Here is a 66841-nt window from a genome sequence, read left to right as displayed (position 1 = left end):
CCCTGCTGGCAAAGCGGGACCCCGACGGGCTGGAAACTGAAACAGACCAGAAAGAAGAGAGACATTCTTGGCAGGCAACAACGAGAGATTGAAGCCTGCCATGGAGCAATCTCATATTGTCGACCGTAGTTTGAAGGCGGTGGGGATGACTCTGACCATGGATGGGGCTTCTGTCGTGTCGCGATGTGCGGACCGTGTGTCCGAGCGGATGGGAGCCACGGGAAAAGACGGGGAGAGAGAACTGGAGCTTCAGGAAAGGAAAGAAACCCAGAACAGTGAGGACAGGCGTCTCATGAGACACGGAGGAACGATTCGGCCAAACGGACCGGGAGCAGTCTGCTCCAGGCGGACAGAAGAGGCGTCGGTGCTCGAAAAGAGGAAGCAGGAAGGAGACGACGGATCGAAAATGCAGAAGGGTCAAGATCGTAAGATTCGACGTGGAGATCCGAAGAAGGCTTTTTAAAACCAAAGACCAGAGCAACGGAGCTGCAGCCGTCACGCTGGGAAAGACGAAAACGAGCGCGAGAGTTTGGTCCAGAGGAAATCTGCCTTGTTAGCAGAGCTGAGGGAGACCAGGCAGCAGCTTGAGAGGCTGGAGCTGCTGGAACCACTCTGCCCGCTCTGCAGCAGAGGTACGGCGCTCAGCTGGTCCGCTCAACACATCTTTGATCCGTTCAACTAAATAAATCCAAATGTTGCATGATGCAGTTCTGCCCGCTCAAATCAGCCTCTGTACAATTCCAGCAAATCACGAACACAGAAAACACAGCACCTTTTAATGCCCTTCAATTTCCAATTGCAGGACGCGTGCTTTGACAGAGCTGGAAAGTTCTCTCGCCGGCCTCGGCTCTGAGGTGCAGCGAATACGTGACGCTTCTCCAAAATCTGAGATCCCAGAGAATCAGACCAAAGAGGTGGAGGATCTCTGGGAGGAGACGACGAAGGCCACGTCAGACCGGTAAAACCAAGGAACAACGTAGACATGAAGCATCTTTCTTTGTTGATGTGTGTTTGTGACGTTTCTTTGTTGTTGTTGTTTTTTTTGTGTTGGTTTGCACACAGTTTGGAGCAGTCTCACGTCCTGACGGACCTGCTGAGGAGGTTTCAGAGCATGCGCGGTGAGCTGACTGGCACACTGCAGAGGGCTGAGACAACCATCGGTGAACGAGCCTCCTACGTTGGAAAGGATTACCTGCAGAGGCTACACACTAAGGTACGGCAGGGGTTTTAACCCCATGCAAAAGGATGCACACCCCTAGAACCTTTGTCCTGTTAAAACCACAAATTTAGACGCATTTTATTAGGCTTTTCTGTGGTGGACCGACACAGAGTAGCAAATGAGAAAGTTAATGATTGGTTTTTCATTTTTTTAAATCATTACTATTATTAAATAAAAGCCTGGAACATGCCTTTGCATATGTATTCAGCCCCCTTTCTTCCTATATCTTTAAATAAAATCAAATGCAATCGAGTCTCTCTAGAAGTCGCCTAGATAGCTAACAAAGTCCACCTGTGTGTGCGCCTCTGAAAATGTAAGATATGCAGTCTGCAGACCAATACAGGCAGTCCTCAAAATGTGACATGTGGAGACAATAATGCAAAAAGTCACAGCATCCCTCGTGGTAATGCATGGCGGTGGCAGCATCATGCTGCGGGGAAGCTTCTCATCCGACAAACTACATTGAGGTTTGAGGTTGTAACGGCAAAAGCATGGAAAGGTTCAAGGTGTGTGAATTCTTCTGCAAGGCTCTGTGAAACTGAGACCTTATTACACTAGGTTACATTAGGGTCTCAAAGGGTCTATATCATGGTTTTAGTCAACATATATGTGATGAAATATTGCATTTGGCACTACAGAGTATTCTTTTGTTATCAAATATTATGTTGCTTTCTGGTGCTATTTTAACCCCGACCTGGAGAAAGACGCTTACCTTTGCTGCAACACCACCTCTCCCCATACTGGGTCACAATAGAGCAGCTGCAGCGTGGCATCAGAAAAGAGCAGTCGCTTTCGCTGTGTAGACTAGGTGCTAAAAGAGCCACTTTGTTTCTACTTTGAGCAGAAATTATCGCGCTCTGGCTCACATCATTGCGCATTGGTGGTGTTTACCAGGCCCGGGAGGAGCAGTCAAGGAAGGCGCTTCCTGTAGGTGGAGGCAACGAGACGTAGACATGAGATGAACGGCTTTGTTTTCCAGGTCACGGAGAGGCTGTTGCTCAGAGAGCAGAATTTGCGAGGATTACTCAGACATGGATGAATTTATTAAAATACCACTTTGGGCATTTTTTTTTTGATAAAAGAATAGCATCATAGCATAGCCAAAAGTTCAGAAAAGTTAATTTTGCATCATATAGGTCCTTTACAGCAGTGGCCCTCAAACTGGGGTCCCCGGACCCCCGGGGAGTCCGCGAACCATGGGTTGAGGGTCTGTGAAACGCATGTTGTCAGGCCTGAGGAGGCACAGCTGAGGATGTGTCGGGGTTGAGCTAAGTAACAAAACCGACAAATATTTAACTCCGTCCTTTATCATGTAAGGTAAAAGCCAAATCAGCTAAAATTAGGAAGTAGGACAACAGTTACATCGAGTTTAGCTTTATAGAGAATGAGGATCTAGTCTCCACCAAATCTCTAATATTAGGTGTATTTATAGATATTTTTAAAAACTTGCATAACTCCTAATGTATTTAACTGTACAAAAAGCTGTTTAAAAATGCTATAAGCATGAGGAATCTTAACGGGTCCTTGAAAATTTTTTACCGCTGCTAAGGGGTCCCTGGCCATGAAAAGTTTGAGAACCCCTGCTTTACAGTGCCATGAGAGTGACTTGTCATAATTTTTGTATCTGGGGTTTTAAAGGTTAAGGAAACTAAAGCAGAGCTGAATGGTCTGGGCGACGACATCGAGGAGGTGCGCAGCATCTGCAGACAGCTTCAGTCTCTCCTGCGTCAGGTGCCAGGCTGTGGTGCTGCTCCGTTTGAGAGCGAAGCAGATGCACTCATGGATCGCTGGCTGGATGTAAGTTCAGCCAGATGGCACACATTATGCCATCCTTCCTTCTGTCATTTCTGTGTTTTGGAGGGTGAGAAAATGATTTCATTACCTGTGTGAATAAGAAGAATCTGGCTGAAATATTAATAGATTAATTATTTTTTGGGGAATTTAAAGCTTAACACACTAATGTCCAAATATGCCCAGGATTTTAAGCCTAGCTGCAAACAGCTGTGTTCTGAAACATGACTTCAGGCTGATCTTTCACTACTCTGAACTCTAATGTTGTTGCTGTTATTTATTTATTTATTGTGGAAGAACTCAACATTAAACAACAATAGAATAATTTCTAATCTAGTCTAATCTCCAGTTATTTGCTCTACTCGAAATTTTAGGTCGTTGTACCTTATTATAAATGTATTTTCTTATAATCATGCCCATACTTTCACTGCAAAAAGGGAACTAGTAGACCTTTCTTGAAATGACTGTATTTTTGCTAATTGAATTACTATTTTTAACCCTAAAATAAGATAACTAGATTTACTGTACTTAATATAAGATGATGGAGATGAATTGTTCCTATTTGAAGTGCAAAACTCTTATTCCACTGGCAAGCATTCTTATTTACCTCCTCAAATCAAATAGAAATACACTTATTTCAAGAAAGTTTTACCTACTTTTAGTTCCCTTTTTGCAGTGTTACCATCTGCTGTGCTGCTTTCTGTACATTTAAATACACCAAAAGCAAAGCTTAGGTTAAATTCTGCGCTTTACTGCAATAAATGTGTTTTCGCTTCGTAGCTATCTGAAAGAACAGATTCCCACCTTGAAAACCTCCATCTGTGCCTGACATTATGGGATGGAGTCCTGCAGCTGGGGGAAGAAGTGGAGAGCTGGACCAACAGCAGAATAGCTGTGCTTTCTCAGTGTCCATCTTTTCAATCTGAGGACGATGTTAAGGCATTAAAGGTAAAGCTGAGCCCCTCTGTGTATTAGAGTAACAGAACAAACTATATATTTTTTTTTTTTTTTTTTTGCAGCATATTAACTTGTTTTACTCTGGCTGCAGAATGAGATTATGACCCAGGAGGAGAGCGCGCAGAGATTCCACCGCAGAGCCTCTGAGATTCAGTCGCTGCTTCAAAGTGCAGAGCCCCCTCTGGAGCTGCAGGTAGAACATCAATGTTTTCGCTTAGTTTTGTTAGAGGTGTAGATTTTAGGGCTGGAGTGGATGGATAGACGTGAAATGCCCCCTGTGCTGCCATTCTGCAGGTCAGATGGGGGGAAGATATGTGGCCTAGTGGTCTAAGCAGGGTGCTTGAGTACCGGAAAGGGTTTCCCAGTATAAATACCACAGACATCCACTCTGAGTCCCTGGGCTTAGTCCCAGAATGCTCTCCGGGAGCCGCACAGTGGCAGTCCTCTGCTCCCAAAGGGATGGGTTAAATGCAGAGGACATATTTGACTGGAATGTAATTTGCAATGACAAATAAAAAATGATAAAAATTTCCTTCAGGCTTATGTTGCATACCACATTTGTACCCTTATTCATATATCTAGCCAACTACTTTTAAAACATGCCTGTGCCAATTCTCAGCTATCCAAGTCATCGCAAAGGCAAACAGGCAAACAACCTCAAATATCTCAAAAATAAGATTTTGTGTTTTAAAACTAGCAGACAGGCTTAAACCGGATGCAACCAGACTCCTGGATAGGCGTCAAAAAATGTTTCAGGCTATGTTTAAAACGTCACATCCTATTTTGTGAAACTGGTACATTTTGGTATTTTCCCTGATCATCCTTTTGAGTAAAAGTGTAGAATATACCTCTGTGATTAAAATAAGCCAGAACACGTTGTTATTAGATACACCACGCACCAATCAGAAACGTATCTTTCAATAAAGCATCTCATAAAAGGATTTTACCTCTGTCTTTAAGGTGGCGGAGACCCAGATGAGGAAGAAAATCGAGCAAGTGAAGGAGCTTGTTTTGGAGAGCGAAGAGGTGTATAAGCAGATGGTGGCCACTATGGGACAAATCACTGAAAGGATGACGGAGTCTTTCAACTCCCTCCAGGAGATTCAAGACTCCCTTCGCAGTCTCTCTGGTCCAGATGTGGCGACGATCCTGGCAAAACTCAAAGTAAGTGCCAAAATGAGCAAAAACACTGGAGGTTTTGACCAGAGATTAGGTGGGGGGATATTTGCTCAATCTGGCCAAATCATCTTTACAGTTCAGTGCTTTTAAAATGCTCATCTGTAACGGTAACGTCCTCCTCTGCAGGAATTATGTCAGAGGCTGCACACCGAAGATGAGCGAGTGCGGAGCTTGCTCGAGGATGTGCAGGTTCTGGCCTCCATCGCCAGTCCTGGGAGCCTCCAGAGTCTGTCCGCTGGAGGGCTTCAGCTGGAGGAGAGCGTCAGAAACACCCATCAGCTCTTCTCGGAGGTGGAGGAGCAGACTGAGAGGAATATCCAACATCTGGACAGGTGGCTCAACCTTTTTCATTCAGCTCTCATGTTCCGGGAACTTATGAATGCGGTCATTTAAAGGCCGTTCTGTACTTCTTCTAAATTAATAAGCATCCATATGTGACAATCTCACATTATAACAAGGCTGTAATGTAAGTTTTCCTTGAAGTTGTCTTTTAATTTTTAGATGTTTTACTCACAAGAGTAGAAGAGTCTGACAGGAGTAAAGGTTAAATAGGAGACAAAAACGTAGCAAGTTCAACTTGTTTTTGGCAGCAGGTTGTTTAATGTTGTACTCGTAATCACTTAAGTCTATCCTATATTGTGCATGAAGCCTGAGACCTCTGTGTGCTTTACATGTGCTGCAGGCTGCTAACGGAGAAAGAGCAGCTGGATAAGTGGCTTTGTGCAGCTGAGGAAAATGCACGGAAAGTGGAGGATCTTACTATTCTGCAAGAAGAAGCAGTGCATCAAAGGTAAATTACTGCTCTGTAGTGTTTTTAAAGGTCAAAAAAATGTCCAAATCTATTTCAGTTATAAATAATATTTACATTTTTAATGTAAAATACACCATAAAGATGACAGTGCTGCAATATGTTGCAGAGATTTAATATAAAAGGGCAAAAACATTAGATATTTAACATGTTTTGTTTAAAACAAGAAAAGAAAATTGTTCTAAATTTCCGCTTTGGATTATAGCATATTTATACTTTTTTTGACGACATCAAACATTTTAACCATTGATTATATAATAAAACATTTTTTAAATGCCGAGTGTCTGAAAGTAGCAGATATATGTTTGTAGCCATGCACAGCAAGTTAAGGCAGAGCTTCAATTTTGATAAAAAAAAATGATGCATCTATGGATAAATTTTGTTTGACTCCCCACCTTTTCCCATTTGCTTACTCATTGTAAAGAATTCCCAGTACGACAAAGTTTCCTCCGTTTTCTCTTCAATCACATTACCCGTCTACAGTGGTGGTTCTAGTCCAAATTTAACAGGGGGACCAGGGTGGGGCCAGTGTTTTTTCACAGGGGCACAGAACAAAAGATTGGGGGAAAAAAAGCCTAAACAGGTCAACATTTCATCGTTTAATATATTAAGTAAGCCAAAGAGCTAATTGTGGCTCTGGAACTGCAGGTTGCAGACCCCTGATCTTTTCTCAATACGGTGGGAGCTTATGTGAAACAGCTAAATTTTTTAATAATTGTTATTTTTTTATTTGGATTTTTAATTATTTTGTTATTTTATTATTGGATAAAACCATAAATGTAAAAAATACAACTGATCCAAATGACCAGTCAGTCACGGTATCTTTGTCAGCTTTTATCATCCTAAGAAATTTAATATGTCTTAAGTACAGGGGCCATAACAGGGGCCAGGAACAGTTCTACAGGGGCCCTGGCCCCTGTCTAGAACCGCCCCTGCCAGTCTAATTGACCCGTATGTTGCTAAGATGTGTTTTTCTGCGCTTCGCAGTGGGAGGACGGAGCTTATCGCTGAGCTTGCTTCATCTTTAAGAAGCAGCAACCTTCAGCAGTCGGTGCCGGTGGAGCAGAGCTGTGAACTGCTCCAACGGTACCACGACTTCCACACCAACATTGGCGGTGGCTCCGGAGAGGCGACGCCCTCGCTGAGAGACGATCTTGAAGGATTTCAGGGTTTGGCTGAATCTGTTCAGGCGTGGGTTGAAGATCTGAGGCAGAGGGTGGACTCGCCTCTTGTTGATAGCGGTGAAGTTAGGACCTCGGCAGAGCAGAGACTTCATCGCGCTCAGGTAGGACAATTCCTCACGTTGTGTCCAAATGGGAAACTCTTTAAAAATACTTTCCAACAAAGTACAAGGTGACACGTTTTTTTTTTTTTTTTTCGTGTCATATAAAAATCCCTGGACACCCTAAAATAACATTCAGCCTTAACTGTATAACTACAATATGAAGAGATATTTATAACTGATATTAAAATACTTGGCCATTTGGGAACCCCAAGTTAAAAAATCCAGTTAATTTCACCTTCACCATCCGGTGCCAGAAACTATAACACTGACGGTCTGGCAGCAGTACGGTTAGCTACCCTGTATTTTGCAGATGGATCTAGATTGCACATAATATGCCTTTAAAAATTAGGTTTTTATAGATGTCTGTAATAAAGCTTGCACAGTTCCCTCCAACAGTGTTTCCCAGCAGCAGCTTTCATCTTGCAAGGACACTATGCTGGAGGATCACATCCTATCTGAACAACAACCCTAAATATACAGCCAGAACCTCAACATAAGGCTCTGAATCTCAGTGTGTTTTTATACAGAAGAGCCTAGTCAAAGTACAGACCTACACCTAACTGAAGCTCTGTGAAAACTTGAAAATCAGACTCTGATTGACAGTCTTGATGCAGCTATTTTTCTAAGAAGAATTGCCTATAATTTCAGTCTCCAGGTGTAGTTGCTGTGCAACATGATTCTTCTCTTGGGGGCTGAACACTACGGAGCCCTAGAGGGGTCATCGCAAAATGTTTTGCATGTTGAGAGAATGTGCACTCATTTTACTAAATTGTGCTCTTGTTTAACTATATTGTGCACTTGTTTTACTAAATCGTGTGCACAATTTACTATATTGTGCTCTCGTTTTACTATAGTGTGAGCTCATTTTACTAAATTGAGCTCTCATTTTAAGCATAGTAAAACGAGGGCACAATTTATTAAACAAGTGCACTATTTACTCAAACGAGCGCACGATTTACTAAAACGAGAGCACAATTTAGTGAATATGGTTATAGAACATTGTGTGCACGATCTACTTAAACGTGGCCACAATATGTAAAACGTGCACTCAGTATTGTCTTGACACATGTAAACATGAGCACGTTATAGTATATTCGAGATCTCAATCTACCAAAACGCACCCACGAATAATTAAAACGTGTGCTCGATTAAATAAGCCTACAACGGGATCATGTTTTATTATTTCGAGGGCTCAATTAAAGGAAACGTGCTCACAAATGATCACAACCTGAAAAAAAATATCACTTAAAGTGAGCTCTCCCGGGCTCCGAAGAATACAAATTCATTTAAATTAAATTTTATTTACATGGCGCCAATTCACAGCACATGTCATTTCAAGGCATGACAGCGAACATAAAGTTGAAATAATCACAAACAATGCAAATTGGAGAACAGTAGGAGAAATCAGCAGAGTGAGAGAAATAGGCCCTGATGTCCTCCAGTAGCTTAAGCCTATAGCAGCATAACTATAGAGGTAGCTCAGAGTAACCTAAGCCACTCTGACTATAAGCTTTGTCAAAAGGAAAGTTTTAAGCCTAGTCTTAAAAGTAGATAGGGTGTCTGCCTTATGGACCAAAACTGGGAGTTGGTTCCACAGGAGAGGAGCCTGATAGCTAAAGGATCTGCCTCCCATTCTACTTTTAGAGACTCTAGGAACCACCAGCAGACCTGCAGTCTGAGAGCGAAGTGCTCTGTTAGGAACATACGGGGTAATCAAAGTTCTGATATATGATGGAGCTTGATTATTAAGGGCTTTATACGTGAGAAGGAGAATTTTAAATTGAATTCTTTATTTAACAGGAAGCCAATAAAGGGAAGCTAAAACTGGAGAATTATGATCGCTCTTGTTGATTTTCATCAGAACTCTTACAACAGCATTTTGGATGAGCTGAAAGCTTTGAACTGCATTTTGTGGACTTCCTGATAGTAAATGCTCTCCACACTTTTCAGATTTCTACCCTTAATCTTTTGATATTCTGTGCAAGCTCTATTCCACTACATAAATACAGCTCCTTTGAATAGAAATTTTAAGTGGAAAAGTTTAATGGGTGTGAATACTTTTGCAAAGCATTGTAATGTGCTAAATCTTTTTATCTCTACTTGTCTAAAGTTGGTCCATCTTGTTCTAAGCTAAGGTGTAACCATACGTTGTGCATAAGTGATGTTACAGTGACTCATAAGCTGAACAAACTGGAATCGCCAGTTCTTTAACAGAGCCGACATCCAGTAATCTGGTAAATGTACGGGATCACCCCTGCCACTTCTCATGCTGCTTACAGCTCACCTCCTGGAAACTTCTGTGATTTAATAAAACGTATTCGTGTTTCAGGCCGTGTTGAACGCAACAACAGATGCAGAGGCTCGTCTGGAGGAGCTCAGAGTCTCTGGAGACGGTCTGAGCCAAAGTCTGCTGCACAGAGAAGACCTGAAGCAGCAGGTTCAGCTGAAGATTCAGAAAACAGAAGAACAGTGGAGGAACCTTTTAGAATCGGTTCAGCCTCACTACAGGTGACCAGAGCCAGAAATGCCTGCAAAATAAAGCATTAGAATTTTAAACACACTTCTTTATTGGTCCTTTCATTAAGGAGCTTTTACAACGTTCTTTTCTCCTGGTGCGACAGGGCGCTGCAGGAGGATTCAGAGCTCAGCTCGCTCTACCTGACCAGTAGACGGGAAGCTTGCAGCAGAGTGAAGGAGCTGCAGCACCAGGCTGAGCTGCTTCCTTCTTTATTCCCCCGGCCCGGCACAGCTGAGCGGGCGCAGGCCTGCATGGTCGCCCCTCAGCTGCAGGCTGACTCTGAGTCCCTTAAATTAACCCTAACAGGCCTGGATGAGAAGAGAATGGAGCTGGCTGAGAAAACCAGGAAGGCCATCTGGAAGGATTCCTCCTGGGATGAGCTGGAGACCCGCTGGTCAGCGCTGATGGCAGCAGTGAAGGTAAAAGGTTTTTCCCTGTGAATTTGCTTTTCTCCTTTTCAGATTTGGATTGGTATTTATGAAAAAAAGAAAACTGATTCATGAAAAAATATCTGACATTCTTACATTTCTTATTCTGTTATCAAAAAGATAAAGAAACATTTAATCTCTAAAACAATACTATTGTGTAAGTATAATGATATGATTTAAATCACATATTTTTACTTGATTTGTGTCAAAAATCTTTTGGGATTTTTATAGTCAATGGCTAAGAATCCCCTAGAAAAAAGCCCACATATCCAAGAATGAACAATTAATCAATCAAATGTTTAAAAAAAATTATACATTTTGACAGTTTTCCCACTCCTTTTGGCCTCAACCTTTTAATCTCAGGGTTCTAGATTAGACAGTTGGTTGTAAAGCTTGGTCTGAGTCAGATACTGAATAAAGCATTTAATTTACCATTTTTTAAGCTTTTGCGAACAGAATAAAGGCATTTCTGATAAACAGGCATATCCATCCACACTGTATCTCAGTTTGCTTTACTTTAGTTTAGGGCAAATGGTTATCACACAGACATTTCTTTTTTTTTTACCTCTTATACTGAAATGAACAGGTTTAAATTTGTTGTTTTTTTTCCTAAATGATTCAAACATCTGTATTATACCATTTTAGAGAAACAGGAGTCCTCAGACTGTTGCTTGGTCTCCCTGAAATGTCCACAGGGTTTGTGCGCCCACCTTGAGAAAAGTCTGCGTAATGAGGAACACTTTGACCAGCGGCTGCAGGACTGCCACCGTCATCTGACAACCCTTCATGAGAGGATGACAACTTGCCAAGCCCGGAAAGACGGCGCCGGTGGTCTGAACCCTGATGCAGCAGCTCTGGAGGTACGGCCCTTAAAAAAAAAAAAAAAAAAAAAAAAAAAAAAAAAGCTGACCATACACATTCTGTTCATGCTCACTTAAACACATTATATTTCTGTTAGTACAACTCAGGAAGGAAATTCATATATACACAATAGATAGATAGATAGATAGATAGATAGATAGATAGATAGATAGATAGATAGATAGATAGATAGATAGATAGATAGATAGATAGATAGATAGGATAAGATAGTCTTATTGATCTCACAATGGAGAAATTCACTCGTCACAATATGAAGGGAAGGTGCATTCAGTTATATACAGTGAATCTTCATATATACAATGGATCAAAAAGAATACCAAAAAATACAAAAAAGGAAATAGGAATGGGCATCTGATGTCTTATTTACATTCATAGTGGTCTATATATATATATAAACATATATAAACATATATATATATATATATATATATATATATATATATATATATAGATCTATATCGATATCTATATATATATATATATATATATCTATATATCTATATATATATATATATATATATATATATATATATATATATATATATATATATATATATATATTTATGCGCCTACATACATACGTACCTACGCGTATATATGTGCATACATTTGTACATACCTACATACTTGATAGCAGCAGAAGTCACTACATCAGGTCATTAGATAGATAGATAGATAGATAGATAGATAGATAGATAGATAGATAGATAGATAGATAGATAGATAGATAGATAGATGTCTTGTCTCACACATTTCTTTCTCATTTCCAGGCTTTGCTGACACAGGTAACAGAAATTGAAAAAGACCTTTCAGTGCTCGTAACACTCGGGGACTCCCTCCCAGGCAGCACCACAGCAGAGGCCCAAGCCAGCCTATTAGAGCAAGTCGGTAATCTCCAAAACCACAAGAGGGCGATGGAGCGCGGCATCAGAGAGCATCTCCAACTGGCAACCCTTCAACAGGATGAAAGGCTTCAACAGGTTGGGGAAGAAGCCTCCCTTTTACAGACAGATCTGAGCGATCTTGCCCGAAACGTGGAGGAGCTGTCTGTGTTGCCAGACATCTGTCAGCTGACACAGCAGTGGCGTGCCATACAGGTGACATTAAAGAATGCTGCAGCGTGCCTCTGTGTCCCCAAATAACAACGTTAAAAAAAGAAACTGCATGTGTGGTTTCAGTAAAATAGACATTTGTGTTTCTCAGGATTGTGGTAAAAGGATGGCAGAGTTGGAAAGCAGAGTTAATGACCTGCAGAGGACAAGAGAAACACAGGAAACCATTCCTGCAGGTCCCAGTTTTACTGCAGCTGCCGTTTTGAAAGACCTCTTCAGGTACCTTGTCTCAGTTTATAAAAGAAAAGCTGCATCTCACCGAGTTTTAAAAAATGGTTGTGCAGCCACATGTTGTGACAAAAAGCAGAGAATGGTTGATTTTTAGCGGGCCTTCACTGCAAAAACAGAGCTAAAAATAAGTAACATTTTCTTTAAATGAGTGTATTTGTCCTTGATTTCAGCAGGTAAATAAGATTATCTGCCAATGGAATGAGTAATTATAGCCCTAAAATAAGATAATTAGATATAATGCACTTGAAATGAGTTAATGGATTTGAGCTCTTCCTATTTTAAGTGCAAAAATCTTATTCCATTGGCAGATTATCTTATTTACCTACTCAAATAAAGTACAAATACACTCATTTCAAGAAAATTTTAACTTATTTTTAGTTCTGTTTTTGCAGTGTTAATGAAGAAATTGATATTTTTCAAAGTTTTATTTTCTTCCAGAGAGCAAATTCTGTTTTGCAAATGTAATGAAACGATTTATCTCATCGGGCTCATCTTAAAATATTATAGCATTTGCAACAGAGAGTAACAAAGTTTATGAATATTGTAGTTACTTTAACAGCAGGCAAGAGAAAATGTGTTTTCTATCAAAATAAATTTTTACGACATTCATTTCTCGCATGATTTTGTTTAAAAAAAAACAAACATTCCCTCAATTTTCTTGTTCTAAATCTAGCCTCAGGTCAATTTTTAATCAGAAGAAAGAAGAATGTGCAGAAACAACCGCAGAGACCATAAGAGGGCTCATCGGAGATCTTCAACAGTGGAACCAAGCGGTACAAGATCAGACGTCACCCAGTCAGGTAAAATACAGACGTCTCCATCCGTTTAGTCTGAGCCAAGCATTTAATTATGCATTGATTACAGCTGTATTCAACATTTTTCTTTGTTGTGTTACTTTGACACATAGACTTAAGCAAAAACCTAGAATAAGCAACCGTGGTGAGATAGCCTGGCCACAGTGGCTGGAGAAGGCAGTAGGCAGATGATATTCTGTAGCAGGTGGTTTATTTAGAACAAAAATAGTGAAAAAAAAACATTTACAAAAATCCAAGAAATGACTCAGAGGTTAACATGGCTCAACAGATCATAACTGAACCTAAAACAACCAAAATTGACGTCAAATACACTCAGCTACACTGACCTGGTTCCCTCCTCCCTCCTGAACATCTTAACTTTCTCTGTTTTAATACCCTAAAGTTCAGGCTGACAAAATTGCCTCCAGTGGACCTTTCCATAAACAGGTACCCCTAAACAGTTTCCGCTTGAACTCAGTAATGTTGCTTTCAGTCTGCTGTAACGACATATTTTAGAGTATGGCCATAACATTATACAATTAAATCCACACAGAATGATTCTACTCAAGGCCTAAATTTGACTGCATCAAATTTAAATAGTTGTCTGTTCCCCCCTCTTCACCTGGTCCATTCCTGTGACATTCGCTCTAAACAGAAAGCTATAATTACAGGAAGTGAGGTAACACTTGCTCCTGAAACACAGGTAAGTACGATAAATTCACCAAAATAAAATGCACAAGTTAAATGAAAAAATACAATACAATCTGAAATCATGAATTGATTTAAACCAAGACATTATATCTGTAATAATGCATAAACAAATTGTGTTTGGATAGTATATGCGTGCAGAATAAATAAGATAGTTAAATCAAGCAAACAAGAATATTACATGAAAATGTATAAACTGAGGCGAATGGTGTTCTCAGAGACTGACGTACTTAGATTGGAATAAAATGGACTGATTAATGAAAATGGGTCAGCCTAGTCACTTCCAGAATATGGTGAGACTTTTCTCAACCAATGCCATGCAGGAAACACTGATGTCATACGGGACACTCCCTTGCATTGAACTGTACACTATAGGTTCCATATAATGCCGATTTAAATGATAATCAGGGCTCTCTCACTTCCTGATTTGACCCTTTCCTGCATCGTGATCAATATGAGAGTCCAGTACTGAAGCTGCAGCGTTCCTCTGCCTTGTTTAGGTTAAATATGTTTAAGTATAGTTTTCGTTTCAAGAGTCATTTTTTACATTGTTAAGAAGTCAACAATTAAGAAGACCGCTTATCCAGGGTAAAGAATATGGGTGGACCATAACTGGATGTGGTTAATTCTTTACACTTTAAGGTCAGGAACTAAAACAATACATGCAGGTTTATGTTGTATAATGATTTGAGGTTTGCAAACCTTTATTATTATCATTTTATTTGCTAAAACAGTCAGTTTTTAAGTCGAAGGATGCAAATTAAAATACTGACTCAGCTTCAGCAGGTTGTCTGTATTTTTGTCAGTCGAAAAGGCTACAGCCTCCAATGCTTTTCTGGGCTTGCACTTTGTGTTAATAACATGACAATTACCTTTTCCCTTGTGCCACTCAGACCCAGTACTAAAGATTTCTCTCAGAACAATCCTTTAAAAAAATCTTTTTATTTTCTTGAGCTTTAAAATGCCACGGGTCCGTCCTCTGAATTAGATTCAAGCGGAAGGCCTTTCCTCTCCTCATTATTCTAGTTTAAAATAAAAGGTTGGAGGTAGCCAATCCCAATCCAAGGTTTGCTTGTGGACTTTAATGAAGAACATCAGTGTAGGTTATATTTCTGTTTTTTTTCACATTTGTTTTAAGATAAACTGCTTTTCTGTCAGTCTTGGTCTTGATGATCAAATAATCTGCTTGTAAACTAGTGATGACTGAAGTTCCCATAAATTAAATAAAAAAAATCAGAATTCGGTGAAAACAAAAAGTAATAGATGCAATAAAAAAATAGTTGAAAATGCTTTTAAAAATGTTTTTGCTCTCTCATAGGTTGCTCTGGATAAAGGTTTCCAGCTTCAGCGGGCACTTGGCGGCGTTCTCGCCCAGCAGAACTTTCTGGTAAATTGTCTTGGTGAAGAAGTGACGACGACCCTGATGCAAAGTGCCTCAGAGGTTCTGAATGAAAGCCAACGAGACAGGGATTCTGTTTCCAAACGCCTGGTGAGAATATTCTCAGTTCAAGAATTCAACAGCTAGGAGCAGGTAGGGTTTAATATGCTGGGATGGTTTGAATATTATAATTTTTTTTGCTTTTAATGCATTTAACAGGTCGGCCATAATCAAATGCGAACGGACCTGACAAACCGAGGGGATGAGGGCCGGTTCCGGAGTGAAGAAGGAACCACGCATTCAGATTTGGATATAAAAGCTGCAGACGCGTGGCGTCCCGACTCGTCCGCTGCAACGGACGAGAAAGACTCAAAGCGTCACCAAGATGCCAACACAACTCAAACCAAGGAAACGTTCAACATTTTAACTGAACCGCAAACCTGTTCATCTAATGATCAAACTGATGCCACCAAACCGAATCAGGGAGGAATCTCTTTAGTGTTTACAACAGGGGGAAACACGGCGGTGACCAGAGAAGACGGTTTAGCCCCTTTTCAAGCCGTGCGTCCAGAAAGCCCAGATGTTTTAGGAACCAGTGTGCCTTCCTCAGCTTCAGCAGACATTAACCCTCAGACTTCAGTTGAGTCAAAGGATGATTATGGTGCTCAGAGCAGTTTGTGCTTAACACTTTCTGGGAATATTGCAGAGACGTTCACATCCAGCTCCCTAAAGACTGAAGCACTGCAGAGAGACTGTCCATCAGCCCTGGTGTTAAAACTGTCTGATTCAGACAATCCCATCAAAATCAATAAAACACCTAGTGTCGCATCCCTAAAGGAAACAACTGAAGCAACCATTCCTACTGTTACCAGAGAGTCCGAGCTTCTCCCATCACAATCAGAAAGGCTTGATGCCTTAAAAGAAACACATTCTGAGAGCGCAACAAAAGTATTTACAGCAGAACCTGAGGCGGAGGGTGAAAAAACGCAGCAACTGGAAAACACCGGTGACCACAATCCAGATGTACTCCGGAATAATCGGGAAAAAGAGATCACTGAATTCCCAGGGAAGGCAGATAGATTCTCCACAGCGACGGCATTAAAAACCTGTGTAAAAGCTGCACAATCCGACCCTTTCATGGCGGATACTGACGCTGGAGAACAAGACAGGCGAGTGGGCAGAGATCCAGATAAAGTGTTCACCATAGTGTTGGACCTGCAGCCGTGGGGCGCACAACAAAGTGGGTACGTTGGAGCCGGCAGGGCAGATGGTTTCAGGTGGTCACCAGAAGCAAAGTCAGAAGAAATTCCAAACCCGGGATTTCCTGAGAAGAAATCAAGAATTTCCCCCGCTTTAGGCAGACCTGGGTCTCATGGGGAAGAACTGGACTCTGTACCAACTCCCTTGGCCTTAGCAGACGGCGGACAGAAAGGTTCAAGCAGCCAGCTAGAAAGCAAAGAGAATCAAACACATGAAATAAAGAAAAACGAGGCACCGACTCTGTCTAAATCCTCCAAACGTGAGCCCTGCGATGAGCTTTCAGCCGAAACCACATTACCAGTCAGCAAAACGGAGGCGACCCTCTGTCAGCCCGGGGGGACAGCTGAGAGCCCTGTCCTTGGCTCTGCCAAAGACTGGGTGCCGAACCGAGACGAAACCGAAACTGAAATGCTAATTGATGCAACCGTCAAGCAACCGACAACTGCTGACACGGCCACGAGCGCAGGTGCCCCAGGTGAGGGGGCGGCACGAGGAGGAGCTGATGGTTTTCAATGCGCAGACGGGAAGCACTGCCCGGTACCAGCAGAACAAGAAAGTACTTCACCGCAGAACGAAGAAAGCAAATGGAAACAGAGCGGAGTGCTGAAGGAAATAGTGTTGCCACTGGTAAAGGTAAGCTGGGTGGATTGATTTATTTACTATCACATTTTGTTCTATTAAATTTTGCAGCTACTTTCCTTTTGTAATAAATCAATAGAGTAAAAAAAGTATTAGAAACACTTAGTCTGGTGTCGCAGTCTCCAGGTCTTCCAACGCCACAGCAGGGTTCATAGATTGTGACAGATTAGTGAAACATTGTTTCAGTGCGATAGGCCAGCATGACTGCAGTCATTGTTCTGGCCACATAGTTTTTTTTTTTGCTCCTGTTGCTTTCTAAGTCATCCAACCACAATGTTGTGTCCCACTCAGGATTAACCAGAAAGTCAGTAGCTTTAACGTTTAGAGAACATTAATTTCATCAGCATTAACTAGGTCACAGATGAGGTTACGCTCGTTTTTCTGGGCAGAGGTGGGTATTTTGTCCCCTCAAAGATTTCTGAAGGACAGCCTGATGTTTCTGAAGACTCATCTGAAAAAAACGTATCTGTCAGTCTTCAATAAACCCTTGTTTCGCTCCTGTTGACATTTTTTTTTCTGTCCAAAACAGTCTGCTTCTGTGCTAGGCTAATGCTAGCATGTTTGTTTTGACATGACTTAATTAATAACTTGGCTCGTGGACTGTTTCTTTAAACGTTTTTTTTTTTTTATTATTATTGGGGGATTTCTCATCAGGCCAGTAGGAATGTTGCCCACAAATTCGAAAATCTGTGTTTTTCATTTAGCCGATCACGTCGAGGATTCGGAATCTGACGTCTGTCTGCTGCGGGTATAATAATCTTCGGCTTGCGCTTTTTTCCTCCTATACTCCCCGTTGTCCTCCTCCTCGCTGCATTCAATAAGAGTGAATCACTTTGACAATGAGACAAATGCGTTTTGCATTTAAACAATGCAAAACGCAAGCTGAAAAACACAGTCTCTGTCTCTCTGCAACCTGCCTATCCAAGCAATTTTGAGATCCTTCTTTCCAGCTGGAGGCCCAGAACAGATCTTCTATGTGCAAGAGGCCTGATTATGGAACTGTATTTTCTGTCCTCGTGGTTGTGGATTGTTCATTTTAGCTGCTTGGTGATGACCTATTGTTACTTCTGCTTCATATTCTCTGACTGACCCACTATGGTGAGTGGAGACTGTCATGGATGAGCAGTAAGTGCCTCCACCAGGGTTTTCCAGGCTGCATCTGGAACATTGAAATACTGCCGGCATTAAAACGAACCATTACATTTCACGTAAACATATTATTAAACGGCCTTGGTCTGGTGTGAATGGCGCCTTAACAGGAAGCAACCACACAGGCTTTTCAAGTTAATTAATTCCAATCAGTAATACGTGGATCAATTACAAAGGTTTAAATCGTCAAGATAAACATGGATGAAGGTTTTTTTGTTGTTTTTCTTTAATGCATAACTTGGATGTTGCAGATGAAGACGTCAACCTGTCCTCCGTTCTTTAGATTTACCCCATGAAGCAAGATCATCTTTGACATTTACAAAGAATTTTAGCAGTCAAGTATAAGTGACAGACCAAGAGAGAAAAGTGATGACATTTTCAAGCTTTTCATTTTAATGCTAAACTGTACGCTAGGTTTTGACAAGAACAGATTTGACACATGAATGCCATCCACCTGCCAAAGATCATTCTGAAGCCTCGGCCATCCAGCAAAAAGCAGCTAAAATTGGAGTTAAATGCAGGGCAGGTGGAGCCTTGGCGCTTCTGAACACACCTTTCACCCATTACTAAATAATACAGTTATTTCTGGATGCCAAAAATGTTTCTTTAGAAATTTGTCTATGAGAAAATTTCTCATTGCATCATCCTTCCTTATCTTGGGTTAATATTTGTTTTTTGTTTTTTCTTTAGTGTTAACTGTTCAAACAGTGAACTAAACTTTTGCTCTGATATATAATGCCAATTCACATTTTAAAAGTTACATTTTGAAGTTTTAGTACAGTTCCAGCTGGTTTTAGTCTCACGGCAGAGGACCCATTTCCAGCTCTTCTTCCTCCATTTAACACTATCATTAGTAGCTGTTTGAAAGTGATCTAAAACATATTTGCATGGTAGATTGATTTGATTATAGCATTTTCACCTACATAGATCGGCTAGACAGGCACAGGTACACAAAAGCTTGGATCCCACTTAGAGGACTGTCTGCTTTTGTTCAGGTCATACTGATAGCCCATAGACATTATATAGATAGACGCCCCATGGACTGGCACTGCCTACTGGAGCTGACATTACTGCGCTGCCGCCATCTTGGATGGGTCTCTCACACGACCCCAATGAATTTATTTGTACTTAGTAAAATGTTTTCCCAAAAAAAATAAATCATAATTCCCTGAATTTTTACCTGATTTTCACACAGTTTGGTTTGTTACAAACTGCAGAGATTTGTTTATGATACGGGACGCTGTCCCACATAAAAAACATGTCTTAATGCTGAAATACGTTGTTTAAACAACATATTTCATAAATGTATGCTCTTTAACAGACAGACATATGGCATATTAATGTATAATATGTGATTTCATTCTGAAATAATTTGTTTTCTACTATTAAACAAAGACACATTTTTCATTACATATTAATAAATTTATAAATAGATATTTTATATCTATTATAAAGAAAAAAGTTGGATTGTTCATTTAAATTTATTTCACTCTCACATGTACAATCCTGAGCCCTCTCTCCACACCAAAATTGTTTTAAATGCCTGAAAATTGTTATTTTAAATTTCCAAGTCATTCCAGTGTCTTACAATACCCTGCTTGCAACTAGGACCAGAGTTTAAGACCCTTAAAAAGAACGGTTTTGTAAAGTTTCTTGTTGGTATTTAAGTTGGCAATGTGATTCAGTTTTAGTTTGTGAAATACAGAGTTAACAAATCAATAAACATAAAATGTCGTCCATCGGTTGGGTAAAACTCATCTTCAGAACCAATCTCAGCCCAAAATGCTGATGTGCAGCACGTGGTCTACTTTCGGTAGTTATCGCCGGTTATTGCGACCATAAGCTGCAGAAAATATGTGCAAAGTTGCTTCCTCGTCGTTTACTCCCATCGGCTCCTAGGCCAACCTAGTGTAGGAGAGACCCATCCAAGATGGTGGCGAAACAGGATGCGTTCCAGCACGTAATTAGGCATCTACGTAAGTAATATCTATGCTGATAGCCGACATGTACAGGTGCAGAAATGGAATGCGTCCCAAACAACAATGAAGGAGAGATCCAATGACTAATCAGAGCAAGCTGGGCTTTTACGAGGGCATTCTTAAAGGGACAGGAGCAGAAATGTGGTACCACTGTTCAGGAAATTAAAATAACTTCTTTTTTTTTTTTGCAAACAATAACACAAGTAAACCTCTGCTAGGACTATTTGTAACCCTTTCTGAATTGTTGTATTTTTAACTTTTAGCGACATCAAGTATTCAGTTAAATTGAAGAGCCCTTTGTGAATGCATTAAAATTAACTCTACTTTTATGTGTTTTTAACCATATCAGTAATTTACCCTTAAAATAGAAGATATTTTCTATTTTTCAATTTTCTTGTTACAAATCTGAACCATGCATCATGTTTTCATATCATGTTTTCACGCTGCATAGAAACCCGTCCGGGTACACACCTTACTCATGCCCCTGATATTCATCAAGGCCACGCCCTCCTTTTGCAGTCTTGTAACTTATCGGTTCGTTTGAAGTCTTTGGAGTCAGTCCAGTCTTGCCATGCTGCAACTAATCAGTTTTCCCACCCCCAAAAGAAACAGAGTCAACAAAGTTTCATGGGAGCCGAGGGAATCCTTATCCCCTGGGGCACCCCTACTCTTCCTCACTCACTCAGGCACATTCTTGTGTTAACTGCACTGACTCGCCGGGCCACTCACAGTCTGATATTTGCCACTGTGGAGGCGGGAAAAAAAAAGAACAGGAAGCGCAGCTATTATCTGTGGACAAACATTGAGAAGAAAGGCTAAAAAACGTGACTCCACCCTGGCTTCTTTTTCTGTAGCCTCAGAACCCAGAAAGCATGGAGCCCGAGAGGACCCCGCCGGCGTTCCTCTGTGGTCCTGGTGCTGGAGAGACGACAGGTGGATCACCAGGATCCCACAGCTACAGGTCCACCTTGCTGGAGAGTTTATCTGACACTCAAGGCTCAGTGGAGCAAAGTAACATTATATGGGTGAGTATGAACTGGCTTTCACTTAATCTCGCTTTGCTGTAGAACAGGTCTGTTGAAATGTAAACTGAACTGGATGAATTAAAGAGACTGTCTGAGTCACAAATCTTTTCCCTTGTAACTTTGTGCACACAGAATTTACTGTCTAGCAACTGTATCTGAAAAATAGAAGACTTTTGTAAAAAATGTGGTTCGGGAACTTCATCCAAGTTCAGATCTACGTCTCCAGATGGAGGAAGAAATCATTTCTGAATGCATGTCACCGTGAAGAGGAAAGAGGAGTTTTGACTGATGTTTGTGTATTCCCATGACGCTTCCAAAAGAAGGACCAACAGGAAGGATTTATGAGAGAGGGCCATTTCCTGTAGGGCCATTAGAGGGTCTAATCACACATTATACAGACAGAGAGAAATTAGCAAGGTTATGTCGGAACATTTATATTCTTTGACCTTACAAGATGTTGATGTTTTTACTTTTTAAGAGATGAAAAATGCCCCATACTATGACTTGCCTTATTTCTGTGTGGTCACTTGCTAAAGTATTTTTGTAAATCCATTAACATCCAGGTAGTTTAATGGGATTTTATGCAAAGCAGTTCGTAACTGAATCGGAAGGGAAATGATATATACATTTTTTTTCATAAATAAAAATCGTACAAGTGGATTGTGCCTTTGTATTCACCCTCAAAAGGCTGTTTTGTAGAACAGCCTTTTGCTGCGGTTACAGCAGCAAGTGTTTTTTGGGTATGCCTATCACTCTTCACAAAACACCAAGTTTAGTTGATTAGGATGAAGAGCACTTTTTGAGCATCAGTTGACAAGTTTTGTGACAGATTCTCAAACGGCTTTAGGTCGGCTTTAGAGAAGATACTTCCGGCGGCGCCCCTGGCGGCAGCAGCCGAACACAGCTCCTGTACCAACTACGTACTGAAAAACTGTTTACAATGCAACTGTCTACTTTTAAATCACTGCTGCACCTTACTGCATATTTGTCTACATTTGTTTTACATTGTTTACATTTTCATCTGCCTTCTGTTCACTGCTGCACTTTATCCGGAAGTCAATTGAAACTATCCTATAAGTGACTGCGATTTATCACTGCACTTTATCCTGTACTGTAATTCACTGTCAGGTATCCTGTAGAGTTACTGCAATCTTTCTGAGCTGTGTGAAAACGAAATTTCGTTCTGTATGCACTCTGTGTATACAAAATGACAATAAAGAAAGTCTAAGGTCTGAATTTTGACCGATTGTAGGCTTGCAGTTGTTCCTTACATTTATCAGAAAATTGATTCAACTTTAGTCAGTACGATGTTCAAGGGTTTTATCCTTTTTTTTGGAATGTTCAAGGGTTGTTTCATATCCTAACCTTGCTTTAAACTGCTCATTAATTTGACCTCTGATGCCATTTACACTACTACAGCATATATGTTCTACAATTATGTGACTTCCAGAGGCAATTTGTTTCACAGCCATTTATTTTTTAGGGGTACTAGATGGATGGTGGTTGGATACAAATACAGGCCATGCATTTTATGTTTTCTTTTTAGTTTTTTTGCTAAATGTGATAATATTAATACTTTTTTAACTTAAATTTTTTTTTGGACTCTTAACATAAAATCCCAAAACAACGCTTTCAAGTTTTTAGCTGCAATATTACAATGTGGGCAATTCCAATCACCTGCTAACCCACGAATTATTGTATGAATTAATGTGAATAGCACAATTTCCCAAAGCATCCAGATTTCTCTATTAATTGATGTTAAATCTTTTTTTTTTTTTACTTTTCTCTAGAGAAAACCCCATGTGGACCTTAAAGGTCACCTGACGTTCTCTCCTGGCGATGCAGACATCCGATTAGCACGGACAGTCCAGCATGTTTTGGCCTGCCGATATCAACCAGCTCGACTCGATGCCGCCGCTATGGCCAAACAGTTGGAGGAAGCGCGGGTATGTGAAGCACATCTGAATTATTCCCTCACAAAGGCTGGGATGTTTTATAAATGTGAAGGAAACAATATGTTGTGACTGGCAGCTTAAATGTTTGCCTACTTTGTCAAAGCTGTTTCTTATCGAAAAATCTTTTTAATTTGTGCAGGATCTGTCAGTGGGTATAAAAGATCTGCAACTATAGAATTTCAGATCGACTGACTCGAGCTAAGCCACCTTTTTGTTAAAAGTTAAGGCATTTACATACAAATTACTGAATCAGTTTTGAATATGAAGACACATACAGTCTCTGCAATTAATGGCACACACTGTAAAGATGCTTTAAAACTGTCAAATAAGGCCAAAACTGTCAAACTCAAGCTGTACCTTTTTATTTTAAAGTTAAAAGAACTTTAAAATGGCCGGACACAAAGCCCATTTGTCTCTTAAACCCTCTTCAAAATGGGGAACAAACAGAAATCATACCATTCAAGTGATGAAGATGTGTTTGGGTTCATAAGATAGGAAGTAGCTTCTAGAAAGTAGTTACTCACCGGATCTTGTTCCAGGGTTCCTGCGGATCCTTAAAAAGTCTTAAAAGGCATTGAATTCTGTAATATAAAACTAAGGCCTTAATTGCCATTAAAATGTCTTAAACCAGTCTTTCTTAGGTCTTAAAATTGTTACCAGGTCATAAATAGGATTTTATTTTTGTAATCCTTACCAAACAGTAAAATAATTGACACAATTATATATTTTTTTTTAATTTACCGAACGGCACAATGTAACCATCATTGGTTCCGTCCCGATAGCGGAACCAATAAAAACTGTTGCGGCCGGATCATAGCTGTGAAAAAGAGTTGGCACTGATTTATAGTTTATTTTAGTAGGGAACAAAACAAAGTTTGTGAATTCAGTTCAGTAGTTGTTAAAATAATATCTGTAATTTGTGTGTTTTTTAGCTTTCTTCCTATATGGAATGTTTTTCAAAATCTTTAACATGTCTACTGAGCCAGAAAGTAATGGTTTATGTTAAAATAAACATTTGGGTGAATTTGTCGCAACCAGGTTTATCTTGTTTATCGTGAAGTTGGTCTTAACTTTTTATTTCAAGTGGCATTAAAAAGTCTTATAAAGTCTTGAATTTAACTTGCCTTATGCTGTAGGAACCCTGTGTTCAAATCTGCAGTCAGGAAAATAACGTGGTAAACCAGAGGAACAGTGACAGTCAAGGCAGGAAGATGACACTTTAAGTTGCCCCTATAGACAGGGGGGCAAAGGTTTCTTCTTGCGTGAAGCATAGCTGCTTTAGATTTCACCAAGCTAACCTTGAGCAGTGATTTTCTTCCCTTTTTTTTTAATGTGCCCATTATAGGAACACTTGCGATCCGTGCAGGAGCAAGTGGCTGCTGTTAAAAGCAGCGCGACAAAAACTCCAGACCCAAAGGCTTTGGAAAGAGCCGAGGGAGAATGGAGCTCCGTCCTGCTGGATGCTTCGGCCAGCGTGCAGGTCAAAGCAGCTCAGCTGGACCAGGTCAAGAAATATCACCTGCAGAAGAAGCTCACCAGAGCTTTCCTTGAGGTCATAGCTGCAGAGAAGGAAAAAATGAACCTGTAAGCCAACAGTTAAGTGATCTTTTTATGTCTTTCATACGGGACAAGTGTTGATCTAATGTCCTTTTCTACTGGATTTTCCTTTTTTTTTTTTTATTTAGAAATGTTTTGGGAAGCAGCTTCCTTCAAATTGAAAAACTGAACGCTCTCCTGCAAACCATGGAGCAGAAGGAATCGATGATAGAAGACTTGCTCTGCCTGAGTAGCCAGTTGTCGGTCCACCTGAGTGACGAGGAGAGTTCAGGCGTTCTCCCTGCCCAGCTGGCGGAGATCCAGGAGGAATGGAGGCTCCTTAAAGGAAGCATCCAAAGAGCTCATCGACAGGCGTCTAATTCCACACGTCAATCAAAACTTATTCTGAGAGAGGCTGGACATCTTAAAGCCAATCTTGACGCTCTTTTGAAATTTGAAACTGACAATCTGAGCCCTTTAGACGTAGTTTGTCTGACAGCAGACCTAAAAGGTTACTACCTGCTCTACCTACAGTTGCAGTCTCAGGCGGATGCCCTCATCCGTTTTCCTCTGGGTCAGAAGGAAAAAGCTGCGATTGAAGAGAACCTTCGTGATCTCAAGTCCTTCCTCGGTGTCGTCAAAAAGACTCTCGACTCCTTGGGGGAACGCTGTGGGAACGGATCCACCAGTAAAATCAGCAAGCAAATACAAGACTTGATCACTTTGACTAAACAAGCAGAAAACCATGTCTTTTCTGGGAAAAGGTTGTCTGTTTTTCCCCAGCAGGCTTCTCCTCAGATTGATGAAATGAGGAAACTTCAAATGGAAGCCTTATCTAGACGGAGCGAGATACAAACGCAGGTTGAAGAGCTGAAAAGCGAAGCTACGGTGGAAAAGAGAGACCATGACGTTTCAAAGACTCTAGACCTTTACGAAAACCTTGCTGGCAGCCTGAACCACGTTCTGGACACCATGAAAAAGGGTCTTCATGAAAGAGAGAGGATCTTGTGTGAGTTTGCCCGCTTGGAGGGCTGGGCAGCAGAAGCGCATGTGAAAAGAGAGTCCTGCGTCCATGTTGAGAATGTTTCAAAAGCTGACCTCAGCCAATTAGAAAGTGAGCTGAAAAGTCGTCGATCAGCAATGGTGGAATTGGAGACGCAACTCAAATTAATGGATGCTCTTTCACAAAGTTGCACAAAGTTAGCCAATGAGCTGAGTCCTGCCGAGAGCCGGTACCTCGTCAACAGGCTATCAGGCCTCTGGCTGGATTTAGATGGACTGCTAGCACACGAGAAAGCCTCCTGCTGGGAACTAGAGGAGCTAATTCATGGGAAAACCTCTTCTAATGAGGAGTTATGTGCCATCCAGGCTAACTTAGAGCAAATATCCGCTGATCTGGAGAAACAGAGGTTCCCTTTGACAAAAGAGACGCTGTCCGTGATTACGCGGTTGGAGCTCAAGCTAACGGAGCATCAGTGGGAGGTTCAAGAGCTTCAGCATTGCGAGGAGGACCAGCGAAGCTCCGTGCTGTGCTCTATTGGTGATCTGCAAGACCGCTGCAAAGTTCTCAGAATAAATGCTGTGGAGCAAGACAAATACCTTCACCTCATAGGACAAACGGAGGGATCCATGGACATCGCCAAGAGGCAAATCCAGGAGGCTAAACGCCAATCAGTGAGCACAGCTGACAGGTTTAGACTGTGTCAAACACTGCTGGTTGAATTTGACACGGTCAACACCCAATGTCAGGAAGCAGCAGATCAGCTGGAAGTGATTGCTAATGAGCTGCAACCGTCTGAGCTTAATTCGGAAAGAGAGAAGCTTCGAAACATGGTGGAAACGTTGATCTCCTGGGAGCATTCTGTCACGGACGATATCGAAAGCCTGGAGGCAGAGCTTCTGCCAGGTCTTCGTTTTACGTTTGAGCTTCCTGCCTTGATGGAGCTGTTGCAAAGAGCTAAGCGACAGCTGGCGGGAGCCAAAGAGGTCAAGCCAGATGAGAAAGCCATAGATGATGCAATGCTACGGTGCTGGGTCATCAGGAGAAACGTTGAGTCCGGGATGCGAGTGTTAAAAGGTCTGGAGCGGAAAGACGTTAACCTGGAAGACTGCAATGAGCTGTATTCTCTTGGAGATGCTGTAATGCAAGAGTGCAACTCATGGCTGGTAAGCAGACGGACAGGTTGATAGCTTATTTTTAATCTTTTCATTTGGATGTTTTTTACATTTTGCATGTGTCCATCAGGTCAGTCTGTCTGAGGCCAGGGAATCCCTAAAAGATTATCAGTGGGCTGCTCAAGGAGCGACACGCTTCCTTCACAATGCTGAGGCGTCCTTCCTATCAGCTCCCGGAGGGTTTTCGGATTGTGCCCAGGAGCGAAGACAGACCCAACAGACTTTAGAAGTCGTTGCAGATGGCTTTCAAGCTTACATTTGCCGTCTTGTGGAGAAAGTACCCCAGCAACGTTGCCTCTCTTGGCCAGAGACTGAGCTCCTTCATACCAGGCGTCCTCAGCCAGTTGCTGGTTGGACGAGCTGTGCTGGAAGCTCAGGCAAAACTCAGGCTGGAGTGCTTGCAGAGGTACTGAGTGTAGTACATATTACTGTAGATATCTAAGCATACATTTGTATATTTTATGTAGTTTTTGTGACTGTTTTGTTTATACTTCCTGTTCTGACAGATGTGAAGCAAGACAAGAAACCCATAAAAAGTGGCTTGAAGGCATAAAACAGGAAGTTTCCCATTTGGAAGCCAAGCTTTCAGAATGTGCGTCAGAGCAAGTGACATCATACGATGAATGCATCACCCAGCAGGAAAGAGCTAAGGTAGGTCAGATGTAGTCTACTGGTGATGAACTGCTAGAACCTGTAATAAGAGATTTAAACAATGAAATATTTTTATTTGGCTGTGGTGTTGACTTTAAAACTGACCTTGGCAGTCACATTGTGGTCATGATGAAAATCTAGACTCAATGTTAATTCAGGCTTTATCTATTTGCGAAGGTTCTGACAGAATACCTTCAAGACCTGGCTGGGAAGATGGCCGACCTGAGAGCTGGATGTCCTCTGCAGGGTTGCGGAGTTGGAAAGGACGGCGAGCTTGGCGCCCTCTGGAGGCGCTGGACGTCATTACGACGTGGTGTTGGCGCCCTGTTGGCTCACACGGAACAGAGGGGAGAGGAATGGATGGACGTCACGGCAAGTGTGAGTTTTATCACTCACAAATATTTGCACAGGTGCCATCAGACTGTTGAACTGCTGAACCATAAACTGGACTCCCTCATTCGCATATTTGCACATTTGCACCACATTCGCATATTTGCACATTTGCATCACTGCGTCTCTATCTAGCATTACAAATGCTGCCGAACTCTTAGTTTCTAAATGCATTCTTGCACAAATGCCCTTTGCACAATCAGTTCTGTGCATACAAATGGTTTTAAAAATACTCACCTGTACACTGTGATTGCACGCTGTCTCTCTTCTGCATTGTTTACATTTCAATTGTTTACTTTTAAATCACTGCTGCACCTTATACTGTAATATACTGTAATTTACAAGCTGTATGCAACGAAATTTCGTTCTGTATGCACCAGTGTTGTAGTCAAGTCACTATGCCTCGAGTCCGAGTCCAGGTTCGAGTCACCAGTGTTCAAGTCCGAGTCAAGTCCCAGTCATTAAAAAAAATCAGAGTCGAGTCCGAGTCAAGTCCACTACTCATCCGAGTCAAGTCCGAGTCGAGTAACTATTGATCCAAGTCGAGTCCTTATTGATCAAGTCGAGTCCAAGTTCCGCATTAAAGTAAGCATAGCCTACATGTTTTTAAACTAAAAAAAAACAAATCCACACTCCACCATATTGCACTAATAATTTAGATATTAAAATCATACACCAAATAATATTCTAATGACATATTAAAATTATAGCCTAATAATATAAAAAAAGTCGAGTCTTTTTCTCAATTTCCGAGTCAGAATGATCTGAATGTAGGAGTCCGAGTCCAAGTTCGAGTCATCAGTGCTCAAGTCCAAGTCAAGTCACGAGTCTCTAAATTTAGCTAATGACTCGGACTCGAGTTCGAGTCTCGGACTCGAGTACTACAACACTGGTACGCACTCTGTGCATGCTAAATGACAAATAAAGTTGTCTAAGTCTACAATACGTTTGGTTAGAAAGTGACGTTGATGCAAACAAGCTGTTGGGCTCTTAGAATAAAGACACAAGCCAACTCTACTCACTGCTATGACTTTCCTAGACTAAATAAACTCATTGGTGTATATCACAGTCACTGAAGGTTCAGTTCTACTTTCCTTAGATGGAGGAAAGTTGGAGTTTTTTGGAGGGCCTTCAGGCTGAGCTTCCAGACCCCTCCACTGTGAGTTTCTCTCAGGACGAGCCACAGGAGCTTCTGGCTCTGGTGGAGCAGCACCAGGCTGGTTTGGAGCAGGAGCAGGAGGCCCTGTTGTCCCTTGAACGTCAGCTGGAGCACGCTTCGGGGTTATCCTTTTCCCAGGGTTCCAGTATCCCTGGACCCAACGGCAAAGCACTGGAGAAGATCCGAGGGAGCATCAGGAGGTGGAACTAGTTTTCACATTTGGCTGTGTAAAATAAAGTCATCGGAGCAAGCTGTGAGATAGATGTTTAAACATTGTCGATCCCCGCAGCTTGAAAGAGAGAAACCTGCTTCTCATGGCTGCAGCAGAGGGAGAGGAGAAAGAAAGGCAGCAAGTTCGAGAAGAAATAGAAGATGTTGAGAAAAAGCTGTTTGCAGATTTACCAGAGTTGGAAACAAGTTCAAATCCAAGCAAGATACAGGTCAGCTCATTTTTTTTATGTTTCACTACTATGTAAACAAAGAATTTGATATGTTTTAGGGAAGGTGGTTGATTTAAAAACATCTTTATACAGATAAAAGCACATAGATTATAAAAGATTGAGCTATTATTTACTGGAAAATAAGCAGATTTTTTTTGTCTTTTTGCACTAAAGCTGCAAGAAAAGGTTTTATCCCTAAAGAGCCAGCTGAAACATATCACGGACAGCCTGGAGAGCCGATATGCAGAAATCCCGACTTGGATCGGAAAGAAGATGCAAAATGTTGGACAATCTGTACAGAAAGCAGAAGAAATGGTGACTTTAGCATTCATCTGTACTGACAAAGGAAATATCGCTCCCTAATCTATTTTTCATAAACAAAATGTTTGTGTTCCACAGCTTTTGGAGAGTGACAGCCCAGTTAGGAAACTTTCCCAAAGAGTGAGGGAGCTGGGTTCTGGTCTGGACAGAGTAACAGCCTTATTGGAGCAGAAAAGTCCAACAATTACAGAAGCCCAGGATGTCCTCAAGGTCTTTATGTCTTCATTTTGTTTCTGTCTGCGTGAAAACCTATTTCATAATTCCGTAATTGTTTGTCTAATATTTTGGACATAGCCACATTTCTTTATTTGCTTTTTTAGAACTTTTGATTCACTTTAACAGACCTTGAGAAAAAATGTTCTGGACATAAATATTTTTCGTGACGCTACAAGACCAACTAACCGGTGCTTAAGATATATCTAATTACTAATCACAAAAAAGAAATGTACACAGAATTTGATCCACACTGTTGTGACAAAGCTTATGCATTGTTCTCCAGTGTGTGTGGGATGAACTGGATGCATGGCACAGCAGCTTAATGTTGCTTGAGTGTGAAGTGCAGGACCTCGCAGAGGACCAGCCTGATGATGCCCAGCTTCTGATGGACCGGCTCACAGAACCATCCCAGCTCTACCAGAACGCATCCCGGATGGCTGAGAACCGCACCGCCTTCCTCAGCAAGGTTTCCTTCCTCTACTTACTTGTTTGGCTGTCTACTTGCCGCTGGGGGTGACGGAACTTAACAAGCACTGGAAATCGTCCTCAATGCAACATCATATAAAAATGTGTCCTTGTGTTTTCCCTTCTCGGATGTTAGATTCCCAGCTGCCTCCAGGGGTTTGAAGACATTTCTCACAGAGCGTCTGGCTGGCTAGATGAAGCGCAGTCATGGCTCAACACCCCCTGCATGTTTACAACGGCCAAAAGTCTCCACAATCATGTCAAGTATTTTCAGGTCAGAGGTCCCATGTTCCCCTAAAGCTCTCTGTTGTACAAAAATTCAATCCACACATGTCATCTCAAGGCACTTTACAAAGTCAAATTCAATCAAATCATGGAGACAGAATTGTCAAAAAGTTTAATCTAACGAAACACAGCAGGTTGCATCAAGTCTCTCCAAGCAGCATTCACTCATCCTGAAAGAGCGTAAACCCTCAGGGGACAGTCGTCTGCATTGTTGATGGCTTTTGCAGCAATCCCTCATACTGAGCATGCATGAGGCGACAGTGGAGAGGAAAACTCCCCTTTAACAGGGAGGAGAACCTCCAGCAGAACCAGAACCAGACTCAGTGTGAACGGGTCATCTGCCTTAACTGACTGGAGGTTAGAGAAGACAGAGCAGAGACACAAAAAAGCACAGAAGCACACATTGATCCAGGAATCCTTTCTATGTTAGAAAGGGTAATGGCAGATGATCTGCCTCCCCTGGATGGATCTGAACGGCAGACCAAAATGCCAGCCTTGTATTGTGCTATAATTGTTTACTCATACCCTAAATGTTCCAATGTAGTTCAGAGTCTTAAAACAAAAACAAAGTTTATAGAAAACTTAATGTAGGACTCACACATCACTGCATCACACAATTAAACTAAGTGTTTGATTTTACTGCTGGGTTGCTATTTCTGCAATAGTTGCTCCTGGAGGACTCCGAGAGGATCAGAAGCACCCTGAAGGTCTATAAATCAGCGCTGGCAGAGATCTCTGCCGTGTGTGACATCAGCGCGCAGGAAGAGAAGCTGGACCAAAGAGACCAACAGGTTCAGGAAATGCAACAGATCGTCGTTGAGCCGCTCGATCAACTCCGGGAGGCTGCTGCGGTAAAAACCCTAAATAAAATACAATTTTGATGTTAAGCCATGCTGTGGAAATATTTAATCTTAATCCGAATTTGAACGGGTTTAGATGCTAAGCACACTGGATTTGTATTTTTTTTTTTGCTTGACACAAGCACACCTGCAGTAAAAACAGTGTAATGCAAACTAAGTAATCTTAGGCTGAACTGAAATAAGAGCTGTGGATCTTCACGCTATGAGTCAGTACCAGATGAAATGGGCCCAAGTTAGATTTTTAGTTAGATAATAAAGAGATCAAGCAGTACAAGAAGCTCCCAATCAATTCAAATACTTTTAAGTTATGTCACTTTCTCTTTCAGATAGTGGAGGTGGTTGAAGCTGACATTAAAGCCATGGAGAAGAACGTCTCAACTATCAAGACCGTTTTACACTCGATGGACAATGCACAGATTACACAAAAAGAACATCTTCAACACTGCGAGGTAAAATACTGCTGATGCAGCTCTGACTGCCCTCACCAATATGGTGATGTATAATGTTTTGGGGTTTTTTTTGCGTCTGTTTTACAAGCGGTCAGACAGGATAACTTGTAAATGGTTGTTAATACCAGGTCCATCTCGGATTTGGATTCACAGTTTTGTTGTCAGCTCAAGTGCATCAACTTGTTGCTTGTCAGACGTTATACAGATTGAAAAAAAGTTTTGTATCTAAAGAAACCTGGTAGATAGTATCGAGGCGTTGACTTGGAGCATTCGCTTCTCCTGGGTCAGCATGTAGTGACAGTGGACAATTGCTTACATTGTGTTGTTGACAATGCAGCAATCCCTCATCCTGAGCATGCATGTAGTGACAGTGGAGAGGAAAACTTCCCTCTAACAGGAAAGAAATCTAAGGTAGAACATGAAGTTGTCGGCAGGAATAGCTCAGCCAATGCCCCCATTCAGGGTGTTGTCACAGCTAAATTGAACATCGGGCCAGATGTAGCTACTATGGAAAGAAAACGGAAAGAAAACAGTTAAAAGCTGAGATAACAGTAAATCATTGTCAATGGGAGAGTAGTAGGAGAATGTAGTAGAGTGAGACAAAGTGGTCTTTGTGTCTTCTAGCAGCCTAAGCCTATAGCAGCGTAATAACTGGGATAGGTCAGGATAACCTAAGTAATTCAGACTGTAAGATTTATCAAAAAGGAAAATTTTAAAAAGTAGACGGGGTGTCTGCCTGACGAATCAAAACTGGGAGCTGATTTCACAGGATAGGATCCTCATAACTAAAGGATCTGCCTCCCATTCTTCATTTAGAGACTCTTGGAACCACCAGTAGACCTGCAGTCTGAGAGCGAAGTGCTCTGCTAGGAACATATAGAACAGAGTAAATTAGCAATAGTACAAATCCTAATTATTCGGTCGTCAGAAGAACATGGCTACTTTAAAACCCATCGTGAAGTTTGATTTTTGCCGTTTCAGGTGATCCTGACCCAGATTCAGTCAATGCAGAAGAGGTTGGAAGACCTGGAGACCTGGAAAGAGGAGATCCACCTCCCTGAAGGAACTGAAAACCTTGTGGTCTTCTCCAAAGCCAGGCTGCTGGTTGACCAGCTGGACGAGGTGGAAAAAATCACCAGGGAGCAAATGTCTCTGCTGGAGGTAGGACTGTACCCACCTGAATGCCACATTGTGTGTTAAAATGGGGGTTATGTTCGCTTATTTTGTAGGAATAAGGAGGGTAAAGAAAGACTATACGTGTAAAGTTGGTTCTCTTTTTCTAGTATTGCTAACCTTGGATTACAAGTTAGGAGCTAGCACAGTGCTTTGGTTGGCAACAAAGAAGTAAAGCCAAAATTTATGTCTTAATATGTCCAGTTTTGTCAAACAGTTTCTCTGCATCCTATTAAAACAAGTGTGATGATTTATTTTTAACTGTTCTTACCAAACAGAACAAAAGGGAGGAAGAAACAACTGAGAATCTTGATATTATGTCAGTCTCTGATCGTCCTGAAGAGATGCTGACCCTGGAGAACCCTGCACATAGACGCTTTTTCCAGGTAATACACGATAAAAAAAAGGCTTATCCACATTATGGGGTGATTGATTTGAAAAGTTATTATCTGAGAAATGAATCAGTCATAAACTTCTGATTTATTATATACTTATAACTGGTGGAGCAACACTTTAATCTTAATTGCTGAAACCTTTTTAAGTTGTTGTTGCCTTTTTTCTGGATTTAGCTGAACCTTGATATGAAGGTCTTAACACATTAAAGTCAGACTAAAAAAAGTAAAAGAGGCCGATTAACACCGTTGGATCTTAGGGTGGCAGCATTAGACTGTAGAAAAGTAATAAACTGGTCACAGATTCTTTTGGTCTGAATAAGTAGAGAAAAGGTTTTGCATTTTCAGACTTTATTCCCAACAGTTTAGTTCATCCACCCATCCATCCATCCATCCATTTATCTGTTCATCCATCCATCCATCCATCCCCCACCCACCTGTCTGTCCATCCATCCATCCATCCATCCATCCATCCATCCATCCATCCCTCTATTTATCTGTTCATCCATCCATCCATCCATCCATCCATCCATTTGTTCATCCATCCCTCCATCCATCCATCCATTTGTTCATCCATCCATCCATCCCTCTATTTATCTGTTCATCCATACATCCACTTGTTCATACATCCCTCCATTTATCAATTTATCCATCGATCCATACATCCATCATTTCGTCCATCCCTCCATTTATCTGTTCATCCATCAATCCATACATCCATCATTTAATCATCACTCATTATCTGTTCCGTCATCCATTTTGTCTGTTCATCCATCCATCCATCCATCCATCCATCCATCCATCCATTCATTTGTTCATCCATCTCTTCATCCATCCATCCATTTGTTCATCCATCCCTCCATCCATCCATCCATTTGTTCATCCATCCCTCCATCCATCCATCCATCCATCCATCCATCCATCCATCCATCCATCCATTTGTTCATCCATCTCTTCATCCATCCATCCATTTGTTCATCCATCCCTCCATCCATCCATCCATTTGTTCATCCATCCCTCCATCCATCCATCCATTTGTTCATCCATCCCTCCATCCATTTGTTCATCCATCCATTTGTCCATCCATCCATCCATCCATCCATCCATCCATCCATCCATCCATCCATCCATCCATCCATCCATCCACAATTTGTCCATAAAACCATCCATCCATCTGTTCTTCATCCATCTGTCCATATGTACGACTGTACATCCACCCATCTTTCCAAATGTACAAATATTTACCATCTTCATAGTTAACCTAAATAATGTTTCACCAAAATAAAGTCATTTTAACCATTTGACTCTTCATGTTGCTAAAATTGTTTTAAAGCAACATTCATCCATGAAAGAAGCATTACATTAATGACACGGTGATTGTGTGATCAGAAAGGCAACTTATTGTTCCATTTTCATTAAACTCACATGTTTGGTGATTCACTAACTCTCGTCCCTGAAATCAGGAGGATTTTGAGGTGACTTATTCAGACAAAGAAGAGGATGAGGGAGATGAGAGTTGTCACTCTTCTTCCTCTGACACACTAACAGGCAGTATTCCAGAGGTAAATCTGAGAAACTATTAAACTATTGGGTCATTGAGCATCTTCTTTTATTTTCAGTCAACTATTTCAACCATAACAAACACAAAAATTCTGACATTTCTGTTTCTGAAGAAGGGATAAAATGCTTTTTGGGATGAACATCTCACATCTTAGACATTTTTTAATTAATATTTTTCTTTTCATCAACTTGATAATTTTCAAATGGATTCATGCATGTGTTCTTTGCTACTAATTGAATTAACATATTTTACATGTAATGAAGCTGCACAAGGCAGGTTTTTGTTTTACCCTATAAACCCACTCCTCCACTGTCAAGAGCAGCTGCTTGAAATCCTCCTCAGAAAGCCTTCCTTTCATCCAAGCACTCAAAATGAGAAGGACGTGTTTGAATAAATGTGTGGGCAGGGATTTTAGCTGCATTGTTATTTTTCCACAAATCCACTAGGACCTGGAGGAGATGGTTAAACTTTCCGATGAACAAAGGGAGGATATGTCTGAAATCAAGCCTCAGGAAATTGTGAAGGTAAAGATATTAGAAGCACTGTGACATGAGCATTTCTTTATAACAAAAACCTGGTGGGGTTTTAGAGTTAAATAATCAAATTTGTCTTTCAGGAGATGGAGGGCACAGCTCCTCAAGCAGAAAACTGTTCAGAAGAACCTGCACCGAGTGTTTTAGGTGTGAAGCCTGGGCTTCATGACCACTTTGGATCTCAGAATACTGGAACCGGATCTTCTAAAGTGGACTTAAGGGCAAACGTTTGTCAAATCGTTGGTCTTGAAACTGTGACAAAGGATGAGCTAACGGATAAACACGTTACAACAACTCCAGACGTACAAGAAGCATCAAAACAGGAAATCGTCGACATCAGTCCTCAAATGAACTCGTCTTTGGTGGAAGCGACAGCGGGAGACACGAGGCTGATTCCTTCAAGACCCATAACTCCGTTTTGTACCAAAAAAGCATCAGATGAGCTCAGAAAGGAGGAGAATGACCTTCTGTCTCTGTCCCCGGCTGACATTTCACATCCAGTAAGTGTCCACGGATAACAAGTGAATTAAAAGTGTAGAAACCTTTGACGTGTTTTATTTAGAAACACGGCTACTTTAGAAACCAGAATCCATCAAGCTTGTTCTCATTTTCATTACCAGGACACCCTAAGCAGGCTGAAAGAGCAAAAAGACGTCAGCCCAAGTCTCTTTAGTGGTTTGGCAGCAGCTAAAAAACACGAGGAGATTCCAGAAGCAGCAACTGGGTAACATCCGGCTAAAGAGAAAACTCTTGTGTGTAGAAATTTTAGTTTCTTCAACCATATTAAACACCTGTCCTGTTTTTGTGTTACTTAGCTCTCTTAACCACGAAGATGATGATGTGGAGAATCAGCGGCAGGGAATCCAATGTACTCAAATCTCCAAAAAACGGAGCTCTTTGAAAACGGTGTTGGAGGCGCAGCAAAACAGGATCAGCACACAAGATGGAAGGAAAATGAAAACGGTTAGAAAATACGAGAAAATATGAGTGGTGTGGGGTTGCTGAGGCCCCCTATAACAAAGTACCAGCTAACACTACTTCTTAAAAATGTTCCTCATCTATTCAGGCCCTGGTTTCTGTGTCATATGAATAAAACTGTTATTTTTGGCTAGTATGGTGCATTAATAGCTAACGGCAATCCCCAGACATGAAGCTCCTCCTTTATGGTTTTTTTGTGCAGGTTCCAGGAGAAAACTCGGCGTCAACAGGATCCGCTTCATCAGCTCTACAGCAAATATGTGACGCCAACGCTTCGCTCCGACTAATATTATACGAGGTACGGACAGAGTTTAATCTGAAATCAATCTCATTCTCAGCCTCTTCATTCTGGTACGCAGTCATGATGGTGTCCAACAAACAGTTTTAAATGAAATCTAGCAACAAAAAGTAAATAAATGAAGAAGTAATTATTAATTTACTCTTTGAGTCAAAAATTTGGATCCTCCTACTGATAAAAAGTGACACGCCGAAACCAGGGCCGGATTATACATAAGGGCCAGTGCCCAGGGGCACCAACCATGGGGGGGCACCACATGACACATGCTTTAAAAATATATTTTTCATAAATTGTTATATTATTTACTTGAAATTGTTGAAAGACCATGCATTATTCGTTTTGTGAACACTGATGTCACAATAAAAATAAATGATAAATAAATCAAGATTTTTTTGATTTCAACATTTTAAAATGAGATATTTGAATATTGCTCTCTGCTCATATGCCTACATGTAGTTGTGTAAGTTAGTAAATAGTAAATTACATTACAGAAATCCCCTTGATTATGTCTGATGTTTTTGACCGGAGGACAGCACGGGTTAGGGGGGGGCCTTTGAGGTATAGTGCCCAGGGGCACCACATTGTCTTAATACGGGCCTGGCCGAAACGGCTTAGTGAGGGTTTACAGACAGGTGTGTGTTAAGTGATAAACGAGGTAGTTTGTTGTTCGCCAGTAACTCTGATTGAAGTTTGTATGAAACAAGAGGAGTTGTTTTTGTCATCATGGCACCTTTTTAAATTAATTCATACCCAAGTTCTCTCACGTTTCACTCAGTTCTCTCACTTCATCAAAGACATCAGTGTATTTTATTGGGCTTCAAAAAAGTCCTAAAAAATAAAAAATCAGCATAGTGTGGAGTACATTTCCATTCACACCCTTTGATTTGGATAAGCCTAATTTAGCTCCAGTACAAAAGAAAGTCCAGTTGTGAGTAATTTAATATCAGTGTTAATCCACCTCTTCTCCAAAGGACATAGCGTTTCCTTTAAGAGCTTATTAGCGAGCAAACGGCATCATGAAGACCAAGGATAACAGCAGGCGGGTCAGAGAGAACGCCATAGGGACATTCAAAGCAGGGTTGCTTATAAAACCATGTCAAAAGCTGTTTTGCAAAGAAAAATTGGTGGGGAAAAATCAGTCTGAGAAATAGAAATGGAGCCATACATGAAAAGACTTGCAACTGTAGCCAAAGGTAACCTGACTCCGCCAGATAGATTTGCTCCGCATATCCATCTGGAAACCTTCCGTTGAAGTAATTTTGGGAAGGGGCGAAAATACTGGTTAGCTGATTGGCCTATGTTGGTGATAGACGGGCCAAATAAACCAATCAGATTCGTCGTCACTCTGTTACGAGCGACGACGAAAACACAACCACAAGCCAAGCTACTCTTGCTGCTGCAGGTAAAGGCTCGTTAGCTCAGCAAAGAAATACTCTGTAATTCCGATAAAACTTGCTCGATAGCCGCGCTAACGCTAGTTTCATCGGCTGAAGCCGCCATGTTCTTTAGACTGAACTGACGCGCTTCCCGTTGCGTCACACCTCAACCCGCCTCAAAGCCAACGCTGATTGGACGTTCGTTTGGTGAACGGCTCCAAATTTTCTTTAACGGAGAGTAGCCAGACTGATCTGCGAGTGAAACCTTGAAAGCTCGCGAGATCAGGATGGTCTCACGAGGCTAAGCCAAAGGTGGTTCTGCAAAAAAAAAAAAAAAAATATCCTAAAAGATTTGAGAACTATTGATGCTTGTCCTTCCACCTCATATCCTTCCACCTCATGGTCTTGGGTGTTGGGTCGACCACATAAAATCTCAATAGAAAAATAAAGTTTGTGGTTGTAATGTGGCACGATATCAATCAGTTTAACAGGGAGGACGCCTTTCTGCTTCAGTAAGACGCTGCAGATTACACTGGAGAACAAACAACGCTAGCTGTAACCTTCGGTTCTCCCCAGGTGAAGGCCTCAGGTTCTTCTCCACCAGGGCTGAAGAAGAGGCTGCATGAAGCAGCGCAGAGGGTCCTCCTTTGTCTCGACTCATCCGCCGACCTACTGACTCATGAGGAGACCTTAGCAGGGGGTCCTGAGCTGAGGCTGCTGCAGCAGGAGGTGGCCGTCCATCAACAAACCTAAACATCTGCTGTCTAAAGACAACACTTTTTCACTAATTCAGTTTTTTCCCCCCTGTGTTGGACTTGCACCTTAAAATCCCCCTCTGTCCTGTCCTCTTTGTTCTGTTACAGTGTTTATCAGCTCAGCTGCTTACTTTGACTGAGCTGCTGACTGACGTGGAGTCGCAGGTCAAAGCTGCTCTCCCGGCAGATCAGTCGGATGCTCACAGCTGTCTGACGTCCCTTCAGGATTGTCGCCATAAGGTGGAGCTCCTCCTCGCCTCCTCCCGCGATCAGCCCATCGAGCCCTCAGGAGCGCACAACCAACATCAGGTGTGATACGATGCACATTGATGGCAACCTTTTCCACAGGTGTAGTCATGGGTAAAAAGGAAATAAACCCTCTTTCAATTAAAAAAAGACACACGACAGAATCCACACTGTCATTTATCAGACAAAAACAGACATAACGATAAAGCTGAGGATAAACTACACCCCCCATGATTTATCAGCTTTCATAACCACCTTTGGTGACAATAGTGATAACTAAGCGGTAGTTTTCTGCATGACTTCATCGTGAGTTTTGGGACACTACTCTCAATAACATTACTTCATTCCAGTTAGGTCTGCTTTGTTTCTGTACAGCTGTATTTAGAGCCCAAACAACATCTAATCAGACTGAGGCCTGGACTTTGACTGGACCCTTACAGCACGTTCTTTCTTTTCTTTTTATTTCTGTTTAGCTGTTATGTTGAAGAAATGCTGCTCCTTTAGCAATCATTGTCCTGCTGAGGAAGCGGTACCATTCAAGCTGTAGCCGTCTGGCTGAAGCCCTCACATGTGACTCTAGACTACTTTGTTACACACAGGAGTTCATGGTCTACTCACAGAAAATCCAGGTCCTCTAGCTCAGGGGTTCCTAAACGTTTCAGCTTGCAACCCCTCCCTCCCCCCCTTTTTTTTGTGTGTGTGTGTGTGTTTGGGGGGGGGGGTCATAATTTTCTGACTTTATTCTCTAAATGTTCCTTATTCTTGTACACATAATATTACGATTTTATTCTTGTAATATCCCTCCCAAAAAATCATGTATTAGGCTCCTTCATAGCCAATAATTCATCAAAAACAAAACAAAAATTAGTTTCACAAATTTGTGAGGAAAAAAAGCTTGGATGCCGCCCCCCCCCCCCCCCCCCCCCACACACACACACACACTCACACACGCACACACACATACACACATAAACACAATCAAAGGTATTAATGTCCCTTATTAAGTCAAGGATATCGCTGACATTGTGAAATCAGGAATTTAAAACATCAATTGGATCATCTCGTGACCCCCAAGAGGTGCCACTTTGGGAACACCTGCTCTGGCTCATAATCGAGTGCAGATCATCAGCCCTTTACCACCGTGCTTCCCTTTGGTTTGAGGTGTTTTTCTGACATCTGAGTTTGTTTTTTTTACCAAATACCATGCTGTGCATTATAGCCAGACACCTCTACTTTGGTCAGGACATTATTCCATAAGTCTTGGGCTTTATTTAGATGCTACTTTGCATACCTACAGCTCTTTTATTAAAGGAGGGGGGGGCGGTTACTCCTTCAACCCTTCGAAACAAGCTGCTCTGACCCTGCAGTAAATTTGTCGAGACCATTCCTACAAAGTTTGAAGATGCTCTTACAGGTGTTCCATTATCTCTGTGTGGACTTCAGATAGTTCGTTAATCATGTTAAAACCCTTTCCCGGTGGTTGAGCAGTAACAGTTGCATCTTCAGGGCCCATTGCTGATAATTTTCTCCTTTTACAGCCAAAAACATCAATGTATTCATTGGGATATTATTGGACAGATCATCACAAACCAGCGTGTAAGGGATGTGGAGGGAAAGCTACTTTAAAATTACTTTTTAAAAATTATTTCTTAAAAATAAAAATCTGTAAAGTGTGGAGTACATTTGCATTTACAGCTTCTGATGTAGTTTGTGACCTTGTAAAAAGAAATAATTGCACCACTATAGTTTGGTTCTGTTGTAAAAAAAACTTTGTAAAAGTTGCCTAAAAACACGGAAATACTGCTAATAGAAGGTATTTGGATTAGCTTTATATTCAAAAACAATTCAAGTTTATTATTTTGGCGGAAGTGGCTTATCAAAAGTCCATGGAGGCCCTTAAGAGCCACAGGTTGTGGACCCCTGATTAAAACGTTTTCCTTTAAGCAGAAAGAATAAGATGTTGTTAGAAAAAGTCAACCAGATAATCTAGTTGTTTATTGATTAAAATGAGAGTTAACTGTAAAGAACTTGATAAGAATCAACACCAGGTTTATCTTTCTGTACTGTAGACGCTCCCCGCCAACGTATCATGTCTCCTGGATGCCTTTGACACGGGAGACTGGGAGATCTTCCCAGATCTGAACGGTTCTCCCAGTTTGGAGGTAACAGCTAAGGCAATTTAAACATTTTGATTTAATAAAGGTTTAACATTTCAAAGGTTCGTCTAAACAAATCATTGATCAATTTAGATGATTTTTGCAAAGCAGTTTTTTTTTTTTCATTATTACCGTTTATCATTATTGTTAAACTGCTTCCCATATTCACATTTTGTTCAGTAGTTCAGAAACTTCACCAAACATATTCTCACCATTCAGGATTTGTCTTCTGACCAGTTTTCATGTTCAGCTTAGCCTGTGTCTGTCTATCACCCTCAGTGTGCGCTGGGCGGACATCTGAGGGCGAGTACAGGGGGAAAGGAGGAACTACAACTCTCCTCTCAATCCTTGCTTCAGGGGATGTCTCGCCTCTTGAAACAGGGCGAGGAGAGTTTAACAGAAAAACGGACGAGCCAAATTCCCAACCGCAGCAAACTTCAAGCCGTTCTCTGCAGACGCAAGGTATCTCATTATGCAGCTCTTCAATATGCAGGCAATGCCAGATTTGAGTTAAAGACGGGATCTACTTTCCTCTACAAAGTTAAAGAAACCTCCAAGAGTTTAAGTTTATCTCTCCAAATATCAATAACCTCTTTTTTATGTTGAATTATTTACTGTTTAACTTACTTTTGTCACAAATCTGGACCCAAATTATGCAGAAACTCCTCCAGGTCCTCGGATCCCAGCGGTCTTTTCTTCAGTATCTATTCCAACGTGAACCCAATGCACTTGAGAGCCAAAAGGATGAATGGGTACATCTGGAAGTCAGGGCCAAAGCTCTGCAGCAGCAAGTTCTGGAGGAAGAAATCGCTTCTCAAAGGAGGCTTCAGGTTTAGGGTGTTTGTTTGCTGAAGGCCATATGATGCATATTTATGCACACATAAATGCACATCTTTTGTTGTATTAAAAAAAAAAAAAAGATCAGTTCTGGGGTGTGCTGAAATGTATGGGTTTGCTTTTGCCTTTGATTTAGGACTGGATCCGTTGGGAGCGTCGTTGTGATGAACTTGGCAGGGTGCTGGATGAGTCTGAAGCCTTTATTAGCAGCGGAGAATCTGAGGGAGGCGATGAGGATGAGATGCTGGAGCAGAGACTGCATGTCTGCAAGGTGATTCCTGTAAAAACTTCTAAGTTTATTCTCATTTCTTCTCTCGGACTGCCTCCTTATACTAAAAAAAAAAAAAACACTGAACAGAGAATACAGATTTTGAGGAATAAAACAGCAGCAAAAACACCTCTGAGAGTTTAATAAACTGTGAAAGGAGAAAGGCTGCATCTCAGGAAACATTGCAATAGTTAAATAAAATAATAAAAACACAACATTTGGAATGCAAATAAATACAAACACAAAAGCACAGTGTAGCTTATAAGATCGTAAGAACATCCAAACATTATTTGAACTACAAATTTTTTTCAAACTATAGTTCTTTTGTGATATTGTCTTCATCTTTGTATCCACATATCTACAATTATCGAAGTTTTAATTATTATTATTTAAAAAATTTTATACTTTAGACCAGGGATCACCTACCTCTTTGAAACTCAGAGCTACTTCATCTTAGCTTTATGTAAAATAGACATGTTTTTAATGCTTTGTTATAATTATTGTTGTTTTTAAATCTATATACATGCAAATGTCAATAAACAAGAAGAGGAGCAAAATAAAATAAAGTTTTAGATGCAGCTAACCAGGGGGTTGTGCTGTTTTTAGAACAGGCTAATGGGCACCACATGTGGTCCTCGGGGGCTACTTGGAGCCCGCAGGCCACATGTTGGTGACCCCTGCTTTAAACAATGCATATATCATAGCACTTCCTTTTTTTCCTTACATTTTAATTACTATAACGTTTAAAGTTTGTTACCTTTTTACTGCTGAGCAGTATTTCCCTGATTTGCTCCAAACAACATTGGAGCAATTTGTTGAATTTACTGGTCTATAAATGGTGATTTAAAGTTGATATAAATTAATTGTTGAATGGGTGTACAGGGGACAAAAATAACTTTAATTTCTTCTTGACAAAAATATCCTACCTTTTTGTGAGTGCTGCAAGAAATTCAAAAGATATGCATTTAAGTGTTGATGCGTCTGAAGAAGTTGTCCATACACTACAAAAAGGGAACTAAACTAAGTACAATTTTCTGGAAATTAGTGTATTTGTCCTTGATTTGAGCAGAAAGTTTAAATAATTAGCCAGTGGAAGAAGATTTTTGCCCTTAAGATAGGAGCAATGCACCTCCATCATCTTATTTCAAGCGCAGTATATCTACTTATCTTATTTTAGGGGTCAAAATGCTCATTCCATACGCAGATCATCTTATTTACCTGCTCAAATTAAGGACAAATACACTAATTTCAAGAAAATTTATACTAACTTTTAGTTAGTAAAAAGTAATGGTGCCCATTCTTATCAGTGACTGCTGTGGCCGTCATTGTTTAACTCGTTGCCTTCATGCGTAAAACTCATTCTGCTCGTTTTATAGCAAACCCTGCTGCGGCTGGATGAGAGCAGGGCCGTGTTGGGAGCGCTGCAGGATCTCAGGGCGGCGATGCAGGCAGAGCCATGGTTCGCTAGCACGGTCGGGCCGGCAGGGGGCGCCCTGGAGCTGCGATGGAAAGCCGCTTTCAGGCGGACAGAGCAAGAGATCACGCGCCTGAGGAGGATCCAGGAAGGCAGGGCCAGGTGGGCAAGGTTCACTTTTACCAATTAGGAGCATGGATGGAGGAGAAAAGCGGCCTCCTATGTTACAGGCAGACGAGAAGGTTTATTATTGCTTGAGCATTTGACAGATTGTCTGAAATAACCAGATGGGCAGCGTTATTGATGTCACAATATGATGTTAAATGTATTTATATGCTGTTTAAATGAAGTTTCAGGGCTTGGTTTTTAAAAAAACAAATAAAAAGAAAACACCTGATACAGAATAAGAAACCCAAAGCTTCACATTTTCAATAAGTTGTATTGTTTTGATCCTAACAGACCAAAGTTGCACTACTGAAGTTGAGGCCCTAGTCTGTCTATTCGTATCCCACTGTTTCCTATTCAATTCATTTCAATTTTATTTATATAGCACCAGTTCACAACACGTCACCTCAAGGCTCTTTACTAAGTCAAAATCAATCAAATCATACAGAGATTGGACGCTCAGCTGATTGCATCAAGCATTCACTCCTCCTGAAAGAGCGTAGAGCCACAGTGGACAGATGTCTGCTTTGTCGATGGCTTTTGCAGCAATCCCTCATACTGAGCATGCATGAAGCGACAGTGGAGAGGAAAACTCCCCTTTAACAGGGAGAAAAACGACCAACTGGTGCTTACAGAAGACAGAGCAGAGACACAAAAAAGTACAGAAGCACACGTTGATCTAGGAACACTTTCTATGTTAGAAAGGGACCCCCCCCCCCCCTTCCCCAGGAAGGAGGCACCCCAACCAAATGAGAACGCCAGGCCAGATGTAGTTACTGTGAAGAAGAAAAAAAATTTAAAAAGAAAAAAAAAACACAGAATATAAAGTTAATAGTATAAATAACAAATAATGCACAGTTAAATAATAGTAGAAAGTTAGCAGAGTGAGAGAAATGGATCCTGATGTCCTCCAGCAGCCTAACTACAGAGATAGCTCAGGGTAACTTAAGCCACTCTAACGATAAGCTCCTACGATCCTAACATGGTGGGGTTTCCCAAAGCAAACATCCTCCTCTCCATTATTACACTTTTAGATCCTGTCCAGAAAGACCACAACCAGAACTGGTAGCGATGGGAAGTCCTTAGAGGCCAAAATGCATAGAAAGAAGAGGATTTCAGACCCAAAATTCTGAAATGAGCTTTCTTCGTAGGGTGGTCGGGCTGATCCTTGAAGGCAGCATGTTCTGGTTCTCCTCCTGGATGAGGAAGCTCCTCAGCCTTTGAGTGCTGGATGGTGTCTCTGTTAAGAGGGAAACCAGGGGGTTCTTTCATGGACCGCTTACCTCTGTGACCTGATCTCAGGTCAGCAGAGGTGATAGATATCAAACTTGGACCTCCTTTTCATTTAATAATGACTTTTCACATGAAACAGAAGCTTCGTCAGATCAGCTCGAGGAAGTAATCGTATAGGCCAGCAGTGCACAAAATCAGCCAGTTGAATTTACTCAGGAGCTATATTTCTATTATTTCTTTTACCCCCATTACAAAACACAAAATGATTTAATTGTCAATTCATTCACATTTACCTGCTCAGCATTAAAAAGTTTATTTACGAATGAAGTGGTAAAAATGTGTTGAATGTCTTTGGTCCTGCTTACCATGTTAAAATGAAAGTGAAAAAACACGATTGGTTAATGAAAAATATTTTGTGTTGTACCTGACATTTTCCATTTAAGGATAGAACTTTGAAAAGCTCATCCCCCCCAAAAATTGTAAAAGGTGTCCATCTGCGTCAGCTCCCTTTGCTGGAGGGCCAAATCTGTGTACCATTCTTGAACTGCCGTTTGGAGGCTTATGTCTGGTGAAAAATTACAGCATCGGTGATGGAATCCCCACGAGCAGCAGCCATAAATCACGATGGTGAACTTTACTGAGGACATTTCAAGCTCCGACAAAAGGCACGCTGAAACAGTTTGAAGGCTTTAATCCCAAAAGAATCTGAGCCCAGTAACATACCTGGGTTTTAGTTTGTAAATCTGTGTGGTACACAGCCTCTGTGGGAGGAAATCTAAAATATGCAGTTCATCACATTTCTGAATTCATAACAACAGACTGAAAACGAGTTAAAAGGGACGTCAGGTTTAAAAAAAAAAGAAAAAGGCAAGCAAATCTATTTTCATTTTCTGCCTTAGGACATTTGCCAAAGTTTGACTTCCCTCAGTCAGGGGGTGCCTTCATGTTCTGCCCCACTGGTTGATCTATCAGTCTTTCCTGTCCTCCCCACAGATTCCAGGCTGACTTTACTTTGGTCAGTGAACGTCTGCTCGGTGCCAGCAAACACCTGAAGACTTTGTCAGACCTGGCGGATTCCTCAGACCTGAGTCAGGAGTCTGTTCAAAGAAGTTTGCTTGAGCTGCTGGTAAGGCTCTTATCTGCTGCTCAGACGGCCTCTGACTTGATTAACAATAACCTGCATTGCTTTTCAGCCTGGTGCTTTAATCTCCCAAGATTTGGTACCAAAAATAGTTTATTATAAGCATTAAATTATCTTTCATTTGTTAATGTTTAATAATGTTTTTTTTTTAATTAATGAAGACAAAATCTGTGTCTTTATCAGTCCAAACAGATTTAAGTGTGCATCATAGGCGCTGCAGCTTTGTTTAAGATGAGCACAGAGGTCATAGAAAGATTTAAGCGTGACATCAAAGCAGATCTGCTGCATGTAAGTTACATGCAAGGGTAGGATAAGTATGGAAAGAAGAGCATCCATCCATCCATCCATCCATCCATCCATCCATCCATCCATCCATCCATCCATCCATCCATCCACCCATCCATTCATCCATCCATCCATCCATCCATCCATCTATCATCCATCCATCCATCCATCCATCCTCTCGTTTCTCCATCATCCATCCATCATCCATCCATCCATCCATCGTCTCGTTTCTTCATCCATCCATCCATCCATCCATCTGTTTCTTCATCCATCCATCCATCCATCCATCCATCCATCCATCCATCCATCCATCCATCCATCCATCCATCCTCTCGTTTCTTCATCCATCCATCCATCCATCCATCCATCCATCCATCCATCCATCCATCTGTTTCTTCATCCATCCATCCATCCATCCATCCATCCATCCTCTCATTTCTCCTCCATCCATCCATCCATCCATCCATCCATCCATCCATCCACTTGTTTCTTCATCCATCCATCCATCCATCCATCCATCCATCCATCCATCCATCCATCCATCCATCCATCCATCCTCTCGTTTCTCCATCCATCCATCCATCCATCCACCCACCTGTTTCTTCATCCATCCATCCATCCATCCTCTCATTTCTCCTCCATCCATCCATCCATCTGTTTTTTCATCCATCCATCCATCTATCCATCCTCTCATTTCTCCACCATCCATCCACCTCGTCGTTTTCTTTCTCTTCTTTTCTTTCTCCGTCATCCATCTTGCTCGTATATATCCATCCCATCCATCCTCATCCATCCATTCCATCCTCCTCCTCCCTCATTTCTTCTTTATCTTCCGTCATCCCCATCCATCCATCCTCTTCATTTCGCCGCATCCATCCATCCATCCATCCATCCATCCATCCATCCATCCATCCATCCATCCATCCATCCATTTTTTAGTTCTCTTTCAAACTGCAGTGTTTTAGAACTAGGAACAACACATTTAACATTTAGTATTGTCAGCTTTACCAAAATATCTATATTTTTTGTTGAAAGTTTTCTTATATTCAGGGTCATGTTGTGGTCATAACACATTCAGGTCTGTTGGTAAATGCCATATCATGGAGTGTTTTACTCTGTCGGGTAATCCTACTTGACCCTTTAATAATCTGCTCATAATTAAATCTGGTCATTATTGTTTGCAACTTTTTACTTGCGTTCTTTGTCCAACAAATTTATAACAAAGTCACCGTACATCACATATACAATCATAGTAAAACAGATTGAAAGAGGGTGGATTATAGAGAACAGCGATAGTAAAAATGAATCGAATGTGATACGTTTATATTGAGGGCAAGGCCGTGCCACCATTAGCACTAGGCCTCACCTGGTCCACAGAGCCAGCCGGCTGTTCACATGTTCTTGGTCTTGGGTTGAGGTGGATGTCCTCCACCAAGAGCATGAGCACCATGAGTACTTTGGTTGTATGTACTCGGCCCTGCTGAGATGTTACCGTGTTGGTTTTACTCCTACTTGCTTGCCAGGATGATGACCAGGGTTGTTCCTCGATATGCATATTTGAGCGTTCCCGTGTGCTTGTGACACGCCATTAACCCCACTACTCTTTCAATTGCCAAGAACACCAAACCGAGAACGGACCAAATCCCCGGATGATCCCCGCCCTCTTTATCAAGCCTGCATCAGAACAGACTTGTTTTTTTAGATATTTCTTTAGGCTTTTTTTAGATATTAAAAATATTATTGTTTTAAAAACGTTTTCAATAAAATATGGTGTAATGCATAAGTAGTTTTGTATGTTAAAAAAGCTAAAGAACTTAAATTATAATTTATTTAACACAAAATATTACCTCTCACATTCAACAATGAATACATTATTCGTACAACTATTTAATTTTATGATCAATATATGTAATAATTTATTATCATCTAAAGACTACTAATAACAGGAGGTGAAATGCAGGTCCAGACGAGCTGTGCCTGTGCTGATGTCACGACTACACGAGTACGCTTCTGTTCCAACACACAGAGATACGTTCTGCGTGCTCCCGTTCTCCCCAAGTCCATACTTCCTGTGTTCTTGCCAAGAACGGACTTGAGGAGAACGTTCTTGTGAATTGATAAAAGGCCCAGGTTGAGTACACGGTGCTGTGTCCATATCAAAACATGTAGAGTTTAACCTGTTCACCATGAGGTAAATTGGTTCAAGTACCATGCTATGGAGAAAAATTGTGATGCCAAGCACACAATAATAGAAAAAAACTGTACAATACAGAGGACTGGAGTGGAGCAAACAAACCACGCCTGCCCTCGGCGGCCATCTTGGCCTGTTTGAACCACTTTACGTCACAAAATACAATTTGCTGCTGACAAAAACTTTAATCTTATAGAATATAATACTTCAACTCTATGTACTAAGCTGGGCAAATCAGATGCCCTAAATCCAAAAAAGATGTTACAAACAGAAAATAATCGTTCTAATGTTGTCCACTTTTCCCCAGGACCTCTCCATGGAGCTGGAAGCCACGTCTGCGCAGAGAGAGTCCGTCTCCAAGGAGGCCACTCGACTTCTCCACCTGAGGGAAGCCGATTGTCCTGGACTGAGAGGACAGATCTCACAGCTGGAGGCCAACAGCAGCCAACTGACCTCTGACCTCAGCAAGACGCTGGAGCATCTGCTACAGGTTCAGTATTTTTAGTTCTTTGGGTGAAATATTGCTTAAGAGAAATAGGTATAGGAACAGGAAGTCGGCCGCCATAGTGATCTTCAGAATGCGGCAAAATTTTAAGTAGGTGCTGTTTGTTTTCAGAAATGATTAGACAATGAGAACCCTCCCTGTTGAGGGGAGTATAAACCTAAACCCAGCTGAAAAATTGCCTTTCGGGGCGTCCACAGAGGGGAGGAATCGAAAAGGAAGGTCACATTTAATTTTTTCTCTCCATTCATCACCAATGAATGGAACCAGATATTTGGCATCGCTGTAATTAGTCCGTTTTTCTTCTTCTTCTAGATGGTTGGGTCTGAAGTCATACAATCAGGAAAACCACTTCAGCGAATGATATACTGATCTTATCTTCCCAAAGAGAGATTTAATAATGGGAACATTGACAATGTTCTCCTTAGTTTAGACCAGATGTTTCATTTAGAATCACCTTGACTAAGAGCAATAAAATTAAGGAAAAAAGCATCATAAACGACGGACCGTTTATGTGAAATTAAAAGCCATTAATGCTGTGCTGAATTATGCTCGTTAGCGTCTGGTGGCCGCCCCGCTGCCTGTAAAGCTGCTGTCTGAAGTGGAGAACTGGCTGAAGCAAATGGAAACTCGGCTGCGCCAGGAGAAGGAAGGAGTCCTCAAGGCCGAGAACGCCGCTAAGATGGCTGAAATCTTGCAGCACTGTCAGGTACTTCTGCCTACTCACGTCTGACTGTTTTACGAGCTATAATTTAATGGTAATCAAGTAAAACGTTGCTTTTTTTGCCAGCTTCCTTGTTTGAAGTTGAGTTCCAGCTTGAAAAAGAATCCGTATCCGCTGCCTTTCTAAAGTATCTCTGCTCCTTGAACCTCTTCACATTTTGGCATCGTATAATCACAAACATACCTTTGTTTTATGAGGGTTTTCAGTGATAGACTGATACAAAGTAGGCCAGACTGTAAAGTCAAAAGAAAACACGGGTTTTACAAATAAAAAAATAAAAAAAGGCGTGGTGTGCGTTTCTACTCAACCTCTCTGAACCAATCCTGCAATCACAGCTGCAGGACTGTTGGGCTCTGATTTTACCAACTCGAAACAGAGATTTTTTTTTTTTTGTCCATTCCTCTTTGCAATTTTTTCAAGCATAGTCGGATAAAAATGGAAAACCTCTGACTAGATCATTTTTAAGTCGTGCCACAGATTTGCTTGGGTTTAGCTCCGTTAAAGGTTTAGGGCAGGGGTCTTCAACCCTGGACCTCCGTCCTGCATGGTTTAGATGTCTCTGCTGCGTTTCACCTTAGTCAAATGATTTCATGACATCCTCAGCAGCCACCAGGGGCTGCAGAGGCCTGCCAGGCGTTCCAGTATTCAGGTTAGGTGTGTGAAGGCAGGGAAAAACATTAAACATGCAGGACGGTGGGTCCTGGGGACCAGGGTTTGAAGACCTCAGGTTTAGGGTCTTTGTTTTGCTGGAAGAAAGTTGAAGAAAATGGTTCCCTCAGCATAATGTTGACACCACCATGTTTCAACGTAGGGACTGTGTTTTCTAAGCGATGTGCAGCCTTAGTAATTAACGTGTCGGTCAAAAAGTAAATTTTTGGTCTCATCTGACCTGAGCCGTACATGGTTTATGATCCTTCATATTGTCTTATCAACAGATTATCCCACCTGAGTTGTGGATGTCTGTGGCTCCTCCAGAGTCACCATAGGCCTCTTGGCTGGCCCCTTAGATCAACACTCTCCTTGTTAGACAGTTTGCAGTTAACCTAGCCCTGCTTTTAGCTTCTCCAGAACATTATCCCTGACCCACCTGCTGTGTTCGTTTTTGTCTATGATGCTGTTTTTTCTCCAATATTCCCTAAAAGCTAAGTTTATACTGCAATTAAAAACCACACATGCAGATCCCATTTTACTAATGGAGTGCATTCTGAGGGAAATGCTTGCGCTGGATTTTATTTAGTTAAAAGGAGACCGAATAGACCCGTTAAAAAAAAAAGTACCTTTCCCTTCCACGTTACAATTATGACCTGCTTTCTTGATCTATTACATAACATCTCAATAAAAAACTAAAATATTTGTGGTGGCAGTATGATTCAAAGTGATTTGAATGTATTTTTTTCTATGCAGTTGAAAAGTTGAGAACGTAAGTGGTGCATTAAAAAAAGCTTGCAATCTAAAAGGTGGCTGCGTCTTATTTGTTTTATCAGATGAATACCCATGAGAGATGCATCGTTTGTCATTAAAAATGTATTCTCCACGCCTCTTATTTCGCAGGCGTTAAGGACACCGGTGAACCGTTGTCAACAACTCCTGGATTTCATGTCGCAGCCTGGGTCTAAAATGGCGGCAGCAGACGTCCAGGCTCACCGCTTGGAGCGCACAGCCTTCGCAGAGAACCTCGGGAGCGTCAGACTTCGATGGCTGCTCCTTCAGCGGGAGCTGGACAGCCAGGTCGGTGCCTCGGTGTAACCCGACTTACGTTTTGCTGTTTATACTGTCCATTCAGTTTGTTTTAAATCACACTGCTCAAGTAAGAAGTGAGAAAAAAATATCTCTAAAGACATCCTGTGGGTTACAATTTGAAGCTTCTTTTATTCCCAGTTCGTGGATGAAATGTTTGTTTAATAATGTATGAAATTTGTCCAAAATACAAAGCCTGCACACGTTTCCATCTGTAGTAACATGACACAGATACGACTGTTGTCTTTTTTCCCCATTTGCCGGGCCTTTTTCTCTTCATCTGAATTGGCTCCACTTCTTTCCGCTTCCTCAGATCCATGAAGTCGAACGCATCCATCACACTTGTGCAGAACGAGAGAGACATCTGCGGAGACTTCACGGCTGGACAGAACAGCAGAAAAAGAGGTTGAATGAGTGGAAACGGCCCGCCGGCCAAACCGTGGCTCGCTCGGCTCTCGTAGACTGGGAGGTGTGACGATTCAGGAGCACGCGTGCACGTTGTGGAGTGTTTTCCACGGCGGGCTCTTCTCTGATCTGTGCTCACCGCTTGTCTTCCAGGCTGAGGTTGGCAGAATCAAGGAGGTTTCCGCAGCTCTGCAGGAGCTGAAGAAAGCACGAGCACATCATGAAAAGGAAGAGAAGCTCCTGTGTGATGTGATCTTCTCTGACCAAGCAGAGAGTGTGAGCAGGGCTTGTGGGGATCTTTATCAACAGGTAAAAGCAACCTCATGGTTACATTTTAAACCTTTCCAGGCTGAGTAGGAGCCCTGCTGACTTTAAGTGTTTTCCAGGTCTGGATAATTAGTTGTTCACATGCACCATCCTTCTCCTCCACTCTTCAAATAGTTGTCTATCCATCTTTACAGTCTGCAGGTTTTCTCTATTTAAAATCTGACTTCATGAGAAGCAACTCTTGAATATTTCAATCTGACATATGCATAATTTCACTTTTTTTTTAGCCCTTAAATACATTTTGTTGTGCATTTGGAGCTACAGAGATACGTTTTCTGTTGTGTTTGGCTCATATTGTTCAAGCGGTACAGTTTCTCTGTTCTCCGCTATGTTTTTAGAACAAATGCCTTGCAGTTTTTGCCACAGTACTACTAAGCAAGGTCATGGACTTCTGTTTTACAAATTTCGCACACCCACCATTTTTGTTGTTGTTGTTTTTTTCGCCGTGATTTTTTTGTAGTCCAAGCTGAAGGATGCCGAAGCTGCAAGTGGATACGTGAAAATGTTAGTTTTTTTTTGGGTGTATTAACGCATCCCGTTCAGCCATACTACAAAAATGGCTGAACAGGATGGACTGGAACACTCTGCAACCTGCAAAGGGGGTGGAGTGTGAAGTGCCTCATTTGCATTTAAAGGGACAGCATCAAAACCAGCTGCTCTCAGGTGGACCTCAGGGGTAAAAGAGGGGCGGTGGAGCAACAATGACGAGGAATTCAGACCAATTCTGAATTGTTGCAGTTCCACTTTATGTAGACCACATTTCAATGTGAAAAGGAAAAATTTAAAAGCATGATATGTTCCCTTTAAATGAAACTTTTGTATTTAAAAAGTGTGGAATTTGTTGGAGAAATTGTGTTGAAACTTAATTGGAACCAGAATAATGTGCTTTAAATCAAGTTTTAAAGGAGCAAAAAGCTATTTTTCACTGAGAGGTGGAGCTTGAGCGCTGTCTGTAGACCAAAATAAGATACGTGACAAGCCGCGCCTCTCTACCTCTCTCAAGCAGCATCCCGCCCCCTCCTTTCCCTTCTCACCTCCTATACGCATATTTGTAAAGAATAAAAACACAGCAAAACAGCAGAAGATTTCCAGTGAAGAAGTAAGTGACTCATGACTTTATAATGTTGTTGGCAAGAGAACATTTTGATCTGGTAGGGGGGCTCTCCGCCATGTTGCTCCAACGCTGCGCTGCTCTGGCGGTGTCATCTTAGGGCAGGGAGGGGCTGAGCCCTGAGTGGCAGCTGTTCACATGCACGTACGTAAATTTCATCATTTTTATGATGCGATTGGGTGTATGTGGCTTTAGTGTACAGCGCTTTGGGTGGTCAGGTACCATTTTACCTGATGAAATAGCAGCACCAGATTTCTCTAATGAAAACCGGGGACATCTCATCATTTTCATCTAAAATGATGACATTTTGCTTATTGCTCCTTTTAAAGTCCTGTGCTGACATTAAAACACATACAAATGATAGCAAAGCAATTATTTTTTTATTTCAGTCCAACCTCAAAACATGAAAAAATATATGATGTCGACATTTTGCTCTAAGAAAATTTTATATTTACATTTCAATCCCTTATATTTCAGCCTCTTTATCTGTTGGGGCTATAAAATACAAACAAATGAATAAATAAATAATCTCCAAGTAAGCCGTGTGATAAATTATGTGTTTTATTTTTAATTGTCAACAACTTTTGCTTCTGGCCTTGTTTTTTTTCAGATGGAAGATGTCAGACCAGCTCTCGGCCAGACTGTGGAGAAGTGGACATGTTTCCAAAGAGCTCTGGGAGAAGTTGCTTTGTATACCACTAGGGTGTGCTGTGCCCTGCAGCACCAACACGGGCCTTTGTTCACTCTGCAACAGGCTGAAGGATACTCAGACCTCCTGCAGGTGGGAAAGGGCTAGCTCTCAAAAAAACACAGATCAAAGCTAGAAAAGCAAACACGGGTGCACTTCATCATCAGAAACTTTTACAGTAGTTTATCAATTTTAAAGCAAGTTGATCTAAAGTCTAAAAGGCTGAAGTGCTTGAAGGATGCAGCTAAAGAAACTACGATAAAACTTAAGTATTTCTGCAGAACAGCAAGCTGTAGCTGCAGTTAAAAGCCTCCGAGTCCAGCTATGACAGGTTCAGTCAGAGTGTGGGCACTGACGGAGTTCAAGCTGTCAGCTCTTTTCAGTCCATGTTCTCACTTTTCAGGGACGTAAATGGACTTCCAGAAAGTGAGCATGAAATGAAAAGTGTTTTTTATTTTTTTTTTTTGTTTGTTTTACACAGGACCTCCAGGCGAAGGTGGAGGCGGAGGGAGAACAACTTTGGACGGCTTTGGACAAATCCCACAAGAGGCTTGTGGAGACTCTACAGGATGGATCGGCGCAGCCACTTAGCGAACAAGTAGAAGAGCAGCGAATAGGGTCAGTGCAGTGAGCACATGGTTCACGTTTGGGTTTTACAGCCCCCCCCCCCCCCCCCCCAGGAAATGCGCAATAGAAGCCATTTCAACATACGCATCCAATTATTTAAGACTGCTCACACCAGTGCAGTTTAGACTGCTTAATCTAATTATCCATCCAACTAAAAATACATTCATCCATCCATCCATCTATCCATCCATCCATCATTATATCACGATAATAAGTGACTGAGTACTGTTTTGTTTTCCAAATCAGGTGGAAGGACATGCTCCGAGAGATAGGAGAGGAGCATAAAAAGATTAGTGAGATATTCTCACTCTGGCGTGAATACGCTAACCTTTCTGAGGGCTTTTCTCATCGCCTGCAACGCCTGAGGAGCGAGTGGGAGGAGCTGTCAGGTTCTCCTTCTGAAAATGAGCCAGACGCATCCGTTTGCTCACTCGAGGTATGTCCGAGTGTCATTATCAATGGGGAGGAGACGCGATTACTTTAGGAGGAGGGACTCTAAAGGAAAACTGCTGAGTGGTAGTCAATTTCAAAAGACAGATGATTTATGATGCTACAAGTTTCAACATTATAAATGCTGACTTTTCTCCCAATACTAATTATCCCTTTTTTAATTGAATATAAAAGTTCTTCTTTATGACTCTTTATTTTTCGTCTGGTTAAAACAGCCAAGAAAAAAACAATCAGGCCCTGAAAGCCAGGACAAAACAAGTGCTGTTTTTTTTTTTTTTTTTTTTTTTTTTTTTTTTTTTTTCAGGTTCACAAACCCTGTTTTTCAGTTTCCAAATGCATTTTTTTTTTTCAGAACCATTAGATATCCTGCTTGACTCATCTGTTCCTGATGCTGGTTCGGGGAGTCCATGCATTACGTTCGCAATTTAATTAAATGTTTTTCTCAATCTCTACCCTCCTATTCTTGGAAAGGACGAGGTAGCGTGTTCTTCTGTTGAGAAATATCTCTGACGCTCCGCTTCCAGTTGGCACACCTGACCCCATCTCGGGTTTTTTTTTTTTTTTGCGTTAAGCAGATGACGCATTGTTTTGCTCATTTGATCGAAGGAAGATGTTTTTGGACTTCTCTTTACAGATTTTACCCCCCGGTTCTTTCTTTTCGCAGATAAAACCTTGTACGAAAGCAAAAGTTTTGTTTTCTCACAGGATTAAAGCATTAATTTATATTAATGAAACAAGTTGAGAGATGATGAAAAAAACCTTCTCAATGCCATTTTAGCAATTATCTGACTTAGTCACTGTATATAAAGCTGCATTTTCTCTACCTAACCCTTCTTTTCACTATTAAGAGGTTGCAGGCGGCTGCAGATGAGCTGCAAAGCAATGCAGGAGATGTACTGGCAGCCTCCAAAGGTCTTCTTGGACGACTCGCACCACTTCCTGCCGATTTAATAAAATGTGACGCAAGATTGTTGACTCGTGATATCCTGCTGCTGAACCAAGAAATTTCAGGAAAAAAGAAAAGTCTTGAGGTGAGATATTTAGAATTTTACATCTTAAAAAAGATGTTCTACTATGGAGATAACTTTTTAAAATGCTCTCCATTAGTTAAATCTAATTAAATTAATTTAATAAGTGTTCTTCTCCATTGGCAGGAGGATTTGGAACAAAAGAGCCGTGGCACACGTGATGCAGACACTTTACAGGTTTTTTTTTTTTTAACTATGCATGACCTTCTTCTCTATATGCTTTTAAAAAAGTTGGTTTTACCAAGAAAGATCTGCTTTATGGTTTTGCACTTTGTCTCAAAATCCCAGCAGGCCCTTTTGGAGTTCAGCGATGTTTCATCACTAGTTGACATTAAAGAGATGAGCGGCGACATAACCATCGACAACGAGGAGATGGAGATGGAGAAGGCTCTGTCACTCAACAGGCCGGTGGTGAAAACTCAGGAAAAAGAGGAAAATGAGTAAGAAAGTTAGATCTACAACCATGACAGAAAGCAAATGTCACAAAAATAAAGTTGCTTTAATGCACTATTTTACAAAATCTGATAAGTTATCACCACACTGTCAGAATTGTAAGGATAAAGAGCTCACTTCCACGTTCAGTTCATTCTTTCTAAATTTTTAAAAGCTGTTTTGGTCCAACACAGAATCACAAGGCCACGAGTGCTAATAATTGCAGAAAAACCCAAACAAATAATGTAACTCGTCAGGTATATTTATTTGCAATGCACCATTAATGTACAGGTTAATTCAAAGTGCTTTCCAGGAAATAATGTTCTCCAAATGACTTCGCTCAAGAAAGAAATGAAGCAAAACCCAAATTCAAACACATGGGTAATAAAAGCCACATGCTGCAGTGTAGCTTAGCGCTATTTTAAATCACATCACTATGTAATTTATTAGCTAAATCAGTCTCATGTATTTTACTTTTAAGTAAATCTAATTATCAGTCTGAGATTACCTATTTTATTTTACCATTGATCGATAAAGTTTGTTATGCCAGAAGCTGTTTGAATATGATTATTATTATTAATTATAATTTGGTTTTATAATTTTAATAATATTATAATAAGATTATTCAAAATCAAATAGTAGCTATAACAAAATATGACTCAAATGGTGGTGATTAAGGCTCTAAACTTGTAATGACTAAATACCACTAATGCATTTATTAATTAGCTGTTATGAACTCATTTATGCCGGAACAAGATCATCCGATCGGCTCCTGACCGAAGAGATTTATCCAGCAAGCTATGAGAACCCCAATATAACTGCAATTAGAATTTCACACCTTTGCAGTCTGCTTTGGCCTTGCTGATCGCTCCACAGACTCTCGACAAATGGATTTCGTTACACATCCATCTGGGATTGCTCCATTGGAGATGTATTTCAGAAGGAGGGGCCTTATCAAAAATCTTTGCATATAACCCACTTATCCGTCATCTTTACTGATGCGCTACTTCAACCACTCACATTGAAACCAAAACCATTGTTTCCACTAACAAAAGCCTTCAAAGGCGTTCTCTGGTGTTCTTTTAAATAATTAATATTCGGTAGATTGGTGAACACCTGACGAAATAGCAGCACCAGATTTCTTTAATGAAAACCGGGGACATCTCTGCCCTTTGTTTTGTCAAAATGTAATTTGTTTTGCCCGATCTGCAAAGCCGACGAGGCACGGCAGCTCTTCTGCTACGTCAGGACAGCAGCAGGACTGGGTAAAAATATCTCTCTCTGCATTCCACTTTTTTTACTCCATCATGATACACTGAAATCAGGGACAGCTTTTGCCGGGGACAGGTCATCCAAAACAGAGACGTCTGGTCACCGCTTGTTCCTCGCTGCATGCCGCCATTGTTGTCTGAATCAAAACAGTCGCTTCTCTGACACGTCACATCTACAAAAATCCTGCCCGGCGATCCTGATTGGCTCGTCCATTTTATGTGGTATTGAAATTCCTCCCAATGGCAGCGATTCCAGATGCTTGTGTGGAGCTTGGCAGACCTGCATCCATCTGGCGAGAGTCAGGATAGTGGCCCCAGCTTTATTACTCTTTCAGCACTGGTGAGTTCGTGTGTGCAGGCCATGCTTGGTCTGATGCAAAAGGAGAGAAAATTTTTGCTAAAATCTCCCCAAATTAAAATGTAAAAAACAGAAAGCATCTCTCTTCAGGGTTCTAGGAATAAAAAAAGCAAACATTTTCCCCCAAAGATTGTGTGGAGACGGCTGATCTCCAGTCTCCCAGACGACATGTTCTTGTTAAAATTGGAAGCAATTAATGACATGTCTCTACCTTTTCAGCTAGTAAAAGCTCCACTGTAGCTGACTATCAAACAGGATGTTCAAAAATTTAAAACTATCGTAGCAAAGAAATATTGGGGTATGAGACCTTAAAAATTTAAAAGCAAAATTGTTTTTTCAGAGTGTTATAGTAATTTATGGTTAAATTAAAGCTTCAACTTTTTAAAAATGGAATTATTCCATATATTACGTTTGTCAGATAGACAAAAGAAGGCTTTTTCTTCATCGCCTCAATCCAAGTCTGTAGAGAAAGTTACTCTTCTATAAAACCTAATTTACTGCTATGCATTAACTAAAAGGAGGATAATGTCCCTCAGTGCTATAGCACTGAAAAAAAAAGTTTAGAAAGCCTTTTAAAATGCAATATGAATTATGCGGATGAAAGCTAATGCCACAATTCTTTAAATAAGCTCTTGAGGCCAAATTAATGCTGTGTAGAGTAAATTTATGTCTAATGAATTTGTTCTTTACGTCATTTGGCCAATTAACGACATACTTTTTCATATCTGTGTTTAAAAGAGTCTTCCAGGTATGCTTGTAGTCTAAGTGATTGACTTTTCCAGGCTTTATAAATGAATATAGCTGAGCATCATCAGCATAACAACTGACATTAGCATTGAGTTGCGTGGAAAGGGACAATTTTTTCCTGAACTCTTTGTGCTCCCTTTATTTTTTTATAGAGTTTTGCAAGATAAGCTTCAGAGCTCCCTTGACTTTCAAGAAAAATGTGAAAAACTGAAATCCATCCAGGAGAACCTGGAGCGAGAATCAGAATGCAGAAAAGATCTGAGTTACTCGAACCTTCAAGAGATGCTGGCTGCCCATCAGGTATAATGGATCTTATAAAGTTCTTTCATTTCTTGCCTTGTACTAGAAGCTATTGCAGCACTTACAGTAAGTTTTCAGCTAATAGACAATGAACACAAAATAACTGAAATGCTATTGTGTTATCTCTTAGTCATCACAGAAAAACCATAAGTTCAGTCTGCAACAAATGGAACAAGACCTGTCCACAAATAAATAAGCGTTAGATCTAGTGATGTCAGAGCCAGTAATTAAAGATAAAATTCCTTTTCACAGTGCAGTCATGAGCAAAGTTGTTAAAAATGACATAAGGTCATTCATCTTTACTGTTTTTTTGGCCTGTCGTACTCCCACTTGCTTCCACAGAAGCTTCAGGCGGAGGTCGTAAATGGACATCAGCTCCTTCAGGGTCTTCTCTGTGACGCGGTCAAGTCCATGGAAAAAGAGACAGAGGAGAAAAGGTGCGTTAATGCAGGAAATATTCAAGGGAATTTAAAAATCTTGAATTACTTTGGTAACATTTGCATCTAAGGAAAGGATTCTATCACCATTCTGTCGCCCAGATTAAAATTATCATTTCACAATCACTTTCCAGCTCTTCCTTCATCGCTGTTGTTCATTGGCAGCTATGTGTGTTATCATACATTGAAATGAATGATTTCCCTGTTAATGTGCTAAGTCTGTTCCGTTATCTGAACAGACTGAAAAATGAAAAACTCTATTTTTCATTGTTTCGTTTTAATGTGGAGAGATCCAATGTCAACCAAAATCCTAAATTTAAACATAAAAATGTTTAAAACCTTTGATCACCATGTTATTTAGAGGGGGAAAGCATTTGATCCCGAAGAAAAATGGGACTCAGAATCCTGTGGATACGTTTTTATTAGCTAGCACAGCGGTAAGAGATTTTCTGCAGTTTATCACATCTTCTCACACTTCCCAGGTGGGATTATGGCCTACTGCTCTGCACAGAAACTCTCTAAATCCTTTAAATGGCTGGGCTTTTCCTTGGCAACTCAAACCTGTAGCTCCGTCTACACGGTGTCTAATAGACTCAGGTCTGGAGACTGACTAGGCAGCTCCATGACTTTAATTTGCTTCTTCTTTACTCCTTTGTTGCCTTGGCGTTACGTTTTCAGTCATTATGATTCACAAATGCCAATCCGTGACCCGACTTCAGTGATCTGGCTGAATGAAGAAGATTCTTTTCCACTACAAGCCTTGCTTACAGCCCTTTCTTTCTAGACCTATTTAGGTAATGTAGATGTTTAGTGGAAAACTTTAAGTAAATGCATATACTTTCAATAGCAGAGGGCTGCGAGGGTTTAGTCTGTACTTTTCTTGGGGAGGGTAGTCCCAACTGCTTTTAGACCCTTAAAATGCTCCCCCAATTAGTTGAGAATCAATTCTTAACCTGCTTGCAGCTCCAGGGAGAAGGCTGGTTGATGCTCATTTTATTTTTCTTCCATTTCCGAATATAATTACACCAAACGGTGGTCGCTTTCTCACCAGCTTTATGCTGATGGTGTTGTAAGTCATTCTAGTCTTGTAAAGATCTACTGCCTAATCATTGACATGCTTTGGCAGCTCTTTGGTGTTCTAGAGGATTTGGAGAAAGTACTTTCTGAACAGATGGGCTTTACACAGAAACAGTGGAGGTCAGTGACTAAATGATCCGTGGGTCACATGTGCTCAAACATGATCGTGCTTGTCAGTTGAGGTTTTTTTTAACTATTATTTCACTCAATGACAAGCTAATAATGTTCTACTCTTACACTGCAAAAAGAGATCTAAAAGGTAGTACAATTTTCTTGAAATTGGTGTATTTTTCCTTGATTTAGATTAGATGATTAGATTAGATTCAACTTTATTGTCATTACACAGGTACAGGTACAAGGCAACGAAATGCAGTTTAGGTCTAACCAGAAGTGCAATAGCAGCAAGTAAGATGATGGAGGTGCATTGTTCCTATTTTGAGTGCAAAAATCTTCTTCCATTGGCAAATTATTTAAACTTGCTGCTCAAATCAAGGACAAAAAATACATTCATTTCAAGAAAATTGTAATTTCTTCAGTTCCCTTTTTTGTGGTGTGTGGGGTGTTTTTTTCTGGAGGTTTTCTGGATATTGCTCATAGAAACTAAATGGTCTTCATTGATGGAGTCTGCGGATCATATGGTCAATTTTTGTGGCATCTGATGGCAGCTTCTGCCATCTCCAAAGAAAGCCTGCTGACCATATTCATACTGTAAAAAAACAAAAACAAATGCTCTCATGATTTAAATTTTGTGAAATTACTAAATGTATATATCCATTTTGAGATGTTTTTTCTTCTCCGTATGTAATAGAAGAACTTAACCTTTTTTTCTTGCTACGTGTTCAGATCTGAGCTTGTGGTTCGAGTGGCCTGTCTGAAGAAGAGCTGGTCCAGTTCCGTGGCTCTAGCTGCACACAACTGGACCTCCACAAAGCAACATCTGCAGCAGTGGAAAATATACCATTACGGCTTGAAATCTCTGAAGAAGCTGTTTAGAGAGATGGGCTCTTTTCTGCCCCCTACAGGACCGTGTCTTTACACCATGCAGCAGCTTCAGAACTGCACAAATCTTTACCAGGTCAGGTGTGCTTTGATGTAAATTAACGTCAAATATGTTAATTATCGGATTTGCTATTGTCAACAGTTTACTTTTCCCTTATTTTCCTGAAGCTCATTGAAGAGTCTCTAGAGCTGCACTCGTCTGTTTACACTCGGACTGTTGAAGCTGGGAAACATTTGAGCGAAATCGTTACGGAGTCAGAGAGTCGGAATCAACTGCAGTCAGAGCTTCGGGATTTGCAGAAAGTCTGGGAGCAAACTGCCCTCCTGCAAAGAAGGAATAAAGATCTGGTTAATAGCACTGTGCAGGTAACACTCCAACATGTGTCCTTTTTAATGTAAAATGTTCACAGCCGATGTTTAAAAAAGGTTTTGTTTTTTTATTGTGACCAAAACCTGACCGGGTTTGTACACTGCTTGAGGTTTCTTCCTGCTATAAAGGGGTTTTCATTTCCACTGTTGCCATGTGCATGCCCAGTGTGAAAGATTCCTGCAGCGTTAGCGGCTCGATGCATTCACCGTTCCGCTGTGGCCACGAGCTCGTTCAGGAGGAGAGATTGCTGTAAAGTCGGTGACTTGAGGCAATCTGCAGGGATCCCTAAACAGAAAGCTTTTTTTCCCCCAATTGGCTAAATAAACTGAGCTTGACTGCTTTGTTTTATAACTAGGGTAAATTGGGACGTATATAGTTGCTAGAGGTGGGACCAAGTCACTATTTCTGCAAGTCCCAAGTAAGTCTCAAGTCTTTCTCCTTATGTCTCAAGTAGGGACAGCCAAATCCAAGTCAGGTCTCAAGTCAAAACAGGTATTTCTCAAGTCAAGTCCCAAGTCTGAAACTTCTAATTTCAAGTCGTTTCGAGTCTTTAACAATGTTGAAATACATATTAAATTTAAACAATAGAGCATGTCTTCTTAAATCAGTATTTTTCTCAAAATGTGATGAAACGAATGCAGCTGGCCTTACAAAACAGTAAAATTAATTTTAGCTTAAAGAATAGTCCTCCTTTGAACTATAGTTTTCCAGATTATTCAGTGAAAAATGCAACAGAAACAAAATTACTCTTCGAGCAGTTTTGTCCTTTACATTTTTTGTCTTCTTTTTAAAAAAAAACCCAAATCTGGTTAAATTGATTGGCTGAGGTGCGGCTCATGCACACATACGTACAAAGTTGAGAAAGAGAGAGACCAAAAGAGTGAAATTAATTAATTGCACACACTTTTTAAACTATAGATGTCTTAAGCTGTAGATTTTGGGTCAAGTCTTTTCAAGCAAACAGGTTCAAGTCTCGAGTCATTGGTGTTAAAGTACAAGTCAAGTCACAAATCTCTGAACACTTTTTCAAGTCAAGTCCAAAGTCATAAAACCAACGACTCGAGTCTGACTCAAGTCCAAGTCATGTGACTCGAGTCCCCATCTCTGGCAGTTGCCATCTTTTTGATTAGATTTTTTTATTTCAGTCGGATTAAATTTCTTTGTAACATGCTGTGCAGCGACATTTGTTGAGAATCAGCGTTGCATGAATAATGTGTGTTGTATTGAATTAAAGAAATATGTCAGGCAGTGCAGACCAAAGCAGAAGGTGAAACTTTGGCTGACATTCTTCACACAGCTAAAAACATATTTCTCCTCAAGTTGGATCCAAATTCAACGTAATCCTTTTTGGAAGAATGGTTAAAGTGAAATAAGGCATTAGCTGGTGTTTTTTTCCCCCTATAATGCACATTAATGAGCTCCTTTTCACAATTTAAAACTACTTGTTCAGATGTTAGACATGCACCAATTATGATTTCCAAAAAATGCAATTTTGATACAAAAATAAACTTCCTGCCTTGAAGGATCTTTTTTTTTATTTACATCTCAAGCTGGTTTTACAATCACACATTTTCATGGTTTACTTTCTTACCATATGCTATGACTTTTTTTTTTTTAAGTCTGCCAACATTTCCAAATGCAGTGTCTTCAAAGACAGGTTAAAAGCCAGAGAAATGAAACAACAGGGCGGCTCTGTTCACTCTTCCTGTTGTCTGAGTTATCCATCACTCTCCCTTTCCCTCTTGCTGCCGTATTAAACTGCAAGCATGTCTCAGAATACAGCTGACATTTAAAAAGCTTCTCCACACCGAGTCCTTCTCACTCAGCAACAGCTTCACACTAGGGATTGCTGTTGCCAGGATGACCTGGTGGTGCTTCATTTGTTGTGTCTGTCTATGCAGAATCCAAAGAAACTGTAGGAATCCCTTCAATGTCCCCATAAAATATAAAAGTGTTAGTTTTAGCTTTAAGGGTATATAATTTAAGAGAAAATGTGCTGTATTAACAGTGCAATAAGATGCGTCAGCTTTGTGTGACCCCAATCCGAGACATGAACTCAACCCAATACCCCCCCCCCCCCCCCCCCCCCCCACACACACACACACACACACACACACACACACACATTTCAAATATATTTGTGCTGCCCAGCCCTGTTCTCCTGCCAAGAGAGATCAAATCTCTTCATGATCCACATCCTGAAACAGCTGCTTAACCACTGTCTCTCCATCACAGCATTGTGCGGGGAGACTCCGCTCACCATTAACCTTTCCAGACAACAGCCCCCTCCTTCATGCAAGCGACAGAAATAAGATGCAGGGGCTCACTTTAATCCTTTGATGGATAAAAAAAGCTCACTGTTGCTGATTTTTTTATCAAATATCGACAATTTATGAATGATCTGATCTGATTATCTGCAGGTCTTTCTTGTAGCTGTGCAACAAGTGACGCCTTTCCATTGTCACGGTGCCAGTAGTCAGAAAAAGCATTGTGCTTACCACCTTAAGATGATCCGGCCCAGGAAAGGGAAATCCTTTACAGCAACATGTCAATGACCTAATCGCAATCTAGGAAGCACAGACTGCTGCTGACTTACCCTTCCTGTCTCATTAAAGGCCTCCGGTCCTATGCCTCCACTTGATCACTGATATATGGGCCATGCCTTCACGTCCGATTTGAAACCAAATCGTTTTCACCCTCTGTTGTCTTTTTTCTATTTGAACTTTAAAAGTATGCAGTCAAACCATCCAATGAGCTGACGCGGATCTTTTCAATGTTTTCTTCGTAGATGTGGTCTCGGAGTCGGGATGCCGTTAGCACCATCTTGTCTGGACTGGACAAGGTGAGCGGTCTGCTTGCAGAAAGGCCAGAAGACTCAGAGGAGGAGGCGCGTATCCAGGTGATTTGCTTTGCATAGCGACTGACTTCAGCTGGCTGTAGGATTTTTTTTTTTCTTTCTAATGATGATGACGTACCATTATGATTAACCAGACTAAGCAACAATACATACAAGCTTAAACTGTAAATCTGCCTCTCTAAATAACTCATTATGCAGCATTTGCATATGTTTCACATGAATAACGCATTTAGTGTTTTGAAACATTAGATCCCTCCTAATGAATGAATATAACTTAATTAAGCAATTTGATTACTGTTTAAAATGCCTGTTTTATTCATTTCAGAGAGTCCTTCATGTTCAGTTCGTTGGAGTAGCCTGTTTGAACTTTTTTATGTTACATAAGCAGTGAAACCTAACTGGGAAGTGAAGCAAAGGATTCAGGTTATCAGAATATTTTACATAAAAAAATCCTGAGAAGGATGGTGTGTGTTTTGGATTCAACTGTAATGAGCCAATGCTTGTAGAAGGGGCTGGACGATATAGGAAAAAAAACATGTCGAAATAATATAAATCATATTGATCGATATCGATAATCATCAACAAGTTCAAAACATGTATTTTAAGTGCAGCCCTGGCCATTTATGCTGTTGCTTAGCGACCTATTTTTAGATACAGAACACACAAACATTGAATTCAAACTCAGCCTTTTATGCAACCACTTTTTACCAAAACTGCACGTTTTTATAAAAGAAAAATAGAATGTGTGCTCTCTGAACTCTTTAAAGGGGGGCGGGGCTTGAGGGGGCGGGGGGGGGGGGGGGGCGTTCCGGGGTCTGTGTTGTGATTGGTGGGAGGATGTAATGCCTAGTATTACCTACATGGCTAGAATGCATAAGGAAGGAGATGTTTTTATGCTATTGAACTTTTTATTGACCCTTTTTTCTATCATCGATATACGTCTATTGATCGATATATATCGTTATTGAATTATTGTCCAGTGCTACGTTGTAGAGCATCCACTCTAAGTTTCTTTCCCATCTTTGCAAAAGAGCTCAAGCTGAGTCAGATTGGCTGCAGCAGGGATTTACCGGTCTAGCCACTGATTCTTATTGAGTGTAGGTCTGGTTTTTGACTTGACCGTGTCATACATGGATGTACTTTGATCT

General features: G+C 41.0%; 2 protein-coding genes across 2 annotated transcripts; both read left to right on the top strand.

Moving 5' to 3' along the window:
* Positions 1–591: 591 nt before the first annotated feature.
* On the top strand, positions 592–10197 carry LOC118561524 (nesprin-2-like). Its single transcript, XM_036133650.1, has 12 exons — positions 592–632; positions 803–958; positions 1063–1213; positions 2858–3016; positions 3791–3958; positions 4059–4160; positions 4928–5131; positions 5273–5478; positions 5829–5936; positions 6942–7239; positions 9569–9747; positions 9861–10197. Exons 3-12 carry the CDS (start codon positions 1112–1114, stop codon positions 10195–10197), a joined length of 1863 nt encoding a protein of 620 aa, XP_035989543.1. The 5' UTR covers positions 592–632; positions 803–958; positions 1063–1111.
* A 16950-nt stretch (positions 10198–27147) lies between these two features.
* On the top strand, positions 27148–65735 carry LOC105935410 (nesprin-2; the record flags this gene model as incomplete). The annotated part of the gene is given in 43 exon segments (XM_036133649.1): positions 27148–27414; positions 27515–27659; positions 27837–28037; positions 29149–29408; positions 29498–29648; positions 29823–29963; positions 30048–30179; positions 30469–30651; positions 30787–30924; positions 31601–31786; positions 32122–32244; positions 33226–33405; positions 33696–33803; positions 35273–35371; positions 35817–35894; positions 35987–36403; positions 36524–36627; positions 36719–36866; positions 37084–37179; positions 39132–39284; positions 39419–39619; positions 41626–41718; positions 41992–42174; positions 42372–42542; positions 42686–42820; positions 44194–44393; positions 46623–46755; positions 49554–49736; positions 50308–50457; positions 52024–52200; positions 52523–52678; positions 52768–52923; positions 54663–54833; positions 55222–55358; positions 55614–55803; positions 56666–56848; positions 56972–57022; positions 57134–57285; positions 59806–59953; positions 60296–60390; positions 62311–62542; positions 62635–62832; positions 65625–65735. Coding segments are annotated over 43 exon segments (6816 nt in total), but the record flags the coding sequence as incomplete, so codon positions are not given.
* Positions 65736–66841: the final 1106 nt, after the last annotated feature.

This window comes from Fundulus heteroclitus, unplaced genomic scaffold (genome assembly GCF_011125445.2).
Source record: "Fundulus heteroclitus isolate FHET01 unplaced genomic scaffold, MU-UCD_Fhet_4.1 scaffold_651, whole genome shotgun sequence".
NCBI classification, from domain to species: Eukaryota; Metazoa; Chordata; class Actinopteri; order Cyprinodontiformes; family Fundulidae; genus Fundulus; species Fundulus heteroclitus.
The sequence above is the reverse complement of the archived record's forward strand: the minus strand, read 5'-3'. Positions and strand labels throughout refer to the sequence as shown.

Coding starts and splice junctions, on each gene's coding strand:
- LOC118561524 (XM_036133650.1), top strand. CDS start 1,112: ATGCGCGGTGAGCTGACTGGCACACTGCAGAGGGCTGAGACAACCATC. Junction 5,132..5,272: donor CGATCCTGGCAAAACTCAAA/GTAAGTGCCAAA, acceptor CCTCCTCTGCAG/GAATTATGTCAGAGGCTGCA. Junction 5,937..6,941: donor GAAGAAGCAGTGCATCAAAG/GTAAATTACTGC, acceptor TGCGCTTCGCAG/TGGGAGGACGGAGCTTATCG.